Here is a 72,089-nt window from a genome sequence, read left to right on the forward strand (position 1 = left end):
TTCCCCTCCCCCGTTACCGCGGGACACTGCGACCCGGGACATTTGGGAGGTATGGGGGTGTGTGAGGGGGTATGTCGTACAGACAGACGGGCACCGGCTCACTGTGTGCTTGACCCCCCCCCTCTCTGGCGCGGAGGAACGTCACTTTCTGGCACACTCCACGCTTCTTAGCTGCAGTTTTGTGGGGCACCTGCCGCTGTGCAGGTTCCGTACTGCCTCTGTTATCTCCAGCCCCGGCAACCCCACCGCTAGCTGCAGCGCTACCACCCACAGTGAGGTGCGCCCAGCTCCTTCACACACTTTAGCCGACGGGTAACGCTGCAGAAGTCCGAGCTGCTTGCAGGCTCTGACCCCCTCCTCCCTCCAGCAGCAGCGTCTCCTGGGAGCTAACCAGTCACTCCCAGTCTCCCCTTACCACAGTGCCTGGCAGCTGCGCGAGGTCCGCGGTGTGTGACTGAGGAGGGGGGGAGGGATGCGGACGGGCAGAGGAAGCAGGACTCCAGCCTAAGAGAGTCAGCCATGCCAAGTCTCCACCAGCAGCAGATCCCAACAGGTTGGAGTGGAACAGCAGCAGTGACTCCGGTAAGACACATCTGTCTGTCACCACTGTTTTGTCCCTAATACCAATCTCTCCCATGCACTGTGTTCTGTCATGTCCCTGTCACCCCTGGCCTTGCCCTGCCACCCTTATCCTGGCCCTTTCACCCTTATCCTGGCCCTGTCACCCTTATCCTGGCCCTTTCACCCTTATGCTGGCCCTGTCACCCTTATGCTGGCCCTGTTACCCTTATGCTGGCCCTGTTACCCCTATCCTGGCCCTGTTACCCCTGTGCTTGCCCTTTCAACCCTATACTGGCCCTGTCACCCCTGTCCTGTTCTTGCCACCCCTACCCTGGCCTGTCACCCCTATCCTGTCCCTGTCATTTCTGTCCTGGCCCCGTCGCCCCTGTCCTGGCCCCGTCACCCCTTTTCTGACCCTGTCACCCCTGTCCTGGCCCCGTCAACACTGTTCTGACCCTGTCACCCCTGTCACCTTTTTGGTAGGTACAGTACCCGCAGCGCCTCCAGACCTCTCCCCAATGCACCACACCTCCGCACCTTCACCTCCACCACATGCGGCACTCCACCCCTCCCCCACACGCTGTGCCTCCAGACCCCCTACACCACCCGCGGCTCCCACTCCTCCGTCCCTTCACCACCCACAGCACCTCCAGGCCCTCTCCACCATCCACCCCCTTTATATGTCTCCCCCCACACCTGCCCCCCTCCACCCACAGCATCTGCAGACACCCTCCTCCATCCGCAGTCCCCCCTCACCCACCCCTCCCCCACCAATGGCACCACCGCACCTGCCCCTCCTCCACCAGCAGCACCTCCGGTCCTCCTTCCCTATGCGCCGCACCACCCGTACCTGCCCCTCCCCTACCCATGGCGCCTGCGGACCCCTACCCCACCCCCGGCACTCCCGCCCCTTCCCATCCCACAGCACCTCTGGAACCCTTCACCCATCCACAACATCCCCACACCTGCCCCTCTCCCACCCATGGCAGCCCTGCCCCTCCGCCACCTGCAGTGCCTCCGGACCCCTCCCCAATCTGCATCCCCCACTCCTCTGCCCCTCCCCCACCCGCAGCACCTCACGACTCTTCCCCATCCAGGCCCCACCCCCACTTCTGCCCCCCCTCCACCTGCAGCATCTACAGACACCATCCGCAGTCCCCCCCGCACCCGCTACATTCTGTACATCGTGCCCTGCAGGTGCTGTTCACGCCGTCGCAAGGGGCTGCGCCTCCTTCACCATCGCACGCCCTTTCATTGTACAATATTTAACCACTAACAAAGGAATGCAGGTAATACTCCATATAATACAAATATTGAACCCCAGAAAGGCATGCAAGGGTTAAGGGGGCGAAGCCCCTTGCGACGGTGTGAAGAGCGCCTGTAGGGCGCGATGAAGCACCTAGTATATCTATAATAGGATGGGCCCACATTCTGTCTCTGCAGTTGCTCCGAGCTCCTAGTGGCTGTGGACAGATATAGGTCCTGTTCTAACTACCTCATCTCCCCGCACCCGCAGCTCACCCACAAGCCACTCTTTCCCACATCAGTCCTCACCTCCTTTTCATACGGCCTCAGCGGTCCAGCACCGAGCCCCCCCTCCAGCCCTATGGAATGCAGGGGAGCCATTATCACCTGTGCCCGTTGCATTCTAAGAAAAAAGAGTTGCAGATACACAGAGAAAAAAAGAAGACTCTTTTTGCTGGGGCACTCTTCCTTAAATAGTTAATGAAATAAAAAATGTTATGATATTCATTAACATTGTCATCTATCATTTATTGAGGGCTGCCATCAGAAAAGATGGGGCACAGGACTGACAAATTTGGCAGGGCCCCTTACCACACACACTGCCCCATAGATCCCCCCTGCATCCCCCAAAGCTTACCAATTTGAGGGGGCCTGGGTGGCAGCAGTGAGGATCGATGGGGGAAAGCTGCCTATGCACCGGCAGGCAGCCACAGATGGACAGAGCCGCAGCTGTATTCTAACTATAGAGTGGGCCGAGAGCCAATCGGAGCTCATGGAGCAGGAACCAATAAGGAGCTGGCCTGGCCCCTGTCGATCCTCACTGCTGCCACCCAGGCCTCATCTCACCCCGGGACTGAAGTACCCACCGTCCCCCCTTGATGGTGGGCCTGCCTGCTTCTACTGCTCCCCTTTGTGTTGCTGAGAACAGTGAACAGGTCGGTGAGAGTTCAGGAAGTGAATCAGAGATAGATAGAAGATAGTGCAGTCAGTTGGATCTGCTTTTGCGTGGATGCTTACCCTGTCACCCCATTGGTAACCCAGTGCAGGGAGGGCAGAAGGCTTTCCCACAATGAGTGTCCCACGAGATGTGAAATCAGATATAATTAGGAATAGAGCATAGTGCACATAGTGTTATTGTCAGTTTTAAAGTCACACAATAACTATTTAATGTATATATACAGTATGGGTTATCAAAATTAGTCTATTGGATAGACAATCCCTAAATCTAAGGGCGTCATCACACCTCTAAATGTACAGCAATGGTAAGTTACTGTGACAATGGAACATAAAACAGGTGAATAGAGGGATCAGCGATCGGTCTATAGAAAGAATGAAATCATAGAAACAAGTGGATCAGACAGCCCGAGTAAACTTCTAACATAGATATTTTATTTTTACAAAAGCAGGATATATAAAAATGGGAGGACAAAGATTTTACAACATAAAAGGCAAAATGTAATAGCGTCCGAGATTGCCGGAGGTGCGGGCTGCCGGACGATCTTGGATGTTTTGTTACAGCGGCATATACCAGGCATAGTTTTGCCTTGTATATGCCGCTTCAAAATAAACATCTGAGATCGGCCGGCAACCCGCACCTCATCCACATGGGAAATGTAGGGATTAATAGTAATGCACACAGACCAGCTTTGTATATGACAGTAATAGGTGTCAGAACGGGGGAGGTTGGGTGGGTCAAGGATGTGCTTCACCCCCACATTTGAGAGGCGCCTCCGAATTTGGAGTATGTGGCATCAATCGAGCTACTCTAAGGGGCTAATTCAGACCTGAATGCTGCGGTGTGTTTTCGCACAGCGGGCGATAAGGTCTGCAGGCGCCGGAGTGCGCCGGCGCATGCCAGAGATGCTATCGGCATCTGCGCCCAGCAATCGCCTCTGCCTGATTGACAGGCAGAGGCGGGAGGGGGCGGGACGGCGGCATTGGGCTGTCATTTTGGGGACGTGGTCTGGGCAATGCAGGAGTACCCAGACCGTGCGGGGGGCGGGCTGCGGTGGCTGCGTGACATCACACCCAGCTGCTGCGACTAGAAGAGTGACGAGTAGCTCCCTGCCAGCACGCAAGAGCTGCGCTGTTAGGGAGCTACTCTACAAGTACAAAAGCATCGCCGCCGTGCGATGCTATTGTACTTGTGTGGGGGGGGGGGGGGCAGACATGCGGGGTGGATTTGCCCTGTGCTGGGCGTCATGTCAGGGTGGCTGATCGTAGCCAGGCAGAATTTTTCACGGCTACGATCTGGTCTGAATTGGGCCCTAAATCTCCTGCCCCGGCCCAGTCCTGGTTTCTGCCCCTGTCCACATGATGCTTCTCTGGTTGGGATGTTGGTTTGCGTTTTTGCGTGTGTATTGATGTTTTGGCGTTATTGTCCTGGTGCGCTTCTGGAACTCAACCCCCTCCTGTTAGGCTTCATGTCTTCCACCATATTTGCTTTGACACTACTTACTGGTCTGACTTACCGTTATGTAGTTGTATAGCTAATATTGGGGGTAATTCGGACCTGATCGCTGGGCTGCGTTTTTTGCTGCCCTGCAATCAGATAGTCGCCGCCTACAGGTGGAGGGGAATTTGCTGTGCTGGTGTGCATTCGGATGTGTAGTAGAGCTGCACAAACTAATTTTGTGCAGTCTCTGCGCAGCCCAGGACTTACTCAGCCGCTGCGATGATCGGGGCCGGAGCTGACGTCAGAAACCCTCCCTCCAAACGCCGGGTCCCTCCTGCGTTTTTTACGGACACTCCCAGAAAACTGTCAGTTGCCACCCACAAACGCCCTCTTCCTGTCAATCTCCTTCATTCGCCGGTGCGTTCGTAATTTTTGCACCATCCCGCCGCTGCTCACCGATCCCCGTTGCTGCGGTCCGTCGCACCTGCGCATTGCGGTCTGTACGCAGTTCAGACCTGGTCGCCCGCTGCGCGAAAACGCACAGCAGCGATCTGGTCTGAATGGGGCCCATTGTTTTATGTTTACAACGTATTAGCAGCTCATTTGACCTTTGACATTCTATTCCATTGTCTCTGTATTTCGCATCACATGATGTATGTAAGATCGGCTATTGTACTATGACTAGGTTTTCTTTTTGATTTAAATATAGTGATACTGTATCGGTTTCTTACACTGGCCATGTAGATTGTATTTACATTTATATATTTTATCAACGTGCATTTTATTTTAATAAATATTTAGTGTCGTCATCTTTTTTACTTTTTTCTGTGTGTACTTCGCTATCAGAAATGTCTGAGGAAAGTTCTGGGCGTTCCTGGGCGATGACTGGGAGGAGGCTAAACAGACGCTCGGAGATGGTCCCTGGAGGAGCGTCGCGGGTCTGTCGCTACGGTGTTTGCAGACCAAGGCCCTCAGTGGTCACATTGGAGGCCGTACTCTGATGGAGGCTGGGGCTGGCCAAAGTATTGACGGTGCAACTGATGATGTCTAGAGACGCACCAGGAGGTATTACAGCCTCTGCAGATGCTCTTCGTCGGTGAGTCAGTCTGGCATATTCATAGGGTGGTACACCGAGGATGGCTTTGTAGTGGCATTTGTATCAAGTCGCAGATGAGGAACTGGCAAAAGAGTAATCCAAGCTGCGTCTACGTCATCACTGAACCAGGCCCTACAGTGTGTGTGGGAATTCTGCCCCAGTCCCTACTCATTTACACGCATGTTCAGGACGCCCCGCAGAGTGGACACGTGTCAGGTGTAGACGCTCCTGCAGCCCATACAGGTCCTTCAGTTCATGGTATCAGATGGATAAAACAGTCAGATCCTTGGTTCAAATTTTACCAAAGTAGCAGGAAGAATAATTAAGAGTACAGCGCGTACAGTGGGGCAGATGTATTAACCTGGAGAAGGCATAAGGAAGTGATAAACCAGTGATATGTGCAAGGTGATAAAGGCACCAGCCAATCAGATCCTAACTGTTAATTTACATATTGGAGCTGATTGGCTGATGCCTTTATCACCTTGCACATATCACTGGTTTATCACTTCCTTATGCCTTCTCCAGGTTAATACATCTGCCGCACTGGGTGATAACTGGGTTTGGCACATAGTGAAAGAGCCCTCACCTTTCTCTGGTGATACATGCACTGTGGACAGTATTGTATCCAAAGCTGTTATGTGATGCTATAAACCCGCCATGGCACAGAATTGATAACACGATCTTGGTATGATACCATGCTATTTAATAAAATACAGCACAAATATATAGTTACAGTTTGAAGGGAAAAACAAGTTGCTTGATTGGTTACAAATTGCAAATATAAGATAAAAAACAAACAAATAGATAATACTGTATGAATATATGGAATATAATGCAACTCTTTATCCTCCACTACAAGGCGAGCCTCAGATAGCTGTGGAAGCAGGCAATGAAATAGTACATCGTCCAGCACACGTATCCTGAGTGCTAAAGGCAGGTGTGTAGCTCTGACGCTCTTTGCTAAGATACGTCTGCGTTGGTTTTATTACAGCCCAGAGAAGCGGCTTGCGCAAGGAGACGGGAACAACACAGTTCCTATGACAGTACCAGCGGAGGGGTGTTCTCTCCATAGGGTCACAGCCACTAGAGGACATGAGTCTTGCAGCAGTTTAGAACTAGTGGGGTTTGGCACCTATTCTTTGGGATTGGATAAAAATTGGAATGGTCCGGAACTCGGAACGCCTGACCGGCTCCATGCAGCAACCTCTGCCACCCTGGAGCTTGTAGTGCACATCCCGTCCATTCCCGTCTGTACTACAAGCTCCAGAGGGCCAACGTTTGCTGAATGGAGCCTGTCGTGTCTGGTCCGGAGTTACGGGGTACAGACCATTCCGGTTTTTACCTAATTCCCTTTTCTTATTAAGAAAAACGTTGGACCGCCATGGTGCACTTTGGTGTTGCATTTCCATACGCACGTCAAGGTAATGTAAAAAGAGAAATCATGCAAACGTGGCATGCGTAATACAGACAGTACATGTGTCCTCGCACGCTCTGGGTTATATAAGCATCAGGCAATGCTAGACTGAGCTGTACTATAGGAGAAGGTGTGTAGTGATGAGAGATGGACTCTGGTTTGCAGATCTTTTGCCCCCTGTGCACCACGAGACAGGGGTACTGTGGCCCAATATTGCTGTATGGATGAGGTCACTGGCTGTGGATGATCGGGTTTAGCTGGCCCATGGACCTGATCAGAGATGAATGCTAATACGTATATTCGCAGCAGCGATCCCCCCATGCAGCTTATGCGCAAAAAATTGCGAATGTCACAGACACCAGGATCTCTATTGAGAGGCCACCGGCGGCTTCACCGATCCAAGCAACTGGGTTCAAACGCGCAGCGGCGATTGCAGATCCATCGATAATCGACTCCCTGAGTAACCCTTTGGTTGCGCAAAATAGCCATGGGAACACTGGCGCCATGTTATGTATGTGTACGGGTTTGCAGTTATAGGCTGAGACACTCCCCGAAAATAGTTGTGACATGGCGGTGTTTTTGTCGCACTCCGTGTTACCTCCTTTATATGTTCCCTGTCTGTCAATCACTTTGCGAATAAATCCTCGCGGCGAGTGGCATTGCTAAGGTACCTTGGCGAGTGCGCAGTCGGCCGATAATCGCTCAAGTCCGTACATATCAGCATTGCATCCATCTCTGCACCAGCACCATCATCAGACCTGCAGATACTACACTTGTGTCCCTATAGTATATTATACAGCTGCTCCGCCAAAGTGCCGAACGCACAACGGGATAAATTTACTAAGATGGGAGTTCTATTTAAGATGGGATGTTGCCTATAGCAACCAATCAGATACTACTTCTCATTTATCTAGCACCTTCTAGAAGAAAATACCTGGAATCTGAGAGGTTGCTATAGGCAACATCCCATCTTAAATAGAACTCCCATCTTAGTAAATTTACCCCTATGTGCCCAAGTTGTGCACTGATGTGTGGGAGCCAGGATTGTCAGGGGGCAGCACTAATATACACATATCTATCTACCGCACCCAAATGAGGGCGACCCACAAAAAACCCCACAAAAAAACAACAACACGCTTTTGGATGAGACTGCCATACTCCAAAATGTGAAATGACAGACTCTTATAATGTACATCTTATCAAACAACACCCTGTACGTCTCTGTGTTACACAGATTCACACTGGTAACGTATACTGCGAGTATAACGTGTCAGTGCTCCATTATGTATACCTCGAGTATAATGTGTCAGTGCTCCATTATGTATACCTCGAGTATAATGTGTCAGTGTTCCATTATCTGGAGAAGTATTTTGCTATGCCTAAGATTATGGCGCCACCTATAGTGACCACTTTCGGTAGAACAAGGGGAAGGACGAGCTGAAATACAGAACCCAGTCTTTGGACCCATCCATTGTCACCCAGCTCGTCTCTCTTCCTCTGCAAGTCGTGTACCTGCTCCTGGTACATTCTGGCGTGTTTTTCACACCCCTGCGCCGCGTACAACTGCTGCTCCTGGGGGCACAAGAGTGACAGCAAGTACAGTAACCGGGGGAATCACAATGAGAAATCTTATATATTGTATCAATATACTGTGGGGGTCATTCCGAGTTGATTGCTCGCTGACGTTTTTCGCAGCAAACAGGTTACTACTGCGCATGCGTATGCACCGCAATGCGCAGGCGCATCGTACGGGTACAAAGCGAATCGTTGCTGGGCGATGGATTTAACGAAGAATCCATTTGCACAGCCGATCGCAAGGAGATTGACAGGAAGAGGGCGTTTGTGGGTGTCAACTGACCGTTTTCCGGGAGTGTTTGGAAACACGCAGGCGTGTCCAGGCGTTTGCAGGGCGGGTGTCTGACGTCAATTCCGGGACCAAAAAGCCTGAAGTGATCGCAAGGGCTGAGTAAGTCCACAGCTACTCAGAAACTGCAAAACACTTTTTCGTCCCACTCGGCTGCACACGCGTTCGCACACTTGCAAAGCAAAAATACACTCCCCCGTGGGCGGCGACTATGCGTTTGCACAGCTGCAAAAAAGCGATCAACTCGGAATGAGGGCCTGTATCTCTACATATTACTGTTAACTTGTATTCAAAAATATTGTTTTGTTTTTTTCCCTTAAGATCAAAATATAAAATAATGATAAGTTTACTAAAGATCGATTTCGATTGATTGAAAATTAATAAAAATGAATCACTTGTTAGCAAATATGTGTTTCAGCCCCTGAAACTCAACATCGAATAAGATTGATTTTCATCAACCAAAATCGACCCTTATTATTTATTTATTTATTATTTATTTATCAGCCTTTAGTAAATTTCCCCCTATTTTTTAAAATTAATAAACTTTTACTAATATCTATTTAAAACAATATATTTAGGGTTTCTCAAATAAAGAGAAAACAGATGTGTAAGAAATTAGAAAATGTGTTTAAATGAGTTTAATGTATAATAGACTTTCTGCGCTTTGTGTCCGTTATACAATGACACAGCCAGTGTACGGGCGGTTGGCGGGTCGCCCGTACACACATACAGACCTGCAGATATAGCTGCAAAATACAGCGGATGTACACACTGGCCGATATGCTGGCGATATATCATTGGTCGATATGACGGACAATACATCACTCAGTGTGTACCCAGCCTTACTTGAAGTCAGAAGGTTCAGTTCCACTACAACAGCTACTTCTAACACTACCAGATCCTGACAGACGCAAGACACTAGTAACACACTGGGGTGAATCCAATTAGGTGCGAATTGCGAGTTTGTTTCATAGAACTCGCAGACATTCGCACGAATGCGCGCTCCCGAGAATTCTCCAATCCAATTAAAGATGCCTATTTGCGGTGCTCGCAGCGGGGAATGTGTGAATTGCCAGTCATTTGTGTTGTGAGAGAGGTGCATAAAAAAGTGGGGTGACGTTCCTGGACCCCCCCAAAAGGACAATTTCATTTGCAGAATCATATAGAAGGCTGTTAGTGGGTACAAGGAAATTATTGGAGGTATTATTTAAATGGTGTTACATGGCTGGTTTGTGCATTATTTTAAAAAAGGAAAATAATTGTAAAAGTCTCTCTCACTCACAGCCCTCACACACTCAGTCACATACACACTCATCCAGTCACACACAGTCTCTCACTCACAGCTCTCACACACTCAGTCACATACACACTCATCCAGTCACACACAGTCTCTCACTCACAGCCCTCACACACTCAGTCACATACACACTCATCCAGTCACACACAGTCTCTCACTCACAGCCCTCACACACTCAGTCACATACACACTCATCCAGTCACACACAGTCTCTCACTCACAGCTCTCACACACTCAGTCACATACACACTCATCCGTTCACACACAGTCTCTCACTTACAGCCCTCAGACACTTACTGAGTCACTTACACACTCACCCAGTCACACACAGTCTCTCACTCACAGCCCTCACACACTCAGTCACATTCATACTCATACAGTCACACAGTCTCTCACTTACAGCCCTCAGACACTTACTGAGTCACTTACACACTCACCCAGTCACACACGGTCTCTCACTCACAGCCCTCACACACTCAGTCACATACACACTAATCCAGTCACATACAGTCTCTCACTCACAGCCCTCAGACACTCAGTCACATACACACTCACCCAGTCACACACAGTCTCTCACTCAAAGCCCTCACACACTCAGTCACATACACACTCACCCAGTCACACACAGTCTCTCACTCACAGCCCTCACACACTCAGTCACATTCACACTCATCCAGGCACACACAGTCTCTCACTCACAGCCCTCAGACACTTACTGGGTCACTTACACACTCACCCAGTCACACACAGTCTCTCACTCACAGCCCTCACACACTCAGTCACATACACACTCACCCAGTCACACACAGTCTCTCACTTACAGCCCTCAGACACTTACTGAGTCACTTGCACACTCACCCAGTCACACACACAGTCTCTCACTCACAGCCCTCACACACTCAGTCACATTCACACTCATACAGTCACACACAGTCTCTCACTTACAGCCCTCACACACTCAGTCACATACACACTCATCCAGTCACACACAGTCTCTCACTTACAGCCCTCAGACACTTACTGGGTCACTTACACACTCACCCAGTCACACACAGTCTCTCACTCACAGCCCTCAGACACTTACTGGGTCACTTACACACTCACCCAGTCACATACAGTCTCTCACTCACAGCCCTCACACACTCAGTCACATACACACTCACCCAGTCACACACAGTCTCTCACTTACAGCCATCATACACTTACTGGGTCACTTACACACTCACCCAGTCACACACAGTCTCTCATTCACAGCCCTCAGACACTTACTGGGTCACTTACACACTCACCCAGTCACACACAGTCTCTCACTCACAGCCCTCACACACTCAGTCACTTACACACTCATCCAGTCACACACAGTCTCTCACTCACAGCCCTCACACACTCAGTCACATACACACTCACCCAGTCACACACAGTCTCTCACTCACAGCCCTCACACACTCAGTCACATTCACACTCATCCAGGCACACACAGTCTCTCACTCACAGCCCTCAGACACTTACTGGGTCACTTACACACTCACCCAGTCACACACAGTCTCTCACTCACAGCCCTCACACACTCAGTCACATACACACTCACCCAGTCACACACAGTCTCTCACTCACAGCCCTCACACACTCAGTCACATACACACTCACCCAGTCACACACAGTCTCTCACTCACAGCCCTCACACACTCAGTCACTTACACACTCATCCAGTCACACACAGTCTCTCACTCACAGCCCTCACACACTCAGTCACATACACACTCACCCAGTCACACACAGTCTCTCACTCACAGCCCTCACACACTCAGTCACATTCACACTCATCCAGTCACACACAGTCTCTCACTCACAGCCCTCACACACTCAGTCACATACACACTCACCCAGTCACACACAGTCTCTCACTCACAGCCCTCACACACTCAGTCACATACACTCATCCAGTCACCCACAGTCTCTCACAGCCCTCACACACTCAGTCACATTCACACTCATCCAAGCACACACAGTCTCTCACTTACAGCCCTCAGAAACTTAGGGCCTAATTCAGATCTGATCGCTGGGCTGCGGTTTTCTTTGCAGCCCTGCGATCAGATTGTCGCCGCCTACAGTGGGAGTGTATTTTTGCTGTGGAAGTGTGCGTTCCTATGTGTAGCAGAGCTACTACAAATCAGTTTGTGCGGTCTCTGCGCAGCCCAGGACTTACTCTTCCAGTGCAATTGAATCCTGCTGATCAGGGCCGGAGCTGACGTCAGACACCCTCCCTGAAAACACTGGGACACGCCTGCGTTTTTCTGGACACTCCCTACAAACAGTCAGTTGCAAACCACAAACGGCCTCTACCTGTCAATCACCTTGCGTACGCCCATGCGAATGGATCCTTCGCACCATCCCGTCGCTGATCGGCGATGCCCGTTGTAGCTGTCCGATGCGCCTGCGCATTGCGGTGCATACGCCTGCGCAGTTTGGGTCTGATCGTCTGCACAGCAGTGATCAGATCTGAATTACCCCCTTAGTGACATACACACTCACCCAGTCACACACAGTCTCTAACTCACAGCCCTCAGACACTTAGGGGGTCATTCAGACCCGATTGCTGCTGTGTGTTTTCGCACAGCAGCGATTGGGACTGACCTGCGCATGCGTATCCACCGCAAAGCATAGGCACGAGGTCCCCCCAGCGACGGGGAACCGTACCGGCGATCGCAAGAAGATTGACAGGAAGAGGCTGTTTGTGGGTGTCAACTGACCGTTTCCATGGAGTGTCCGAAGAAACAAGGGCTTGTCCAGCCATTTGAAGGGAGGGTTCCTGACGTCAGCTCCGGGCCGGATCATCGCAGCGGCTGAGTAAGTCCTGAGCTGTGCAGAGACTGCACAAACTTTTGTTTGTGCAGCTCTCTGCACATGCATTCGTACTCCTGTACAGCGATTACCCCCTTCCCCTGAAGGCGGCGACTACCTGGTGGCAGCAGTGCAAAAAAATGCCTGCTTATGACCAGGTCTGAATTAGGCCCTTAGTCACTTACACACTCACCCAGTCACACACAGTCTCTGACTCACAGCCCTCAGACCCTTACTCAATCACTTATGCACTCACTCAGTCACACACACACAGTCTCTCGTTCACAGCCCAGACACTTACTTAGTGTCACTTACACACTCACCTAGTAACACACAGTATTCCACTCACAGTCCTCAGACCCTTACTCAGTCACTTATGTGCTTACTCAGTCACACACAGTCTCTCGTTCACAACCCTTTGACACTTACACAGTCACACACAGCCTCTCATGGCCCTCTGACACACTCACACACGGTCTCTCATTTATTGCCCTTGCTTAATCAGTTACTTACACACTCACCCCGTCACACACAGTCTCTCACTCACAGCCCTCAGACCCTTACTCAATCACTTATGCACTCACTCAGTCACACACACACAGTCTCTCGTTCACAGCCCAGACACTTACTTAGTCACTTATACACTCACCTAGTAACACACAGTATTTCACTCACAGTCCTCAGACCCTTACTCAGTCACTTATGTGCTTACTCAGTCACACACAGTCTCTCGTTCACAACCCTTTGACACTTACACAGTCACACACAGCCTCTCATGGCCCTCTGACACACTCACACACGGTCTCTCATTTATTGCCCTCAGGTGCTTAATCAGTTACTTACGCACTCACCCAGTCACACACAGTCTCTGACTCACAGCCCTCAGACCCTTACTCAATCACTTATGCACTCACTCAGTCACACACACACAGTCTCTCGTTCACAGCCCAGACACTTACTTAGTCACTTACACACTCACCTAGTAACACACAGTATTTCACTCACAGTCCTCAGACCCTTACTCAGTCACTTATGTGCTTACTCAGTCACACAGTCTCTCGTTCACAACCCTTTGACACTTACACAGTCACACACAGCCTCTCATGGCCCTCTGACACACTCACACACGGTCTCTCATTTATTGCCCTTGCTTAATCAGTTACTTACACACTCACCCCGTCACACACAGTCTCTCACTCACTGAAAAAAGTGAAAATTTCAGTAAAGTTAGACTCATTTCTCCTGTCAGTGTAGTAGACATTTTCATGACTATAAAAAGGCATAAAAGACAGCGTCCAGCATACAAGAACATGAGGCAATGCCGTAATGTGAGTAACATATATACATGGAATTAGCATCATGCAGGAACAGGACTTACTCTAGACTTCTGATGCATGGTAGACATTAGACTATCCCGGAGCATACGGTTCTCAGCACGCATCTTCTCCAGCAGCTGTTTAAAGTTCTCCTCTAGGGTCCTTTTCTGGTCCTCAGACTTTAGCTTCTCCTCTGATGATTTAATTTCATCCATTTTCTTCTTCATCTCTTCTTTTTCCTTCCTCATCCTTTCCTCTAACATAATAAAGGGAAAATATTGACCTGCAGTTGACTCAGATGTCTTATGTGTCTACACAGATTGCGGCCATTGTTAGGTATAAGGGCCAATATCACTGTCTGTGTGGCCAATGATGCGGCTATTGAAAGCAGTGCTGTCATTATGGGGTATGTTAGTACATAGTCAATGAAGACACAAGTGACCAGTGTGTATACATGTATGTATGTATATAAGGGTGAGCATACATGTAATCGTTGACTGACCATGATTGCGTGGCCCATTGTACAGTAAGCCCCAAGTAGTCTGATATAACACTTATGTGCGCAAAAATTGGACAGACGGGGCAGGATCAGATAACTTCAAGTCAAATCTTTAATCTTCTGTGGACATTGCGTCAACATGGATGTAAACTGTAATTATGCATATTCCTGTCACTTCTTCACAGGCTTCTGCATTTATTGTACAATAATATGGTCTCTTTTACTGTTTAGTTTTAACTCAAGATCAAGTAAAGTGTTGCGGGTGTGTAGATAGAACCGGGATCTATGCAGAGATGTTGGTGTGTGGATGGATCTCGTGCACTGGGGACAGGGCTGGTGACAGTGATCACTGATAATAGTAATGACCATGCATCCTTTGAATGCTTAACATAACCCTTGGAAGCAGTGTCGTAACTAGGCATTTTAGCGCTGTGTGCAAGAAACGACAGTGGCGCCCCCCCCCCACGTAAGATAGGGGCAGAGCGCGCCACAGGTGCGCAAAAAAATTCTAGGGGCGTGGCCTCATGGGGAAGGGGCGTGGCCACAAAATAATAGCTATTCATACTACGGTGCACAGTAGTCTACATTATTCAAATTACGCTGCACAGTAGCGCCACTACACCAGGTAGAGCCCCTTTTATACATTACAGCAGACAGCGTCCCCCTTTTTACACATTACAGCAGACAGTGTCCCCCTTTTTACACATTGCGGCAGCCAGGCCCATTTTACACATTGCGGCAGCCAGTCTCCCATTTTACACATTGCGGCAGCCAGTCCCCCTTTTTTACACATTGCGGCAGCCAGTCCCCCTTTTTTACACATTGCGGCAGCCAGTCCCATTTTTTACACATTGCAGCAGCCATCCCCCTTTTTTACACATTGCGGCAGCCAGGACCCCATTTTTACACATTGCGGCAGCCAGTCCCCCTTTTTTACACATTGCGGCAGCCAGTCCCATTTTTTACACAGTGCGGCAGCCAGTCCCATTTTTTACACATTGCGGCAGGCGGTGTCCGAGAGAGACAGAGAGAGAGAGAGAGAGAGAGACAGAGACAGAGAGACAGAGAGAGAGAGGGGGGGGGGAAATATACTTACCTTCTCCCCGCTGACAGGCTTCTCGTGCTGCTCCCTCGGTGGCGGCAGTGAGATGAGAAGAAGGAGGAGGGAGGGGGAGCAGGGAGCCGCAGCAGCGCTATGTTATTGGTAGTAAGCGCCGCTGCAGCATCCCCCTCTCCTTCTGTATTGGCTGCCGGGCAGCCAATACGGAAGGAGAGGGGGATGCTGCAGCGGCGCTTACTACCAATAACATAGCGCTGCTGCGGCTCCCTGCTCCCCCTCCCTCCTCCTTCTCCACTGCCTCCGGCGCTGAGCGCGGCGCACGGCGCAGAGACAGAGACTTATAGAGGCGGCATGTAATGAGTCAATTTGACTCATTACATGCCGCTGGCCGTGCGCCCCCAGGGCAACTGCGCTGTGTGCCAAGCCCCCTTGGCACACACGTAGTTACGGCTCTGCTTGGAAGTACAACAACCTGTATCTCCCCCTGCATCACACCCCACAGGCCATACAGCATCACACCCCACTGTCCATATAGCCCCCTCACCACCCCTCTAACTGACACTCATTAATGTTTTTCCTATTGTAATTTACTAACTCTATTATACTCAACTGGGCCACAAATTATACCTATTAAATCTTACAATCAGCTTATCTACCTATCTTTCCTTCTTCCTCTAGTAGCTGGTGATATATCACCAAATCTGGGTGTGTACTCCTCTTCCACATCTCCCATAAATGTCATTATAAATATACTCTCAAACAACCTCAACCCTCTGGCAGTAGCAGGAACATGGATCCCATAATCAGGAAATCCCTCACCAACAGCCCTATTACAGGGTGGTTTGCATTTCACCTGTACCCCTAGGTCTGGAAGCAGACAAGGAGGAAGGAGTGGACTCCTCTTTTCCCCTAACTGCACATTCATAGCTCCAACAAATGTCACATCTCTCATCTTCTCATATGTTCCCATATTTTAATGTACATTTTATCTGGATTTTTATCCCATCCTTTCCACATGTTGGTGTAATCCGTACATCCCTCTATATCATATGAACTACTAAGCATTTCTAGTCTTGGCTCCCACCTTTCTTAGGGGGTCATTCCGAGTTGATCGCTCGCTAGCTACTTTTTGCAGCCTTGCGATTGGATGTGCGAATGGATTCATTAAATCCATCGCACAGCAACGATCCGCTTTGTACCCGTACGACGCGCCTACGCACTGCGGTGCATACACATACGCAGTAGTGACCTGATCGCTGCGCTGCGGAAAATGTCAGCGTACGATCTGGTCGGAATGACCCCCTTAACCTCTAAGATTCTCACAATCATCCTTGGTTATGACAACACCCCAATTTATTATACACATGCTTAATGTACCTGCAACCTACCCCTATATACAGCAACCTACCCTATATTACCTCTCCCTGCCTCTCCCACTTCCTCTGATTCTATGGGGGGTCATTCCGACCTGATCGTAGCTGTGCTAAATTTAGCACAGCTACGATCACTTACACTGACATGCGGGGGGGGATACGCCCAGCACAGGGCTAGTTCACCCCGCATTTCAGTGGCGGCCCCTGCACAAGTACCAGCGCAGTTCCTGCGGCTGGCAGGGAGTTGCTCGTCACTACCCGGGTCACAGCAGCTGCATGTGACGTCACGCAGCCGCTGCGGCCCGCCCTCCGCACGGTCCGGCCATGCCTGCGTTGGCTGGACCGTGCCCACAAAATGGCTGCCAAATGCCGTCGCGCAGCCCCCTCCCGCCCAGCAACCGCCTCTGCCTGTCAATCAGGCAGAGGCGATCGCTAGGCAATGACAGCCATCGGCTGTCAGCCATGCGCCGGTGCACTGCGGCGCCGGCGAATGCGCAGTTCTGACCTGATCGCTGCGCTGCGATGAACTGCAGCGATCGATCCAGTCAGAATGACTCCCTATATACAGTAACCTCCTCTCTCCAGTTACTCTGATTTATCTCATCGGCGTCAAGCAAATGTCTCGCCATCACTTACCTTCCTGTTTCTTCTCCATTTCACTTAAAACGTTATCATTCATCATAATAGTATTTCCAAGTGATTCTTTGGACTTTTGAAACTCCTGAATAATTGTCTCAGCCTATAAAATGTGAGGATAAGACGTCAGGTATCCGTGGAGAGAATTGAAGAGGAGAACGGATGATGGTTATTATCACTGTATGTTACATTTAGAAGTAAATTAAATATTTAGAGTTAAAGATCACTAAAACCTGACTTAAGTATTGGACATAGCACTTTTATCCACAAAATCTATCAGTAAATAGACTACCAACATTTAAAATTGTAACAATGTAACATTGTTACTATGATCCCATGGTCATAACACCTTTATCCGTTATATAACGCTTTCATCCATTACGTAACTGTTATAACTACACTCCAGCAGCTAGATTCCTGCATGTATCCCTGTATTCAGCCTCAGCTGCTATATACTGTAATTAGTAGTTCGCCACTGTGTGTCTAGCTGTCCAGCTGCATTGTATCTCCTCATCAGGAGGCTTGATTTTTCTTTCTGTTCTTTATATTCCCTTCCTGTTTACTCTCCTGTGCTGGTTATAGTTCCTGCTATGTGTGAGAACCTGTCAGCTCAGTGTGTTCCTGAAATTGGTTACCAAGTCTTGACCGTGTTCCTGATGCAGTTCACCTAGAAATCAGGTTTTTGTGTGGACCTTCCACACAGATTATTACCTTTTGCTTTTTTTGTGTACAATCTTGTGCACTGTTGCATTTATATACAGTTATACTCAGTCGCTTAGTTCACCTTGTGCATTGTTGCATTTATATACAGTTATACTCAGTCGCTTAGTTCACCTTGTGCATTGTTGCATTAATATACAGTTATACTCAGTCATTGATTCCATCCTGTGCATTGTTGCATTCACATACAGTGTACTTTTAGTTGCTGATTCCATCCTGTGCATTGTTGCACTTACATACACTCTATTATAAATATCAGTTCGAGAATTGGGCAGTCAGTCTTGGTTGCATCCGGTGAGCGTCTCTCCGCACTATGGCCCTCATTCCGAGTTGTTCGCTCGTTGCCGATTTTCGCAACGCAGCGAATAGGTGGAAAATGCGCATGCGCATGGTACGCAGAGCGCATGCGCTTAGTAATTTTACTAAGAACTTAGTAGATTTACTCACGAGCGAACAACGTTTTTTCCACGTTGAAGTGTTCGTAGTGTGATTGACAGGAAGTGGGTGTTTCTGGGCGGAAGCTGAGCGTTTTCAGGGAGTGTGTGGAAAAACGCAGGCATGCCAAGGAAAAACGCGGGAGTGACTGGAGAAACAGGGGAGTGGCTGGCCGAAGATAGGGCGTGTTTGTGACGTCAAACCAGGAACGAAACTGACTGAACTGATCGCTATCTGCGAGTAGGTCCGGAGCTACTAAGAAACTGCTAAGAATTATGTAGTAGCAAATCTGCTAATCTTTCGTTCGCTATTCTGCTAAGCTAAGATACACTCCCAGAGGGCGGCTGCCTAGCGCGTGCAATGCTGCTAAAATCAGCTAGCGAGCGAACAACTCGGAATGAGGGCCTATACCTTACAGCCTCCAACAGCTGCCTTGTCCATACATAAGACCCTGGGGGCATCTGAGTACGGGGTGGACCTAATTCACCCTGGAAAGGCGGCTGCTAAAGGTGAAGCCTAACTTAGCAGGAGGCTAATGGACTCCTGGGCAAGCGAAATTGTATGAGCGCCACCGGGTGCCACCTGGTAGCTCTCGAAACAGAGTAATCCCTGTGACAATAATGCCTTCATCCATTATATAAAGCCTTCAACCTCCCACCTCTTCTAATATTGAAGACCATGTTCATATCAACCACAAAATATTTAACAGCCAGAACTTTTTGGGGAGAATTATTATTATTATTATTATTACTACTGTATTTGACCATTAACATCACTTCCATACACTTCTACAAACAGGTGAGAGTATTCTCATTATGGGTACTATCAGTCAGGCGAATCTGAGAATGCGGAACCCTCCTAACTCTGTATAAAGCAATCATTTATCATTCTCACTCATGTGATCAGATACTTCTTACACATTGGGCTGATTTCAAAAGTTTTTTCGGCGGCTGCCACTAGAGGGCGCCCAATGACAGCAATTCAATTGTTCTGCTGTTCGGGCACCGGGCAGCCGCGGAGGACACATTTTTCTCGCAGCCTCCTGAGGTGCGAGAAAAATGTGTCCAAACCCGGCACTTTGGGCATTTGGACGCCAAAAGCAGGAGTTTAGGCGGGTTTAGTCATTTTACGTCTGTTTGGGAACGACATGTGCGAAGTGCATGGGCGCCCAAACAAATGAATTGTGACAATTGTTTGGGCATCTTAGACAGGATTTTTAGATGCCCAGAACAATTGAATTCCCCCCGAAATATTTGAATTTGAATTTCTATTTTGTGTCCTATTACCCTCATACAACTATGGCCCTCATTCCGAGTTGTTCGCTCGCTAGCCGCTTTTCGCAGCAGTACACACGCTAAGCCGCCGCCTACTGGCAGTGAATCTTAGCTTAGCAAAATTGCGAACGAAAAATTCTCAAAATTGCGAATAGAAATTTCTAAGCAGTTTCTGAGTAGCTCGAGACTTACTCTGCCACTGCGATCAGTTCAGTCAGTTTCGTTCCTGGTTTGACGTCACAAACACACCCAGCGTTCGCCCAGACACTCCCCCGTTTCTCCAGCCACTCCCGCGTTTTTCCCAGAAATGGCAGCGTTTTTTCACACACACCCATAAAACGGCCAGTTTCCGCCCAGAAACACCCACTTCCTGTCAATCACACAACAACCACCAGAACGAAGAAAAAACCTTGTAATGCCGTGAGTAAAATACCAAACTTCTCAGCAAATTTACTTGGCGCAGCCGCATTGCGAACATTGCGCATGCGCAATTAGCGGAAAATCGCTGCGATGCGAAGAAAAATTACCGAGCGAACAACTCGGAATGAGGGCCTATATTTTATTTACTAAATTCAGTCATGTATCATATAGTCCTGACTGGGGGACATAACGCCCGTCTCAGTGAGTCAGGCCAGTATCTGGGGCTAACTGTGTAAAACACTAATGTCTATGCTCCATCCAGAAATTGGGAATATGCCTTAACTTAAACTGATAATGTATAGTTTTTATATCTTAGTTCCCCTGCTGCCTATCTACAGCCGCTCTACTTGGTCGAACACGCAAAAAAATAATCAAGAGCACATTTTTCAAAAATGTTCTCAGTCTGGCCTTGTCACTCCCCCAAAACGCAAGCAGCGCACTTCCTTTTTGGGAAACTATCTATAGCGCGCAATAAATCCGTCACCTACCTGTGTGCCTTTATGTGGCTCACTGTTGTATTTCTCTTCAAGGAGCTTCATGTCCTCCTTAAACCTCTGGTACCCGCCTGACGTGGAGTACAAGCCGTCTGTCACAGCTTTCTCAAAGTCTCCAGTGTGTTTCCTAATCAGCTCCTGGCAATACTCCCGAGACCTCATGTCGTTCATCCCGGAGAATTCACTTTTTTTCATTTCTATGTTTTTCTGTAGGAAATGAATAGTCATGTATTGATGTTAGATCACACAACTGTCACACCAATAACGTACAGACTTTAAGTAGAACTCGATGCAAAGAAAAGTATAGAAGCACCCCCACCCCATGAGTTAGGAGCTACTGCCCCCTGTTGGTGTCAGTAATGATGGTGTACAGTCTGCATGGTATTCTGGCGCTAACTGCATGCACCCCAACTTTTTATAATTGGATATTGGGATTTTGGTGCCATCCCAGGAAAAAGGGTGCATGGCTTTGTGGTAAGGGGCGTGATCACACGGGATAGGCCATGCATACGAGTCACGACCCCCCATTTTCAGCACGCTGGGAGCATGCATAGTGATGGGCCACTGGCGGGTTAACCATTGATGGTCACCATTTATACCATGTGTTTTGTTACTTTCGATGGTATAGAACCATTGAAGGTTTGGCCCACTGTTATTCATCCCTGGTCTATTACTCACTGGGCCAGAGTTGGGGGCAGTGGTCCGCAGGTCACATCAGGGTGGGGAGCTACGCCAGGGAGGAAAGAAAATATTGAGTGGCTCTATGCCATCAATAGAGGAGGACTATTGGCCATCGGTAGTTAACCATCAATGGTTGATGGCCATCCATGCCCAGTACCCCTGTGAGCTGCTGGACATGCCCCCAGTCCCTCTCTCCGGTAAATAGCTGCCCCTCATGTGGGCACAGCACCTAATCCTCACTATGCTCTGCTATGTAGGGCAGCCGGTGACAGGGCTCCCAACTACTGTTATTTATGTAGGACTTTTCTCCCAATAGGACCCTACACGTAAAGTGCTTTACATCTGCTTTTAGTAACACAAGATACATAGCTGTAACTTTTTGTATTTGTAAGTGTACAACTGAAGTTTACATTATTATGTATTATCAGATTATTTTTCAGGACAGACAGTTCGGGTCTACGATGTCGGCTGCAGTACAGCGTCGGACTGTCAGTGATTGGCAGTCTGATACCATCTGGGGATGGAGAGGGGGCAGCTATCTATCAGAGGACGGAGACTTCTTCACCTCTTGGTAAATCTTGCAGCGGCTGGCTTGCACAACCCCGTGGGTCACGCAGCCGGTACATGGTGTTGCAGGTAATCCGAAACTGCGCCCTAGGAAATTGGGAAATTTAAATTGGGAAATTTAAGTTGAACCCCCATTCTGTGAGACGTTCATACGTTTGTGTAATTCTGCAAAAAGTGCATCCACAATGCATTCCTACAGGTCACCCCCACCACTGAAGACATTCCAAGTGACATCATGGTGACATCACCGGGTTTCCTAGCAATGTCAGACTCTGTATACAGACGCAGTCATCAGTGTCACATTCAGCACAGCGACACAGCATTCACTTGCAGTATATACTGGACCATGTATGCGCTATTAGTACCGGGGACATAGGGGTGCTGGCACAGAATGGGGCGCAATCAAACCCCAAATCGCAGGCGTAAAATGGATTCAAATAAAGAACCGCAATTACATGTATATGGAAAGATGTGTACAGCGTGGCAAGAGACACATAGGAGCCTGGATTAGTCCCCACTAAGATGGAGAAATACAATGCAATAGAAAGTAAAAATTGCACACGAAGAGCAACTGAGACATCACCAATCAGTGTCAGCGTAGCATTTGCAAACAGCCAATTACACACCTGCCCCATGGACACCCACAAATGTGGCTCTCCCAGATATAAAGGTATAAAGGCCGATCACACAGATTTGTATGCGGTATCCTCTGATCTGGTCACGTGCACAATGCCGCACATTGCAAACTCTCTCTGCCTCATCCCCAGGTACTCCAGCCCGAGATAAAGACTACGTGGACAGCCGGCTGTGGTGGCTTTGTCAGGTGTATGTGTGGAGCAGACTCACCATGAACTCTGTCTGGTACAATAGATCTTTGTCCTTGAAGGCCTTTTTCAGGAACATCTGAAGAGCTTCATTCTCACACTGTTTGCTCAGCTCCATAAACTGCTTCAGTGTCTCAGTAGGGAACACAACGCGCTCCTTCATCGTGGCTTCATAGTATTGCGTGGCATCCCGCACAGCTGCCTTGTTTTGTGAATCAGATATATTTCCCGCCACATTCTCCAAGCAGGCGACATTGGAGGAGCCTATAGCTTCTACGTACAGGTTGGCCAGGTCTCCTAACACTGGGAAACAAAATGACGTGACATTATCCTGGTGTCAGCTATCAGGATGAAAGGCGCAGCCGAGCTCTGTTACAGGGATGTTTTGGAAATATTGCCAACCTCTCTCCTTCCCTCCTCTCCCCCTCTCCTGTCTGTGCCAGTCTCTCTCCTATCCCTGTCTGTCTTTGTCAGTTTCTCTCTTTCCCCTGACTGCAAAACTCTCCCCTTCCTGCCTGTGCCAGTCTCTTTCCTTCCCCTCCTTGTGCCAGTCTCACATCTACCCCTGTATATGCCAGTCTCTCTGCTTTCCCTTCCTACGTCAGTCTCTCGCCTTCCCCTGCCTGCACCACTCTCTCCCCTTCCGTCTGTCTGTGTCAGTATCTCTCCTTTCCCTGACTGAGCCAGTCTCCTATCCCTGTCTGTCTGTGTCAGTTGCTCTCCTTCCTCTGACTGCACCACTCTCCCCATCCCACCTGTGCCAGTCTCTCTGCTTCCCCTGTCTGCACCACTCTGTCCTCTTCCCCTGTCTGTGCCAGTCTCTTCCCTTCCCGTCTTCACCACTCTCTCCCCTTACCCTGTCTATGCCAGTCTCTCCCCTTACCCTTTCTGCGCCAGTCTCTCCCCTACCCCTGTCTGCACCACTCTCTCCCCTTCCCCTGTCTGCACAACTCTCTCCCCTTCCACTGTCTGCACCACTCTTTCCCCTACTCCTGTCTGCACCACTCTCTCCCCTTCCCATGTCTGTGCCAGACTCTCTCCTTCCCCTGTCTGCACCACTCTCTCTACTACCAGTGGCGTAAGTTCGTCCCAGTTGCCCGGAGGCAAGATAAATATTTGTGCCCCCCTATTTCCTATATTAAGATAAATATATGTATGTGTGCGTGTGTTCTGAAAAAAATTAATATACTGTATTTATACATGTAATTGTCTTTTATTTTAAATCACACATTTCTTAGCAGTCATACCCAGGATTAGAACCCATGACCTGTTACCGTAACAGCAGACACTTTACTGATGGAGTTATGAGAATTCTAACTATATGAAATAGAAGTTACGTGTTATAGTTAAAATTCTCATATTTCCTATACAGGAGCAAACAGCTTCATCAGTAAAATGACTGATTCCAGTGTAATAGATTGTGGCTTCTAATCCTTGGTGTGACACTTGTAAAATGTGTATATTCAGTATAATAAAGAGGGTGTGATTTGTAAGGTGCAGGGACCAGTGCAGAAGTCGGACACTGAAAAGACAGCGACAGCTATCAATTAACTTAATTCAATGGTGTCACAGAATGGGAGGAGAGGTGCCCCCTTCAGAGCAGGAGCCCGGCGGCAGATGACTCTGTTGCCTCCCAGAGTTCTGCCTCTGTCTCCTACCCCTGTCTGCGCCACTCCCTCCCCTACCCCTGTCTGCGCCACTCTCTCCCCTACCCCCCTCTGCACCAGTCTCTCCCCTTCCCCTGTCTGCACCAGTCTCTCCCCTTCCCCTGTCTGCACCTCTCTCTCCCCTTCCCCTGCCTGTGCCACTCTCTCCCCTTCCCCTGTCTGTGTCACTCTCTCCCCTACCCCTGTCTGCACCATTTTCCCCCATTCCCCTATCTGCACCACTCTCTCCCCTACTCCTGTCTGCACCACTCTCTCCCCTTCCCATGTCTGTGCCAGACTCTCTCCTTCCCCTGTCTGCACCACTCTCTCTCCTACCCCTGTCTGCGCCACTCCCTCCCCTACCCCTGTCTGCGCCACTCTCTCCCCTACCCCTCTCTGCACCAGTCTCTCCCCTTCCCCTGTCTGCACCAGTCTCTCCCCTTCCCCTGTCTGCACCTCTCCTTCTCCCCTTCCCCTGTCTGTGCCAGTCTCTCTCCTCCCCTGTCTGCACCACTCTCTCTCCTTCCCCTGTCTGCACCACTCTCTCCCCTACCCCTCTCTGTGCCAGTCTCTCTCCTTCCCATGTCTTCACCATTCTCTCTCCTTCCCCTGTCTGCACCACTCTCTCTCCTACCCCTGTCTGCACCACTCTCCCCTTCCCCTGTCTGCGCCACTCTCACCCCTTCTCCTGTCTGCACCAGTCTCTCTCCTTCCCCTGTCTGAACCTCTCTCTCCCCTTACCCTGTCTGTGCCACTCTCTCACCTTCCCCTGTCTGTGTCACTCTCTCTCCTTCCTCTGTCTGCACCAATCTCTCTCCTTCCCCTGTCTGCACCACTCTCTCCCCTTCCCCTGTCTTCACCAGTCTCCCTCCTTCGGCTGTCTGTACCACTCTCTCCCCTTTCCCTGTCTGCACCACTCTTTCCTTTCCCTGTCTGCACCTCTCTATCCACTTCCCCTGTCTACGCCACTATCTCCCCTTCCCCTGTCTGCGCTATTCTCTCTCCTTCCCCTGTCTGCGCCACTCTCTCCCATTCCATTGTCTGCGTCAGTCTCTCTCCTTCCCCTGTCTGCGCTAGTCTCTCCCCTTCCCCTGTCTGCACCACTCTCCCCACTTCCCCTGTCTGCGCCAGTCTCCCCTTCTGTCTGTGCCAGCCTCACCCCTTCCCGTCTGCAGCACTCTCTCTCCTTCCCTTGTCTGCACCACTCTATTCCCTTCTTTTGTCTGCACCTCTCTCTCCCCTTCCCCTGTCTGCACCTCTCTCCCCTTCCCCTGTCTGGCCCACTCTCTCTCCTTCCCCTGTCTGCACCACTCTCTCTCCTACCCCTGTCTGCGCCACTCCCTCCCCTACCCCTGTCTGCGCCACTCTCTCCCCTACCCCTCTCTGCACCAGTCTCTCCCCTCCCCCTGTCTGCACCAGTCTCTCCCCTTCCCCTGTCTGCACCTCTCTCTCCCCTTCCCCTGCCTGTGCCACTCTCTCCCCTTCCCCTGTCTGTGTCACTCTCTCCCCTACCCCTGTCTGCACCATTTTCCCCCATTCCCCTATCTGCACCACTCTCTCCCCTACTCCTGTCTGCACCACTCTCTCCCCTTCCCATGTCTGTGCCAGACTCTCTCCTTCCCCTGTCTGCACCACTCTCTCTCCTACCCCTGTCTGCGCCACTCCCTCCCCTACCCCTGTCTGCGCCACTCTCTCCCCTACCCCTCTCTGCACCAGTCTCTCCCCTTCCCCTGTCTGCACCAGTCTCTCCCCTTCCCCTGTCTGCACCTCTCCTTCTCCCCTTCCCCTGTCTGTGCCAGTCTCTCTCCTCCCCTGTCTGCACCACTCTCTCTCCTTCCCCTGTCTGCACCTCTCTCCCCTACCCCTCTCTGTGCCAGTCTCTCTCCTTCCCATGTCTTCACCATTCTCTCTCCTTCCCCTGTCTGCACCACTCTCTCTCCTACCCCTGTCTGCACCACTCTCCCCTTCCCCTGTCTGCGCCACTCTCACCCCTTCTCCTGTCTGCACCAGTCTCGCTCCTTCCCCTGTCTGAACCTCTCTCCCCTTACCCTGTCTGTGCCACTCTCTCACCTTCCCCTGTCTGTGTCACTCTCTCTCCTTCCTCTGTCTGCACCACTCTCTCTCCTTCCCCTGTCTGCACCACTCTCTCCCCTTCCCCTGTCTTCACCAGTCTCCCTCCTTCGGCTGTCTGTACCACTCTCTCCCCTTTCCCTGTCTGCACCACTCTTTCCTTTCCCTGTCTGCACCTCTCTCTCCACTTCCCCTGTCTACGCCACTCTCTCCCCTTCCCCTGTCTGCGCTATTCTCTCTCCTTCCCCTGTCTGCGCCACTCTCTCCCATTCCACTGTCTGCGTCAGTCTCTCTCCTTCCCCTGTCTGCGCTAGTCTCTCCCCTTCCCCTGTCTGCACCACTCTCTCCACTTCCCCTGTCTGCGCCAGTCTCCCCTTCTGTCTGTGCCAGCCTCACCCCTTCCCGTCTGCAGCACTCTCTCTCCTTCCCTTGTCTGCACCACTCTCTTCCCTTCTCCTGTCTGCACCTCTCTCTCCCCTTCCCCTGTCTGCACCTCTCTCCCCTTCCCCTGTCTGCCCCACTCTCTCTCCTTCCCCTATTTGCACTACTCTCACCTTGCCCATAACACACCTGCAACAGCCCCTTACTATAATTTAGCCACATCTACACAACCCTTCCAACTCCAGAGTCATAAGTGCAAATTGCACAGAAAAAAACACACATTGCAACAATCATGCAAGTGCATTAAGACCTAGAGAAAGTATAAGTCACTCACGTGTACGCAGAAAGGTCACTGCATTTGGGCCCTCATTCCGAGTTGTTCGCTCGTTATTTTTCTTCGCATCGCAGCGATTTTCCGCAAACTGCGCATGCGCAATGTTCGCACCGCGCCTGCGCCAAGTAAATTTGCTAAGAAGTTTGGTATTTTACTCACGGCTTAACGAAGAAATTTCTTCGTTCTGGTGATCGTAGTGTGATTGACAGGAAGTGGGTGTTTCTGGGCGGAAACTGGCTGTTTTATGGGTGTGTGCGGAAAAACGCTGCCGTTTCTGAGAACAACCCAGGAGTGGCTGGAGAAACGGGGGAGTGTCTGGGCGAACGCTGGGCGTGTTTGTGACGTCAAACCAGGAACGAAAAGGACTGAACTGATCGCAGTGGCAGAGTAAGTCTCGAGCTACTCGGAAACTGCAAAGAAATTTCTAATCGCTATTCTGCTAATCTTTCGTTCGCTATTCTGCAAAGCTAAGATTCACTCCCAGTAGGCGACAGTTTAGCGTGTGCACTGCTGCTAAAAGCAGCTAACGAGCGAACAACTCGGAATGAGGGCCTTGGTTCCTCACAATTATTACAGTAGCTATAATGTATACATGACACCTGCATGGAGGAAATGCTGTTTCCTTGGCATAATCTATGGAAGAGGTTTTATTTCATCAATATAGTTGCTTGGAATATAATGGAAAGTGTAAATAAAATATGCTGAGATATTTTTATATTTATGCAACATATACTATACTGCAGGGCTGGCCAAACCGGTCCTCGAGATCTAACAACAGTTCATGTTTTCCAGGCCTCCTGGAGATCTGTAGAATTGTCAGTTAGGAATGAATGCAGCACATCGTAATTAGTAATGACTACACCTGTGCACCAGCTAGGTGATCTGGAAAATGTGACCTGTTGGTAGATCTCGAGGACTGGTTTGGCCAGCTCTGCTATACTGTATAAGGCTACATCAAGATCAACTTATAAATAATGTTACCTACACTTACAGTTACAAAAGGACGATAGGGGTAATTCAGAGTTGATAGCAGAAGCAAATTTGTTAGCAGTTGGGCAAAACCATGGCCCTCATTCCGAGTTGTTCGCTCGTTATTTTTTTCCGCTACGGAGCGATTAATCGCAAACTGCGCATGCGCAATATTCGCAGTGTGCCTGCGCCAAGTAAATTAGCACAAAAGTTTGGTATTTTACTCACGGCCTAACAAGGTTTTTTTCTTCGTTCTGATGATCGTAGTGTGATTGACAGGAAGTGGGTGTTTCTGGGCGGAAACTGGACGTTTTATGAGAGTGTGCGGAAAAATGCAGGCGTGTCAGGGAAAAACGCGGGAGTGTCTGGAAAAACGGGGGAGTGTCTGGGCGAATGCTGGGTGTGTTTGTGACGTCAAACCAGGAACGAAACTGACTGAGCTGATCGCAGTGTAGGAGTAGGTCTGGAGCTACTCAGAAACTGCTAAGAAATTTCTATTTGCAATTCTGCTAATCTTTCGTTCGCAATTCTGCTATGCTAAGATTCACTCCCAGATGGCGGCGGCCTAGCGTGTGCAATGCTGCTAAAATCTGCTAGCGAGCGAACAACTCGGAATGAGGGCCCATGTGCAGTGCAGGTGGGGCAGATGTAACATGTGCAGAGAGAGATAGATTTGGGTGGGTTATATTGTTTCTGTGCAGGGTAAATACTGGCTGCTTTATTTTTACACCGCAATTTAGATTTCAGTTTGAACACACCCCACCCAAATCTAACTCTCTCTGCACATGTTATATCTGCCCCACCTGCAGTGCACATGGGTGGTCATTCCGAGTTGTTCGCTCGCTAGCAGTTTTTAGCAGCCGTGCAAACGCTATGCCGCCTCCCACTGGGAGTGTGTTTTAGCTTAGCAGAAGTGCGATGAAAGGATCGCAGAGCGACTACAAAATAATTTTGTGCAGTGTCAGAGTAGCTTCAGACCTACTCAGCGCTTGCGATCACTTCAGACTATTCAGTTCCTGTTTTGACGTCACGAACACGCCCTGCGTTCGCCCAGCCACGCCTGCGTTTTTCCTGGCACGCCTGCGTTTTTTCGAACACTCCCTGAAAACGGTCAGTTGACACCCAGAAACGCCCTCTTCCTGTCAATCTCTCTGCGGCCAGCAGTGCGACTGACAAGCTTCGCTAGACCTTGTGTGAAACTACATCGTTCGTTGTAATAGTACGACGCGCGTGCGCTTTGCGCCGCATACGCATGTGCAGAAGTGCCATTTTTTGCCTGATCGCTGCGCAGCGAATGAAAGCAGCTAGCGTTCAACTCGGAATGACCCCACAGTTTTGCCCAACTACTAACAAATTTGCTGCTGCGATTAACTCACGGATGTCCAGTAGCGCTATGTTCTGTCCTCACTCTGGGGCCTCTTTATCATGCCAGTGTTGTTTCATATAATTATCCCCTCTCTGTAACAAGCCGCCCATGCAGGAGATTTCACAGGAAAGTCCTGCAAAAGGCTACCTACCACCGCAGTCCACAGTCCCATTAGTGTCCAAAGGGAGTGTCGCCTATATAGCAAACTTCACTTTTTCTGAGTTTGCTCCCTTTGGTTTGTGCCATCCTCAGATGGCGTAACCCGCTTTATGTCTATGGAGGTTTTATCACAGGAGGAGGATCTTATGATCCCTCTCCCACAGACTCCATCCGGCTCCTGAATCTGACACTGTGTCAGTTTCTCAGGAAGAGTCAATCACACATATGGAAGACTTCTCTGATACCTATGGGAATTACTGGCTGGGGCAGAGGTTAGTGCTGCTGGTGTCCCTGCGAGTTACATTTAGTACATAGCAGGGATAATCATACACAAATGATTATCCTCGCTGCGATGTACAATGAAAAACCTTGTGGCACTTCTGCGATTTTTAGTACATAAGCCCCTTAGTTACTGTCCTTTTGTTATTTGACCTTTGGAAGTACATAACGCACTTTTGCTGTCCCACAATGTCGCAGTATTTTGTAAAACTACCAGTAAATATTCTCACCTCTCCCAGTGACCGCGTGTATCTCAGCCAAGCGTTTTACGCCAGCCGTCTCGTAAATGTGATCACAGAATTCCCGGGTCTGGGCTACAAATGCCGGACTGAGCTGCGTCTCTGACACCTCATCCATCCTCTGGAGTAAATATTTGTCCCCCGTAGGGAAGCCAAACACAAAACATTTGCGCGACTTGAAGTACATCCGGATACAGTCTCTGCAGGTGTTGCGCATCTTCTTGTTGTTCCCATCTGTGATCACAGGTGCGTGGGACAGAAATATAAAACATTAAGGGGGGGATTCAGAGATGGACGCAGCCCCGCGACTGTACGCTCAGGATTTGTACTTTTATTGCAATCGTGGCAGTGTGTATTCGCACATTGAACTGCAAAGCGCGACGTATGGTGTGGGCTTAGGGACCCCCCCCCCAGATTAACGCCTGTGTCGCACACTGCTGTGTAACACAAAGACGCTACTGAGCAATGGGACGCATGGCGTAGCTTTGTCACATTTTTTGATGAGTGCCAGAGGGGCTGCATGGTGCAATCTCAGGACAGGCTAGTGAGGACACACCGGTAAGTGTGTACCTGTTATTCCGCTGGTATGATATAACTGTAGCCACGCCCCATACTGTATCGCCCTGCGACATCGCTTACCTTTCTGCAGCTTCAGCGCGTTCTCCAGATAATCGTCCGCTGTGATGGCTTCTCCGTCCAGCTCCAGCCTCAGAGTGAAGTCTCTGACCGCCCAGACGAAAGCGGGAAAGTGTCTGGAGAACTCATCTTCCTCGTCATCATTGTTTTTAGTTTTTACCTTGATAAATTCAGACATTTCCCCCACAAATCTGTTGGGATATGAGTGGCAGAGATCTAGATTAGAAGAAGCTCTAATACCATGCCTAGTAAGTCAGGAGACACCGGTGGCATCTAATATGGACTCCATTCCTCGGGAACCCCTAACAGTGCATGTTTTACAGATCTCCTCAGTATCACAAGTGAAATAATAAGCTCCTGTGAAACTTTAAAACGGGTCAATCAGTAATGACTGCACCTGTGTGCCCAGGTCTGGAAAACATGGAGTGTTAAGAGTTCTTGAGGGCTGCATTTGGTAGAGAGATATAGGGCAGAATTCAATTGTAGTCGGAACTGCCGTCTTGTCGGAAAGACTGCAGTTTCCGACTTTTTTAGGTTGGAAACTGCAATTGGGCTGCCGTTTTTCCGACAGGTCAGCAATTCCAACTTGTCAGAAAACATGTGGATCGGCAGAATAGCTGTGGATGGATCCATGTGTTTTGTCGGAATCGCGGCCAAATTCGACAGGTTTTAGCCCCGTTTCCGACAATGTCAATCCAACTTTAAAAAAAATTGGATTGGCATTGTCGGGAACAGCCAAATCCTGTAGGATTGAATACTCAATTGTTGGATCTTGAATATACCCCTAAGGCTGCATACACATTAGAAGGATGTGTACCCCAGCTGACGGAACGACCAATATAAAAATATATCAGTCAGCCGCACACACAGCGATATATCGTCCGCGGCCGCAATTAGGATGCATGCCATTATTGCCCGGAACATCCCATTGGGCGTATATCACACGCCTGACTGGACGACCCAGGAAATGACCCATGGGAACACTAGATCACGGGTACACAGTAGATGATGTGGCCGATATATTGTTCTGATCCACATCAGAACGATATATTGGTCTATATACAGTAGGGGACCCAAAAATGTGGGATTTTGAATTTTGGATAAGAGATACTCAACCCTGTATTGTCTAATGTGTACCCAGCCTCACACTTCCAGACATATGCAGAGCTGGACGTATCAGGAGGTGAGCATATGTGCATGGCATGCAGCGGCGGATTTCCCACTAGGCACGTGAGGGGGCCCAATATCTGCCTCAGAGCATGTGACAGGCGTGTGTGCGTGATTCTGCAGGTAGTCACATGTGCGTGTACACGTCCTTACAGTGCTGTGTCTATGATAGATCGCTGCCGTCCCACCCGGCCTGGGTAATTGAGTTCTATAAATGACGTTTGCCCTTTCTGCCTGTGTGTGCTGAGGTGGGAGCATTGTGCGGGCTCATACAACAGCTGTTATTCCCCTTACACCAACAGCCTCGGTCCAGCGATGACGCGGGTTACTGGTGTGTCAGATACGGTATATTACAATTCATACAGTCATAAATACGTAATGCTTCAATATGGCAACTTTCCATATTACTAGAAACATCAATGTAGAGCATAATATGTGTCCTGATGTAGAGGCGTATGCCAAGGTCTGAATAAGCAACTTTGCAAAAAGTTGTACAAACCCCCTGTGGTGCACGCATCCCCTGTGGTGTACGCATCCCCTGTGGTGTACGCATTCCCTGTGGTGTACGCATCCCCTGTGGTGTACGCATCCCCTGTGGTGCACGCATCCCCTGTGGTGCACGCATCCCCTGTGGTGTACGCATCCCCTGTGGTGTACGCATCCCCTGTGGTGCACGCATCCCCTGTGGTGCACGCATCCCCTGTGGTGCACGCATCCCCTGTGGTGTACGCATCCCCTGTGGTGTACGCACCCCCTGTGGTGTACGCATCCCCTGTGGTGTACGCATCCCCTGTGGTATACGCATCCCCTGTGGTGTACGCATCCCCTGTGGTGCAGGCATCCCCTGTGGTGCAGGCATTCCATGTGGTGTACGCATCCCCTGTGGTGTACGCATCCCCTGTGGTGTACGCATCTCCTGTGGTGCAGGCATCCCCTGTGGTGTACGCATCCCCTGTGGTGTACGCATCCCCTGTGGTGCACGCATCCCCTGTGGTGTACGCATCCCCTGTGGTGTACGCATCCCCTGTGGTGCACGCATCCCCTGTGGTGTACGCATCCCCTGTGGTGTACGCATCCCCTGTGGTGTACGCACCCCCTGTGGTGTACGCATCCCCTGTGGTATACGCATCCCCTGTGGTGTACGCTTCCCCTGTGGTGCAGGCATCCCCTGTGGTGCAGGCATTCCATGTGGTGTACGCATCCCCTGTGGTGTACGCATCCCCTGTGGTGTACGCATCTCCTGTGGTGCAGGCATCCCCTGTGGTGTACGCATCCCCTGTGGTGTACGCATCCCCTGTGGTGCACGCATCCCCTGTGGTGTACGCATCCCCTGTGGTGTACGCATCCCCTGTGGTGCAGGCATCCCCTGTGGTGCAGGCATTCCATGTGGTGTACGCATCCCCTGTGGTGTACGCATCCCCTGTGGTGTACGCATCTCCTGTGGTGCAGGCATCCCCTGTGGTGTACGCATCCCCTGTGGTGTACGCATCTCCTGTGGTGCAGGCATCCCCTGTGGTGTACGCATCCCCTGTGGTGTACGCATCTCCTGTGGTGCACGCATCCCCTGTGGTGTACGCATCCCCTGTGGTGTACGCACCCCCTGTGGTGTACGCATCCCCTGTGGCGTACGCATCCCCTGTGGTATACGCATCCCCTGTGGTGTACGCATCCCCTGTGGTGCAGGCATCCCCTGTGGTGCAGGCATTCCATGTGGTGTACGCATCCCCTGTGGTGTACGCATCCCCTGTGGTGTACGCATCCCCTGTGGTGTACGCATCTCCTGTGGTGCAGGCATCCCCTGTGGTGTACGCATCCTCTGTGGTGTACGCATCCCCTGTGGTGTACGCATCTCCTGTGGTGTACGCATCCCCTGTGGTGTACGCATCCCCTGTGGTGTATGCATCTCCTGTGGTGTACGCATCTCCTGTGGTGTACGCATCCCCTGTGGTGTACGCATCTCCTGTGGTGCAGGCATCCCCTGTGGTGTACGCATCTCCTGTGGTGTACGCATCCCCTGTGGTGCACGCATCCCCTGTGGTGTACGCATCCCCTGTGGTGTACGCATCTCCTGTGGTGTACGCATCTCCTGTGGTGCAGGCATCCCCTGTGGTGTACGCATCTCCTGTGGTGTACGCATCTCCTGTGGTGCACGCATCCCCTGTGGTGTACGCATCCCCTGTGGTGTACGCATCCCCTGTGGTGTACGCATCTCCTGTGGTGCAGGCATCCCCTGTGGTGTACGCATCCCCTGTGGTGTACGCATCCCCTGTGGTGTACGCATCCCCTGTGGTGTACGCATCCCCTGTGGTATACGCATCCCCTGTCGTGTACGCATCCCCTGTGGTGCAGGCATTCCATGTGGTGTACGCATCCCCTGTGGTGTACGCATCCCCTGTGGTGTACGCATCCCCTGTGGTGTACGCATCTCCTGTGGTGCAGGCATCCCCTGTGGTGTACGCATCCCCTGTGGTGTACGCATCTCCTGTGGTGCACGCATCCCCTGTGGTGTACGCATCCCCTGTGGTGTACGCATCCCCTGTGGTGTACGCATCCCCTGTGGTGTACGCATCTCCTGTGGTGTACGCATCCCCTGTGGTGTACGCATCCCCTGTGGTGTACGCATCCCCTGTGGTGTACGCATCTCCTGTGGTGTACGCATCTCCTGTGGTGTACGCATCCCCTGTGGTGTACGCATCTCCTGTGGTGCAGGCATCCCCTGTGGTGTACGCATCTCCTGTGGTGTACGCATCTCCTGTGGTGTACGCATCCCCTGTGGTGCACGCATCCCCTGTGGTGTACGCATCCCCTGTGGTGTACGCATCTCCTGTGGTGTACGCATCTCCTGTGGTGTACGCATCTCCTGTGGTGTACGCATCCCCTGTGGTGCACGCATCCCCTGTGGTGTACGCATCCCCTGTGGTGTACGCATCTCCTGTGGTGTACGCATCTCCTGTGGTGCAGGCATCCCCTGTGGTGTACGCATCTCCTGTGGTGCAGGCATCCCCTGTGGTGCACGCATCCCCTGTGGTGCACGCATCCCCTGTGGTGTACGCACCCCCTGTGGTGCAGGCATCCCCTGTGGTGTACGCATCCCCTGTGGTGTACGCATCCCCTGTGGTGCAGGCATCCCCTGTGGTGCACGCATCCCCTGTGGTGCACGCATCCCCTGTGGTGTACGCATCCCCTGTGGTGTACGCACCCCCTGTGGTGCAGGCATCCCCTGTGGTGTACGCATCCCCTGTGGTGCACGCATCCCCTGTGGTGCACGCATCCCCTGTGGTGTACGCATCCCCTGTGGTGTACGCATCCCCTGTGGTGTACGCATCTCCTGTGGTGCAGGCATCCCCTGTGGTGTACGCATCCCCTGTGGTGTACGCATCCCCTGTGGTGTACGCATCCCCTGTGGTGCACGCATCCCCTGTGGTGTACGCATCCCCTGTGGTGTACGCACCCCCTGTGGTGCAGGCATCCCCTGTGGTGTAGGCATCCCCTGTGGTGCACGCATCCCCTGTGGTGTACGCATCCCCTGTGGTGTACGCATCCCCTGTGGTGCAGGCATCCCCTGTGGTGTACGCATCCCCTGTGGTGCACGCATCCCCTGTGGTGTACGCATCCCCTGTGGTGTACGCATCCCCTGTGGCTCAGCTAAGATTGATGCACTCACCATCAGGAAAGTTGTGGGAAAGTGAGGGCATGACTGGGCAGAGACTGGGTGGGGACTAGGCGTGCCTCCGCGGTGACTGAGCAGAAACTGGACAGGGACTGGGTGTGAACTGGGAGGGGACTGGGCTGTGGCTGGGCGGGGACTGAGCAGGGACTGGGTGGGGATTGGGCAGTGACTGGGCGTGCCTCCGTGGTGACTGAGCGGGGACTGGACAGGGGCTGGGTGTGAACTTGGCGGGACTGGGCTGTGGCTGGGTGGGGACTGAGCAGGGACTGGGTGGGGACTGAGCAGGGACTGGGTGGGGACTGGGCAGTGACTGGGCGTGCCTCCGCGGTGACTGAGCGGGGACTGGACAGGGACTGGGTGTGAACTGGGAGGGGATTGGGCGGGGACTGAGCAGGGACTGGGTGGGGACTGGTCAGTGACTGGGCTTGCCTCCGCGGTGACTGAGCGGGGACTGGGTGTGAACTGGGCAGGGACTGATCAGGGACTGGGTGGGACTGGGCTGTGGCTGGGTGGGGACTGAGCAGGGACTGGGCGTTTGCAGTCAGTGTGACTCAGTCAGGCCATAGATATATTGTACATGGGTCATGTAAGGATACCGGAGCTTTTCAATGGCGTCCTCATCAATGACCCCTCTGCTGTTGTAGACGAAGGTGCTGCTGAGTAGGACGGCCAGACAGAAGATCCACGTGTCATTCCTCGTGTCCCCCTGTAACATAATGTCAGAATGTTCCTCACCGGCACAGCACAAACATCAATGAAGTGAAGACATATTGGCCCTAATTCAGACCTGATCGGCTGCTGTGCGATAACGCAGAGCACTGATCAGGTCTGAATTAGGCCTCTTGTTCATTTTGTTTATACAAACATGTCCTATGCACTGCAGTGCAGGGTTACATATATGTCTCAGGGTAAGTTCTGCCTCTGCTGTGCGCACCAACCTAGGGCAGTGGGGGCCAAACTCAGTTCTCAGGGCCCCAAGCAGTTCATGCTTCCCAGACCACCTGTTATGTTTTAAAAAGTGTCAGTCAGTAATGAAAACTCCTGTGCATCAGCTAGGAGATCTGGAAATCATGACCTGTAGAAGGAATTACTGATAATTACATTTGGGACCAAGATCAGTGTAGCTCCCAATATGCAACCTGTATTGCTTCAATATAAGCACTGTTATCAAATAATGAGATAACACTGTTATCAAATAATGCTGCAAGGTAAGAATGCTTTCAAAAATAGAAGTGTTAATAGTTTATTTTTATCAATTAACAAAATGCAAAGTGAATGAACAGAGGAGAACTCTAAATCAAATCAATATTTGGTGTGACCACCCTTTGCCTTAAAAACAGCGTCAATTCTTCTAGGTACACTTGCACAAAGTCAGGGACTCAGCCGCGTTCTCCCTCCCCCTACTGCCCGTAAAGGAAACACATTCACCAGCAGCAGCTGCTCGCCAAGACTGTTGCAGCTAACGTGATGGTGAGACTTCTAAAGAGACGGGGGTCGGTCTGGCAATTATAATTTCCAGTGTTCACCTATATCACAAGATATCACTAAGGACAAATTCAGTAAGGGTCACTATTGTGATCCCCAGGTCATGTGCTGCAGAGCGGGTCATGTGATCGCAATGCGGTAATGCAATCACCTCAGACTCCACTCCCCCATGTCCCACGTCATTTGTATAGCACACACATATTCCGCAGCGCTTTACAGAGTATATATGATCATTCACATCAGCCCCTGCCCCAGTGGAGCTTACACTCTGTGGGCAGGATGTACTAAAGCGGAAATGTTGTAAAAACCCAGCTTTCAGGGTTTTTACCGCATTTCCATATGTACTCTCGCCCTGTATCCCTAACCACATAGGGCGGGATGTACTAACCTCTCCCGCTGCGGAAACACCCCCCCAATATGACACAGCCTTCCGTCAAGCGCACAATGGACTGTGGGACGCCAGAACTCAGTCCAGTGTGCGCATGACGGGAGGCTGTGTCATACGTGCATGCACAAAAGACAACGCAGAGTCCAGAGTGGCCGCAACGGTGAGGAGGCAGAACGGGAGATGAGAAAACTACGTGGAGAATGTAACGGGAGCGCAGAGAGGGGTGTTTCCGCAGTGGGAGAGGTTAGTACATCCCGCCCATTGACACATACACATTAGGGTTTATTTGTGGACAGACGCCATTTATTCTGTCACTCTGTTTTTGAACAGTGGGAGGAAACTGTAGCAAACACTGGGAGAACATATAAATCCTACACAGACAGGGCCTGGATGGGAATTGAACCCAAGGCCTTAGTGCTGTGAAGCAGCAATGGTATCCACTATGCCAACTGTGCTGTATCATATTTAAAGAGCATAGTAGCTCCATCCCTGCCTTGTCCATACAATGTATGCAGTATATACATATATACAAATCAGCTGCTATGTATAATTTGATAGAATGCACTTGATAAATGTTACTTCAAAGCTGACTGGTTGCCATGGGCAACTTCTCCACTGGCTCACCTCTCCACTCTTTTCACTACTTGATGACTAGAGCCCTACAGTGCATCTGGAAAGTATTCACAGCGCTTCACTTTTTCCACATTTTGTTATGTTACAGCCTTATTCCAAAATGGAATACATTCATTTTTCCCCTCAAAATTCTACACACAATACCCCATAATGACAGCATGAAAAAAGTTTTTGGGAGATTTTTTGCACATTTATTAAAATAAAAAAACTAATAAATCACATGTACATAAGTATTCACAGCCTTTGGTCAATACTTTGTTGATGCACCTTTGGCAGCAATTACAGCCTCAAATCTTTTTGAATATGATGCCACAAGCTTGGTACACCTATCTTTGGGCAGTTTTGCCAATTCCTCTTTGCAGCACCTCTCAAGCTACATCAGGTTGGATGGGAAGCGTCGGTGCACAGCCATTTTCAGATCTCTCCAGAGATGTTCAATCGGATTCAAGTCTGGGCTCTGGCTGGGCCACTCAAGGACATTCACAGAGTTGTCTTGAAGCCACTCCTTTGATATCTTGGCTGTGTGCTTAGGGTCGTTGTCCTGTTGAAAGATGAACCGTCGCCCCAGTCTGTGGTCAAGAGCGCTCTGGAGCAGGTTTTCATCCAGGATATCTCTGTACATTGCTGCATTAATCTTTCCCTCTATCCTGACTAGTCTCCCAGTTCCTGCCGCTGAAAAATATCCCCACAGCATGATGCTGCCATCACCATGCTTCACTGTAGGGATATTATTGGCCAGGTGATGAGCGGTGTCTGGTTTCCTCCAAACATGACGCCTGGCATTCACGCCAAAGAGTTCAATCTTTGTCTCATCAGACCAGAGAATTTTTGTTTCTCATGGTCTGAGAGTCCTTCAGGTGCATTTTGGCAAACTCCAGACGGGCTGCCATGTGCTTTTTACTAAGGAGTGGCTTCCATCTGGCCACTCTACCATACAGGCCAGATTAGTGGATTGCTGCAGAGATGGTTGTCCTTCTGGAAGGTTCTCCTCTCTCCACAGAGGAATACTGTAGCTCTGACAGAGTGACCATTGGGTTCTTGGTCACCTCCCTGACTAGGGCCCTTCTCCCCCGATCGCTCAGTTTAGACGGACGGCCAGCTCTAGGAAGAGTCCTGGTGGTTCCGAACTTCTTCCTTTTATGGATGATGGAGGCCACTGTGCTCATTGGGACCTTCAAAGCAGCAGATATTTTTCTGTACCCTTCCCCAGATTTGTGCCTTGAGACAAACCTGTCTCGGAGGTCTACAGACAATTCCTTTGACTTCATGCTTGGTTTGTACTCAGACATGCACTGTCAAGTGTGGGACCTTATACAGACAGGTTTGTGCCTTTCAAAATCATCTCCAATCAACTGAATTTACCACAGGTGGACTCCAATTAAGCTGTAGGAGCATCTCAGGGATGATCAGTGGAAACAGGATGCACCTGAGCTCAATTTTGAGCTTCATGACAAAGGCTGTGAATATTTATGTACATGTGATTTCTTAGTTTTTTATTTTTAATAAATTTGCAAAAATCTCAGAAAAACTTTTTCACGTTGTCATTATGGGGTATTGTGTGTAGAATTTTCAGGGTAAAAAAATAATTTATTCCATTTTGGAATAAGGCTGTAACATAACAAAATGTGAAAAAAGTGAAGCGCTGTGAATACTTTCCAGATACACTGTATACAGTGAATTGCCACTGCAAGTGTATGAAACATTTCAGGTGACAAGGTCATTCTCCTCCTGTTACCTCACCTTCTCCACGTCCCCCAGCCCTTCTGTGTCCAGCAGAACCAGGGTGTGATTGTCCTTGGTGGGGTGGGGAAGACACCACATCCAGATGCCCTTGGTCTTAGCTTGGACATTAGAGCCCAAATCAAACCCTGAAACACATGAACATAATGTAGAATATATAGGTCAAACCCGCGGCACGTAACCCCGGGCTGCTACCAGACCTCTCACCTCTCCGGGCTCCAGCCAGCTTGTTCATCAGATAGGACTTTCCTGTACGATACAGGCCTACGATTGCCACCACCACCACCGGCTGGCTGATCTGGGACAGGACGTCAATCGCCTCAGGATTTACCCGGAATTTGCCATTTTCAGGGTTTTCAATCAGACACAATGGGATCTCCATAGTCCTTCCTTAGACACTGCCTCAGCTGGAACACAGCACAATCAGCTCACTTAGATGTGATGGAATCAGCAGCGTATAATACTATCACCTCAGTGATTCATCTGTAGTACAACCTTGCAGAAGCCTGCACAGATAATGTATGGCTTGTACACATGGACAGTCAGTCAGAACGCAGCTGACTGACTCTGTGGTCATTGATCTCTATAACAGCTGGAGGATGCCGACACGAAGGATGCCGACAGCTGGAGGATTCCGACACAGAGGTGATATAACAGCTGGAGGATGCCTACATGCAGATGCTATAACAGCTATAAACTGCGCATTTGCCATAGAAAACAATCGCATGAGCCATTCCATACATACGCTCACAGACAGAGACTGAATGTGTGGACGGCATCGTCCGTCCATTGACAGATCTCTCTTTCTTAGGATGGGGCATGCTGATAATGGAGAGACTCCGTCTGACACCATTGTTTGAAAGTGGGGAGTCCACACTTCATCTGGGTTCATGGGGCAATTCCATGAGGTCATCTGCTGTCATGGGGTAGTCCCCTAAAGTCATTCGGTATCAGGTAGTAGTTCTATAAGGTCATCCAGTGTCATGGGGTAGTTCACTAAGGTCATCTGGTGTCATGGGGTAGTTCTCAAAGGTCATCCAGTATCATGTGATAGTTCACTAAAGTCAGCTGATATCATGGGGTAGTTCACTAAGGTCAGCTGATATCATGGGGTAGTTCACTAAGGTCATCTGGTGTCATGGGGTCATTCACTAAGGTCATCTGGTATCATGGGGTAGTTCACTTAGGTCATCTGGTGTCATGGGGTCATTCACTAAGGTCATCTGGTGTCATGGGGTCATTCACTAAGGTCACCTGGTCTCATGGGGTAGATCACTAAGGTCATCTTGTGTTATGGAGTAGTTCACTAAGGTCAAATGATGTACTGGGGTGTGGTGATTTTATTATGGCCTACAAGATATTACATGTACTGCTCTTTATGTGTATTTACTTAGTATTATATTTTAATTACCAGCATGGTGGCCTGTGATTGACCCTTGGTCATCCGATGGCATGGGGTAGTTCACAAAGGTCATCCGTGCTGTAGGGTAGTTTACTAAGGACATCTCGTTTCATGGGGCAGTTTACTAAGGTCATCTGGTGTCAAGGGGCAGTTTACTAAGGTCATTTGGTGTTATAGGGTAGTTTTTATTAGAGATGAGCGCCTGAAATTTTTCGGGTTTTGTGTTTTGGTTTTGGGTTCGGTTCCGCGGCCGTGTTTTGGGTTCGAACGCGTTTTGGCAAAACCTCACCGAATTATTTTTGTCGGATTCGGGTGTGTTTTGGATTCGGGTGTTTTTTTCCAAAAACACTAAAAAACAGCTTAAATCATAGAATTTGGGGGTCATTTTGATCCCAAAGTATTATTAACCTCAAAAACCATAATTTACACTCATTTTCAGTCTATTCTGAATACCTCACACCTCACAATATTATTTTTAGTCCTAAAATTTGCACCGAGGTCGCTGTGTGAGTAAGATAAGCGACCCTAGTGGCCGACACAAACACCGGGCCCATCTAGGAGTGGCACTGCAGTGTCACGCAGGATGTCCCTTCCAAAAAACCCTCCCCAAACAGCACATGACGCAAAGAAAAAAAGAGGCGCAATGAGGTAGCTGTGTGAGTAAGATTAGCGACCCTAGTGGCCGACACAAACACCGGGCCCATCTAGGAGTGGCACTGCAGTGTCACGCAGGATGTCCCTTCCAAAAAACCCTCCCCAAACAGCACATGACGCAAAGAAAAAAAGAGGCTTTTTACTGATATTTGGTGTTTTGGATTTGACATGCTCTGTACTATGACATTGGGCATCGGCCTTGGCAGACGACGTTGCTGGCATTTCATCGTCTCGGCCATGACTAGTGGCAGCAGCTTCAGCACGAGGTGGAAGTGGATCTTGATCTTTCCCTAATTTTGGAACCTCAACATTTTTGTTCTCCATATTTTAATAGGCACAACTAAAAGGCACCTCAGGTAAACAATGGAGATGGATGGATTGGATACTAGTATACAATTATGGACGGGCTGCCGAGTGCCGACACAGAGGTAGCCACAGCCGTGAACTACCGCACTGTACTGTGTCTGCTGCTAATATATAGACTGGTTGATAAAGAGATAGTATACTCGTAACTAGTATGTATGTATAAAGAAAGAAAGAAAAACCACGGTTAGGTCACTGGTATATACAATTATGGACGGGCTGCGGAGTGCCGACACAGAGGTAGCCACAGCCGTGAACTACCGCACTGTACTGTGTCTGCTGCTAATATATAGACTGGTTGATAAAGAGATAGTATACTCGTAACTAGTATGTATGTATAAAGAAAGAAAAAAAAAACCACGGTTAGGTCACTGGTATATACAATTATGGACGGGCTGCGGAGTGCCGACACAGAGGTAGCCACAGCCGTGAACTACCGCACTGTACTGTGTCTGCTGCTAATATATAGACTGGTTGATAAAGAGATAGTATACTCGTAACTAGTATGTATGTATAAAGAAAGAAAAAAAAACCACGGTTAGGTCACTGGTATATACAATTATGTACGGGCTGCCGAGTGCCGACACAGAGGTAGCCACAGCCGTGAACTACCGCACTGTACTGTGTCTGCTGCTAATATAGACTGGTTGATAAAGAGATAGTATACTACTAATATTATATACTGGTGGTCAGGTCACTGGTCACTAGTCACACTGGCAGTGGCACTCCTGCAGCAAAAGTGTGCACTGTTTAATTTTAATATAATATTATGTACTCCTGGCTCCTGCTATAACCTATAACTGGCACTGCAGTAGTGCTCCCCAGTCTCCCCCACAATTATAAGCTGTGTGAGCTGAGCAGTCAGACAGATATATAATAAGATGATGCAGCACACTGGCCTGAGCCTGAGCAGTGCACACAGATATGGTATGTGACTGAGTCACTGTGTGCTGTGTATCGCTTTTTTCAGGCAGAGAACGGATTATAAATAAAAGTGGTGGTCACTGGTCACTATCAGCAAAACTCTGCACTGTACACTACTGAGTACTCCTAATGCTCCCCAAAATTAGTAAATCAAGTGTCTAAACGGAGAGGACGCCAGCCACGTCCTCTCCCTATCAATCTCAATGCACGTGTGAAAATGGCGGCGACGCGCGGCTCCTTATATAGAATCCGAGTCTCGCGATAGAATCCGAGCCTCGCGAGAATCCGACAGCGTCATGATGACGTTCGGGCGCGCTCGGGTTAACCGAGCAAGGCGGGAAGATCCGAGTCGCTCGGACCCGTGAAAAAAAACATGAAGTTCGTGCGGGTTCGGATTCAGAGAAACCGAACCCGCTCATCTCTAGTTTTTATAGGTGGTTTTTTTCATATGTTTCTACTGGGGGCAAACTACAGGGGGGCAAACTAAAAGGGGACATTACTTCTGGGGGGCATTACTACTGGGGGCAAACTACAATGGCGCTAACTGCTGGGGGCAAACTACAGGGCGGCTAACTACTGTGGGCAAACTACTGGGGGGCAATACTACAGCAGGGCTAAACTACAGGGGCTAACTGGGGGCATTACTACTGGGGGGTTAAACTACAGGGGAGCTGGGGGGCGTGGCCTGGAGGCTGACCTGATAGGCAGCAAGTGCTGTGAGCTCCTCAGAACCTGGGGAAAAACACTGAAAAATCTACATTTTTCTCCATAAAAAACCCCTCTAAATCTGCTCCCTGATCTGGAGGTGCAGTGCTGAATGGTGGGGTAGCGCTGCGGAATCGGGGAGCCGGTCTGCTGGCTCCCGCGGGTTGCGGCCTACCCTCCACTACGAAGCCGGGGCCTAGATTTCAACTACCCGCCCGTGGTGGGCCGTCTGGAGCCCCGGACTCGGGCCTCCCCCTGCCGTTTTTACAACTGCTGGTCTTGCTGCCTGCCCAGTGACCTGCCCCATGGCCTACCTCCGCTGACTAGACGCCATCCACCGACTGACCGCCCGTCCACTGCGCGGGCAGGGAGATACGGCCGGGACGCGGACTCCGCCGCTCCGGCGCCTCAGGGACGGCGGCCATCTTTTGCTCCCAGGCCTACGAAGGGGCTGCGGCGACGGGACCCGACGGAGCTTCACACTCCTGCTCTCCCCCACCAACGCTTACCTGCTCCTGTCGCATCCAGCGGGGGTCCGTGGTCACCCCCCTCACGGCCGACCGCCGGGTGACGCACGGCCCGGCGACGGTTCTGACTGGGGTCTGCTCTGGGGGCTGTCTCCCGGCTCCCGGACCCGGCGGGTGCCGGCCTCACGCTGAAATTGAGGGTTGTCGGCCCTGCGCCCTGCTCTCGGCGAGGTGAAGAAGATCAGGCCCGGCCCCGGGGCTCTCTGCTGAAGTGCCTCATCTGACGGCTGAATCCTGCTAACCCTCCCTCCTGGACCCACTGCACTGAGCTAACAAGGTACACCTGGGGGCCCTGAGCGGATTAACACCACACAGGCTGGCACAGCTTCCCTCTTCCCAGCATTTGCACTAAGTATATACACGGGAGGTGTCTTCTGGCCCTTTATGAGAGGCCTCCATTCACTAGGCCACATTTCACTCACTCTCCCCCTAAGTACCACTTATACCCATATATAACTGGGGCTATTTGTCTCTGTCTTAAGACACTGGACTCTTTCTATACTACAGTCTACAGCCCGGGGGTGCCACCCTCCCCGGCCCATTGCCGGTGAATATCTCTATATGATACCCCAGCCCCCCATGATCTCTCCAAGCGGGGGAATGTTCTGCTGATTTCTTACGGGTGCGACCCGGGAGGTCGTCTCATGTGCTATTTCTATGCAGCCTACATGATGGATCGCTAATTACTTACGTTAAACCTCAGCTCTGATCTCCGACCTTCGCTATCCTAGGGACTGTCTTACACCATGCCCAAATCTAAATCCAAGGCTAAGAAAGCCTCAGCTTCGGCAGAAATATCGACCTTTATATCCAAGATGAAGTCAAGTGCGGCCAAAACCCTAGTGGCCCCCCCCCCGGACCTGGTCTCGGAATCCGAGGAAGATTCGTCAACCCATGAACCCTCTATGAAAGATTGCTTCTCCTCAATTCTAACGGAAATGAAGTCGCTGAAGCAGGCTTTCCACTCAGAGATCCACAAAGCCATCTCTGGCCTCAAAGCCGAGATATCTGACCTCGGGGCCCGCACTAATGAGGTGGAACAGAAAATCGATGAAGTCATTACTTTCCAACAGGAGATAGAGCGCTCGGTTCAAGTTATGCAGGAGGATATATACCTACTCCAGGACCAACAAGAGGACGCTGACAACCGCGCACGACGTAACAACCTGCGCATTAAATATATCCCAGAGTCAGTAGAACCAGCTCAACTGGAGGATTTTCTCATCAGGTTCTTCCAGCACCTCCTCCCGGACATTTCTAGGGAGCAGTTCCTCTTGGACAGAGCCCATCGCTCCCTACGTCAAAAGCCCTCAACTTCGTCCCCCCCACGAGACGTAGTTTTACGCTGTCACTATTTCAAGATTAAAGAGAGAATTCTGTCGGCTGCCCGGAACAAAGATGTGTGCCTATTTGAATCACATAAGCTATTGGTGTTTCAGGACTTATCCCCTACTACTCTCAAGAGACGCCTCGATTTGAGGGAGTACACCCAAATCCTCAGGAATAATCAAATCCGCTACAGATGGGGCTTCCCTTTTGCTTTAATTGTACAGCTGGATGGGAAGAGACTGTTGGCACGATCCAAAGAAGAGGCTCACAGGCTCCTGTTGAGACTGAACCTGTCCCCCCCGGAGGCCAACAAATCTTCCTCCCCACGGGATGCTCCAGATCTCCGACACTCTCCAACTTCACCCCTCCCTCAGCGAGCGCCTAGACGTCTTTGGTCGATGGTCCCGGAGAAAACCTCTACAAGCCATGACCCACCGTGAAAGTCTCTGCACAGAGGTGCTGCTGCTGGGTCACTATCTGTTAAATGTTAATGTTTTACAAACTAGTTTAGAGGTTTAGGAATTTCTTCTTGAGCTGAGATTGTTTATTTACTTAGATAATTTTAACGGTGGTCCATTGTGGCAGGTTGTTGCGGCGACCCCCTTGGTCGCCCCCCCATATGTTTAATTGGTGGGCGTCCCGGCGGCCGGAGCCGCGCCCTCCACCGAGCCTCCATAGTCAGTTTTGAGCGTGAGGGAGTTCTTTTCTCCCTTAATTCCCCATACGGGTGCTCAAACATACAGACCCGTACGTAGCGTACAATGGGTCATTGGCTCGGTCAATTCTATTTGTTTATTTTACAGTTCTTTAAATGTCTTTTTGTGACTCTCTTGATTTTTCTTTTTTTTCATCCTTTTCTTTTCCCTCTCCTTCTTTTTCTTCCCCAACCTCCCGCTCTCCCTCGTCCCCTTGTTCCCCTCGTTTCCCAGGGAAACGACCTCAGGTTCACTAAGTCCATTCATGCTATATTTACACTTGTAACAATATGTCTGTTAACGTAATATCTTACAATGTTAAGGGCCTTAACAGTCCTCAAAAGAGGACCAAGTTATTTCTTTTTCTGAAGCAGGCGAGGGGAGACCTGGTATTCCTTCAGGAGACGCATTTCAAAGGGACTTCCCACCCTGAACTTCGTTCTAGACGCCACCCTGTTGCCATACACGCTTGTGATCGCACCCAAAAGAAAAGAGGGGTCGCCATTCTAATCCCCGCTCATTTACATCTGGAATCAGACCGAATCATTAAGGATAAACGCGGTAGGTTTCTTATTATAGTAGGTAAACTTAATAATATCCCTATCACCATGGTTAATGTCTACGCTCCCAATAGTAACCAGGCCTCGTTCTTTGCTTCCCTAGACTCCAAAATCGCCCAGTGTAGGAAAGGTGACCTCTTAATGGCAGGAGACTTTAACACCATACTACACCATAATCTGGATCGCTCCCATCCCCTCCCACGGTCTCAGTCCCATATCAGCACCCGCAACTCTAGAGCCCTACAATCGCTACTTAAAAATCACCTCCTATTTGACTCCTGGAGGGTAGTCGATCCCCTAATTAAGGATTACACGTTCTATTCCCCAGTCCACAATCTATACACTAGAATTGATATGATTATGGTCGGAAGGGACCTAACATCTAGAATCCAGAACTGCTGTATTTATCCAATCACGTGGTCTGATCACGCCCCGATTTCTCTGACCCTGACTGGACTGTCCCGTACTCCTTCCCCCCCCTCCTGGTCACTCAACGACGCCCTCCTCCAACAACCTGAAGTGTTACAGCAAACTACTCAGGTATTGACTGATTACTTCAATGAGAACCAAACCCCCGGCATTTCCGATATGACCCTGTGGGAGGCACACAAGGCGGTCCTCCGGGGCCACTTCATCCAGACTGCGGCCAGGATCAACAAGCAGCGTTCCCAAAAAACTCTGGAGTTATCTAGGCAGCTCCACCAAATGGAGGAGGTGCATAAGTCATCTCTTGACCCTGCTGATTTAGAGTTGGTACTTAAAATCAGAGGCGAACTTAATTTATTGTTGTCTCATAAGACTGAAATGTGCCTTAGACGTCTCAACCAGATTTACTACGAAAAAGGGGATAAGGCGGATAAACTATTAGCCAGGAAATTGAGGGCTAAGATTTCCTCTAAAAATATCTTATCCATTCGTACCAAACAAGGGGCTCTGACCCATGATCCTGACCGCATTCTGGGTGAATTCGAGGAATTCTATAAATCGCTGTATAATTCGGAAACTACCCCCCCCCTCACCACCGAGACTTGAAAAGGGAATTGACTCCCTTCTAGACAAATGTAACCTACCATCACTGAGTGACGCGACAGTGTCCCAATTAGGCTCAGAGATTACCATCGAAGAAATAGAAAATGCACTTAAAACTCAGAAACCGGGCAAGGCCCCTGGACCCGATGGGATGTCAATTACTTATTATAAGAAATTTAAGGGGATGCTTCTGTCTCATCTCTGCCGGCTCTTCAATGGTTTCTTAAATGGTAATCCTCTATCACCCCGTACCTTAGAGGCACGAATAGTCTTAATCCATAAACCTGGGAAAGATCCCAACTCCTGTGCCAGCTACCGCCCCATTTCCCTATTAAACAACGATATTAAGTTATTCGCAAAAATTATAGCCTTAAGATTAAACCCTGTTCTCCCGCGCTTAATACACGCTGATCAGGTGGGCTTCATCCCAGGCCGACAAGCCAGAGACAATACACGAAGAACTATTAATCTGGTCCATCTTATTAACAAAGCTAAAATGCCTTCTGTCCTTCTCTCGCTAGACGCAGAGAAGGCTTTTGACAAAATACTATGGCCTTTCATGTTTGCCACTCTACGCAGATTTGGTCTGGGGGGAAGCCTACTTCAAGGTATTCAGGCACTTTACTCCAACCCCTCCGCTAGAGTTCGGGTCAACGGCAAGGACTCTCAACTCTTTCACATTAGCAATGGAACACGCCAGGGATGTCCCTTGTCTCCACTAATCTTTGCCATGACGATTGAACCTCTGGCGTGTATGGTTAGGACCAACCCCGATATCAAAGGCATCCATGTGGGTGAGGAGGAATTCAAATTGTCATTATTCGCAGATGATGTCCTCTTGACTATCTCCTCTCCCAATATATCCATCCCTAACCTATTTAAAACCCTCTCACTATACTCTCATTACTCTGGATATCGCATTAATTACTCCAAATCGGAAGCCCTCCCACTGCATCTTGATGAGAATGCCAGGTCTCTCCTAGCTGCTAACTATAACTTCTCTTGGCGCTCCAAGAAAATCAAGTACCTTGGCGTGTACATCACAAACTCCTACGACTCCTTATACTCCGAAAACTTCCCTGCCCTTTTTAAGTGTATAGAGTCTGACCTTAGAGCTTGGGACAAACAGATTATAGCCTGGTTTGGACGGATAGTTTCAATTAAAATGAACATCCTTCCGAGAATCCTATATCTGATCCAAACAATCCCCGTGAGCATCCCCGCTGAGGCCTTATGTCGAATGCAGAAATTATTTGTAAAATTTATATGGTCTGGTAAGCCCCCTAGAATTAGGACCTCCACTCTGATACGTGACCCGTTGGCGGGGGGTAGGGGACTGCCGGACATTCGTAAATATTATCATGCAACCCACCTGAGTCAGGCTCTGGCATGGTTCTCCCCTGCCCCCCATCTGCCCTGGATACGAATCGAGCTTCTGGCAGCTGGGATCTCCTCTTTGGTCCCCCTCCTCTCACCAACCAAGCCACTGCGGTCGTTACAAACCTGTGTCCCTTCGACGAAACTCACTTGCGACTTGTGGCTTTTCTGCATTCGACATTATGGCCTGTCCACTTTCCCATCCCCTATCACCCCCATCTGGGATAACAGGGACTTCCCCCCAGGTTCCACCTTGCAATCTCATTCGTGGCTTCATCTGAACCCACGCCCGGGTCTCGTATTTGATTTTACAGAAGGTTCCTCATGGCGTTCCCTACAATCTTTATGTGACAAATACGATATCTCCCAACCCGTATTCTACGAATATTTACAACTCCGCTCCTTTTTAAACTCCCTCCCCAAATCCCAGGTTATTCGCCAACTCACCCCCTTGGAGCGTCTATGTATTTACTCTCCTATGAGGCAGGGTATCATCTCTATACTCTACGGATTACTACGATCCCTGAAGGCAACAAGCACCCTCCCTCACGAACATAGGTGGGAGCGGGACCTAGGCCCTCCACCTGATGAAGACTCATGGGAAACCATTAGACAAAAAGTAGCCCAATCCTCAATTTCCTCTCTTGTGAAGGAAAACTCTTATAAAGTCTACACCAGATGGTATCGGGTCCCAGCAACAATGCATAAGATCTTCCCCGGGTCCTCCCCACTGTGCTGGCGTGGTTGCGGCCAGATTGGAGACTTTAAACACATCTGGTGGTCATGCCCCAAAATGCATACGTTCTGGTCTCAGGTGGAGGCGCTCTTAGGCTCTGTCTTTTGTTCAAGGATAACTCTGGGTCCCTGGTCAGCTCTGCTGGGCCTACCCTTACCCAACCTAGACAGCCAAGCTAATAGCTTAGTGCTCCAAATCCTACATGCAGCTCGCTGTGTAGTAGCAAAAAATTGGAAAAACACCAATGTTCCCCCTAGGAGCATGCTAATAGCAAAAATCTGGCATATCTCCACGATGGAGAAAATCACAGCCTCCTTACATGACAGATCGGACAAATTTAGGAGGATATGGGAACCATGGTTCACCTATACTACGCCCCCCGCCACTGGAACCTGACGAGATGTGTCACACGGTGAGGCAGTTCTCTATACCATATAGGACCCAATAAACATAAGAGATGTAATGCAGACCCTGGGGGTACAGATGGTATGATTTGTAGCTGGGAAGTATTACCCTCCCATCTTATATATTCGCTTAGACCGCTTCTCTGACGAACCACCATTCTCCCATCCCCCTCCCCCCCTCCCTTTCCTCTCTTTCCCCCCATTCTTTCTCTCTCTTCTCTTCTCAGAACCTTTCTTATTATTTTCTTATTATTTTCTTTTTTTTTTTTTCTGCTTATTTGATGTTTAAACATAAAAAATTAGGATGGTCGTGACATGCATATACTGGATATTGTTACAATTTACCCTTGTTTCTGTAATACTTGGTTACCCCCCGTAGGGGTTAATTTGTATATGATTAAGCATCTGCTTGGAGCTGTCATCTCTTGTATGTTCTGTTCCTGCATGCTCGACTTTTCTTTAATAAAAATATTAATTAAAAAAAAAAAAAAAACTACAGGGGAGCTAAACTACATGGAGAAAACTACTTGAGGGCTAAACTACTGGGGGGCATAACCACAGGGGCTAAACTACGCGGCGCACTACCACTGGGGGCTAAACTAAAGGGGGGGGGTAAACTACTGGGGTCATAACCGCAGGGGCATTACCACTGGGGGCTAAACTACTGGGGTCATAACTACAGGAGCATAACTACTTGGGGCATAACTACAGGGGGCTAAACGACTTGGGGCATTATCATTAAGGCCATTACTACTGGGGGCACAACTAATGAGGGCATTGTAAAGGGGGCACTTCATAAGGGGCACCACTCCTGGGGACATAAGGGGCATTACAACTGTGGGTATTGTATAAGGGTTGCTACTGCTGTCGGCATTATGTGCATTATGGGGTGCTACTACTGTGGGCATTATGGCCCTCATTCCGAATTGATCGCACTAAGCAACTTTTTGCTGCTGGTGCGATCAACTAGACGCCGCCTATGGGGGAGTGTATTTTAGCTTAGCAGGGGTGCGATCGCTTGTGCAGCCCTGCTAAGCTAAAAATGTTTCACACAAAACAAGACCAGGGCTGGACATACTTACCCTGTGCGACGTGTCCAGTGATGAGGGTCACGGCTTTGACGTCAGACATCCGCCCTCCGTTCGCCTGGACACGCCTGCATTTTTCTTACCACTCCCTGAAAACGTCTTCAAACGGTCATTTGACGCGCTGGAACGCCTTCCTGCTGTCAATCTTCTTGCGGTCGCACTGAGACCGCTTCCTTCGCTGTCAGCGTCGTTGCCCGGCGAAGGATGTCGCCAGGCAATGCATTGCGCATTCCAGACCCGATCGCACCGCTGCGAAGAAGTGCAGCGTGCGATCGGGTCGGAATGAGGGCCAATGTGTATTAGGGGTGCTACTAGTGTGGGCGTTATGTGTATTAGGGGTGCTACTAGTGTGGGTGTTATGTGTATTAGGGGTGCTACTACTGTGGGCATTATGTGTATTAGGGGTGATACTACTGTGGGCATTATGTGTATTAGGGGTGCTACTACTGTGGGCTTTGTGTATTAGGGGTGCTACTACTGTGGGCATTATGTGTATTAGGGGTGCTACTACTGTGGGCTTTGTGTATTAGGGGTGCTACTACTGTGGGCATTATGTGTATTAGGGGTGCTACTGCTGTGGGCATTATGTGTATTACGGGGTGCTACTACTGTGGGCATTATGTGTATTAGGGGTGCTACTACTGTGGGCTTTGTGTATTAGGGGTGCTACTACTGTGGGCATTATGTGTATTAGGGGTGCTACTACTGTGGGCTTTGTGTATTAGGGGTGCTACTACTGTGGGCATTATGTGTATTAGGGGTGCTACTGCTGTGGGCATTATGTGTATTAGGGGTGCTACTACTGTGGGCATTATGTGTATTACGGGGTGCTACTACTGTTGGCATTATGTGTATTAGGGGTGCTACTACTGTGGGCATTATGTGTATTACGGGGTGCTACTACTGTGGGCATTATGTGTATTTGGGGTGCTACTACTGTGGGCATTATGTGTATTAGGGGTGCTACTACTGTGGGCATTATGTGTATTAGGGGTGCTACTACTGTTGGCATTATGTGTATTATGGGGTGCTACTACTGTGGGCATTATGTGTATTAGGGGTGCTACTACTGTGGGCATTATGTGTATTGGGGTGCTACTACTGTTGGCATTATGTGTATTAGGGGTGCTACTACTGTGGGCATTATGTGTATTACGGAGTGCTACTACTGTGGGCATTATGTGTATTAGGGGTGCTACTACTGTGAGTTTTGTGTATAAGGGACACCACTGTGTGTCATAACATGAATAAGGGACACTACTATGTGGTGTACTGTGTGGCTTAATTTCAATTGGGGATACTTTTGTGTGACCATGCCTCTTTCTTTGGAGACCATGCCCCTTTTTTGGGGGGCGCACCTACGGTGCGCACAATACCTTTGTTACATGGGTGCTGGGGGGAGGGGGAGTTCCACCACCACTCTAGGACCACATTAAGCACTGGATATTACTATAAAGGTTGGATGAGAGCGCCGGTATCTCTTATTATGGGAACAGAATATCGGGGACATCTCATACAACAGTCGCATCTCTCTATTACAGGATATCTGTCAGCACAGTGCTGGGATAATAACCGAGGACGCAGCCCTTATTACTTTCACTTTCTCTTTACACACTGAACACGCAGAGAAACCATTTATCCAGCACGAGCTGTACCACAGAGCTCACATACGCATTGTGGGGTAACAGGGACTGAATGAGAAGATCTGGGCAGATAGTGGGGCTTATTCTCATTCAGATGTATCACATTATACAGCCACAAACAGCGAGTTTAGCATACAGCGACTTACGCAGAAGCAAATTGCTGCATTCTTGCGTTTCTCCGGCTGAGTCAGAGGGATCTTTCTCCCCTTTTTCCTTTGTGTGCAATGGCGTTATTACACATGTCGCCTAATAAACATCACGTAACGCTCACAGAACACAAATAAGTGATGGAAGACCTGTACATAAATAAACCAACATCAATTTCATGTTGCCTGAGACGTTTAGGAGCATCATTGCACAGTAACAGTCTGTGGCGTTGTACGTGGGAGCGCCGGATCAGTATAGTCTCCGGAAATACTTCTAACGCTATAAACCGCAGCGGAGAACGACATTTCTCAGCGCATCCAACAGGCTATTTATTAATACTCGTGGTGTGTACAAGCCGTCCGCTGACCGCAGGGATAATAACTACATCCCGTCACACTCATCTCTTATACGGTGTGTCCCAGACAGTGTAACAGACAATGTGATAGACAGTAGCTGGGAAGATACCTGGAGGAGATATGTATCACAGGGTGAGATAATGTTACCTGCTGTGGGTCTGAATGGTCTCAGGCGTCTGGTTCTCGGTAAAGTTGCAGCCAGAGAGTGAGGCAACTGCTGACACAGCCCAGTACTTGTATTCCCTAACAGACACTCCTCTGGCTGGTAATGATTAGCTTCCTGCTGCAAGTGACTGCAGAGTATACACCCCATTCTCCTCTAGTATACAGCACAGTCAGACACTAGTTTATCTAATACAACTCGTTTCATGTAAAATATTACGGGAGGGATAATAGAGAGATTGGGGGGGGGGGGGCTAAATCTAAACCTTATCCAATTGGTCGGTCAAGACTGAAAATCTCCTCCCAGTGGATTTTCGGGCTACATACAAAAGCAGCCAGTATCAACCCTGCATGCAAACCTAATAAATACATTGCAGCATTGTAAGCCTGTACACACACAAAGCCGATGTTCACACAAGTGGTTGATGTTTTTCTACTGCGCCTGGTCTTAATCCCTAAAAAGTCACCCTGCACAGGTATGACTGATACCCGCAAATCCTGAAATGTTTTGGAAATGTACTGGGTGATACTGGGCGATGGCTGGGATTTGCTATGTAGGCACACGGATGGACATGTTACGTCTTATGGGTGTTTTATGGGAGTGGTTGCTATCTCAGATGCTTTACTGCTCACACTGGCAGGCACATGGATGTACATCAGGGAAGGGCTGCTACTAGTATCAGTATAAAGTCACTGACGCAAAAGACGGCAACATGGACGCAGCTGTATGTGACTCAGGCCCGGTTTGTCCAGGTGCAAGGACCCGTGATTTGTGGGACTCACCATCAAGGGACTAATGGCGCGGTGGACGCCCCCCCACCCCTCCCCTATAGTTCTCAGTTGCTTGTCCTCTTCTGGCTTCTCCCGGAGACTAGTACACAAATGTTTGCAAGTATAGTTTGATATCACAGCAGATTAAGGGGGGCCACTTTGTCAGGGGGCCCCCTTAGCCAGAGCATGCTGACATCACTAGCTCTCCCTCTTGTGCAGCAGCAGAACCAGGCAGCCGGAATGCAAACAGGACAGTATACAATGCAGGTAGAGACACAGGAATATCAGGTGTCATGAGCTACAGTATCAACAGAGCTTCCCAACCTCAGGAGAGATAGAAGGGGAAGAGAGCTGTAAGTGACTCAGTGATCCCAGCTTCTCCTCCTTCCTGCCTGGATCCTATGTAACCTGTTATCTAATGAGAGCATTTGGGACTGGAGAGAGAGACACATAGAGTCCTCCCAAGTCCTGTCCCAATGTGTAAGCAGTACAGAGGCTGCTGCTATTCCTGCATGAGACAAGATAAATTGTAGACTTTATTTTTCTATGTGTATTTTAAGGTTGTTTAAGCTGTCTTTGTTGCATTACAAGAAAACTTTATAAAATAGCGACTAGGAGAGATACTGATGAGAGTAATTACTTTGGGGGACAGTCCAAGTGGTTTTGCTCTGTGTCAGACCAAAATCACGCAGGCTCAAGTGAGTGCTGGTCTTGGCAAGTTGTGGACAGCGGTTAGAGATTGGAGCATCTTGAAACCAGGTCTGTGATATGGGGTGTCCACTAGAGGCATCCAGCGTCGTGAGGTTGTTGACTAGGATCATGTCACGGGGTAGTTTACTAAGGACATTTGTGTTATGTGGTAGCTTACTTAGGTCAAATGGTGTCATGGGGGAGTTTCCGCTCTCACACTTTGGGGTCTATGTACTTAGCCTTGGAGAGAGATAAAGTAGATGGAGATAAAGTACCAGTCAATCAGCTCCTAACTGCCATGTTACAGGGTGTAAAAAGAAAATAATTCCTCTCTTGGCGCCGCAATAGAGCTGCAAAGGAAAGTACTAAATAGACCACCAATCTATACAAACTTGCAAAACAGAAAAAAGTACGATCTCACTTTTGCGCTCAATGTCCCAGAAATCCAGTCTTGTCGCAATGGACAGATGTAGTTCAATCAATATGTAAGAGAAAATGAAAAATGCAACATAGTGTAATACTGCAATGAGGATGGGTCTTTCACCACTGTGTAATATGGAGAATGGAAATGTTGGTATAGTCCCTCAGTAGAAAGTTCAAGCTTCCACCTCCTTTTCAAAGAACACCCAGCGTGATAGGCAGGATTTATGGTGCTGAACGCTTACATGTGTGCTTACTTCTGTAAGACGTGATGAAAACTCATAAAGGTTTCTTTTGTAGTCCTTGGACTCTCCTCACATGGGTGGATGGACAACAATGCCCCTCGTAACAAATCAGAGCCAGTGATACAATCCAATTAGGACAAGATCACTCTTTTTATTAGAGTACAAACTGAGGTAACCACAAAAACCATACCATATAGGGAAAGGCAAAATGATGTTAAAGCCAATAGCAATGGACCCGGATATCAATAGCTATTTGTTTCCCACTATGGATGGGCTGATGTGTAACCCACAACAAACACTGTGTCGACGCGTTTTGACACTATGCAGCGTCTTTTTCAAGATTCACAGTGTATGATCACTATAAACACAAATAAAAAACATTGGCTGTGATAAACCAATTTTTTTGCCATACAATTGATTAAAATTTACAAGCATTTAAAAAACACTGTTGTAATTTATAAACAATAAAATTTTTCCAATACAAATCTGATCAGACAAGTTCAAACATCAAAAATGGTTACATACCCCTAGAATGAAGCGTGTCTTGCCTGGTCAGGTATAAAACAAACATTCCCTAAAGTTGTGTGTTTAAATAGGCAATGATCTGATTGGTGCAGATATAACCCACCAATCGGGATTGTATTAGAGAAATGACTGACACATTTGTCAGCCAATATGAGTTCTTATGTACAGACACACCTGATGGATAACCCTCTAGATAGATTGTGAGTCATGTGATTCACGGGTCACGTAATTGCCCTAGAGCTTATACTTAGTATTTGGCTGGTATCAAATGGCGTGCATTACGTCAGCACGTCGATATTCCAGTGTGTCGCTAATAGAGCATAATGCTGGCAAAAACGCCGGTCTTCCCCTGAATACGTGTGACTCACAGGTCACATGATTGCCCCGGAACACGTGACTGATATGCGATGACGCGCACTACGTCAGCGCGTCATTGTATCGTCATGTCCGCAAGTTGGCGCTTCAATAATAGCGCCTGCGGGCAGCCCTGCACACAATATGCGGACCCAATTGCGCGCCTCACATTGTAATTGGCAATATAGTAATTCCATCAGCGTGTCATGATTCCACGATCCCTATTGGTAACAAGATCACGTGACCACAAACCTCATTATCATAGGATGTTACCGGTCTGTTTACATCACATGATCACTGGTTAAAAATATCTAGGTACAGGTAATGTTAATTTGGGCAATGCTACTGCCTGGTTTCATAGTTTAAACACACTTAGAACATATATACATAGAACCCACGATAAAAGACATATTGTGTGAAAAAATAAACCTGTTATAAAAACCACCTTATCTCAAAATCGTGGTTTAAACCACGCGGTGCAAGATTGTTAAAATCATATATATTTTTCATTTCCGACCTAGCTAACCTAATGTCTCTATCTCTGGTCCTCCAATTGTTCTTAGTCCATTTTATAGCACAGAAACTCTTCAGACCTTTGAGAGAGTTCTCATGCTTATCTTTAAAATGTAAGGAAAAAGGATGGCTTTCGTTCCCCTTTAGGATGTTTCTGACATGTTCTGCCCATCTGATTTTGGCTTGTCGTTTAGTTTTGCCAATGTACAATAGATTGCACTTGCAAATAATGGCATAAACAACATAATCCGTGTGGCATGTAATAAAATCGTCTATCCTGACTTTTTTCTGTTCCCATATAAACTGCGTCATTTTGGATTCAGTACTGGCACAAGCTTTGCACATCCTACATTCCCCACAACGGTACCCTTGTTTCTGGGTAAAAATCTTTTTCCATCCATGGGCAAAGCACTACTCACCAGAGTATTCTTAATATTGTGAGCTCTCTTTTATGTGAATCGTGGCTTTTGTGGTAGAAGTGAAGAAGTCGAGAGATCAACATTATTAGAGAGGAAAGAAAAATCATACACTCAAAACTTTCCCATGTCGTTTCACACTCAATTTAATAAGCAGTATAAAAGGATTGAGGGGATAGTCAGGAAAAATTAGAATATTCTCTTGAAAGATGAGGTTTTGGTCAAAGTTCTACCACAAAAGCCACGATTCACATACAAGAGAGCTCCCAATATTAAGAATACTCTGGTGAGTAGTGCTTTGCCCATGGATGGAAAAAGATTTTTACCCAGAAACAAGGGTACCGTTGTGGGGAATGTAGGATGTGCAAAGCTTGTGCCAGTACTGAATCCAAAATGACGCAGTTTATATGGGAACAGAAAAAAGTCAGGATAGACGATTTTATTACATGCCACACGGATTATGTTGTTTATGCCATTATTTGCAAGTGCAATCTATTGTACATTGGCAAAACTAAACGACAAGCCAAAATCAGATGGGCAGAACATGTCAGAAACATCCTAAAGGGGAACGAAAGCCATCCTTTTTCCTTACATTTTAAAGATAAGCATGAGAACTCTCTCAAAGGTCTGAAGAGTTTCTGTGCTATAAAATGGACTAAGAACAATTGGAGGACCAGAGATAGAGACATTAGGTTAGCTAGGTCGGAAATGAAAAATATATATGATTTTAACAATCTTGCACCGCGTGGTTTAAACCACGATTTTGAGATAAGGTGGTTTTTATAACAGGTTTATTTTTTCACACAATATGTCTTTTATCGTGGGTTCTATGTATATATGTTCTAAGTGTGTTTAAACTATGAAACCAGGCAGTAGCATTGCCCAAATTAACATTACCTGTACCTAGATATTTTTAACCAGTGATCATGTGATGTAAACAGACCGGTAACATCCTATGATAATGAGGTTTGTGGTCACGTGATCTTGTTACCAATAGGGATCGTGGAATCATGACACGCTGATGGAATTACTATATTGCCAATTACAATGTGAGGCGCGCATTTGGGTCCGCATATTGTGTGCAGGGCTGCCCGCAGGCGCTATTATTGAAGCGCCAACTTGCGGACATGACGATACAATGACGCGCTGACGTAGTGCGCGTCATCGCATATCAGTCACGTGTTCCGGGGCAATCATGTGACCTGTGAGTCACGCGTATTCAGGGGAAGACCGGCGTTTTTGCCAGCGTTATGCTCTATTAGCGACGCACTGGAATATCGACGTGCTGACGTAATGCACGCCATTTGATACCAGCCAAATACTAAGTATAAGCTCTAGGGCAATTACGTGACCCGTGAATCACATGACTCACAATCTATCTAGAGGGTTATCCATCAGGTGTGTCTGTACATAAGAACTCATATTGGCTGACAAATGTGTCAGTCATTTCTCTAATACAATCCCGATTGGTGGGTTATATCTGCACCAATCAGATCATTGCCTATTTAAACACACAACTTTAGGGCATGTTTGTTTTATACCTGACCAGGCAAGACACGCTTCATTCTAGGGGTATGTAATAGAGATGAGCGGGTTCGGTTCCTCGGAATCCGAACCCGCCCGAACTTCATGTTTTTTTACACGGGTCCGAGCGACTCGGATCTTCCCGCCTTGCTCGGTTAACCCGAGCGCGCCCGAACGTCATCATCCCGCAGTCGGATTCTCGCGAGGCTCGGATTCTATCGCGAGACTCGGATTCTATATAAGGAGCCGCGCGTCGCCGCCATTTTCACACGTGCATTGAGATTCATAGGGAGAGGACGTGGCTGGCGTCCTCTCCGTTTATAGAGAAGAGAGTGAGACAGTAGAGAGAGACACAGTAGTAATTTTGGGGAGCATTAGGAGGAGTACTAGTTACTTGCTGAAGTGATAGATAGTGTGACTGTATATTATCTGACTTGTGGGGGAGACACTGACAGTGGGGAGCAGTTAGAGTCTGAGAGCAGGACTCAGGAGTACATATAATGTACAGTGCACACTTTTGCTGCCAGAGTGCCACACTGCCATTGTGACCACACTGTGACCACCAGTATAATATATATTGTGATTGTCTGCTTAGGAGTACTACTTGCAAGTTGCTGATAGTGTGACCAGTGACCTGACCACCAGTCACCACCAGTTTAATATATATATATATATATATATATATATAATTGTATATAATATATATATAATATTGTATACCACCTACCCGTGGTTTTTTTTTTTCTTTCTTCTTTATACATACTACTATAGTAGCTTACTGTAGCAGTCTGCGGTGCTGCTGAGCTGACTGTGTCCAGCAGGTCCGTCATCAGTCATTACATAATAAATATATATACCTGTCCGGCTGCAGTACTAGTGATATTATATATATATATATATTGATTTCATCTCATTATCATCCAGTCTATATTAGCAGCAGACACAGTACGGTAGTCCACGGCTGTAGCTACCTCTGTGTCGGCAGTCGCTCGTCCATCCATAATTGTATACCACCTACCCGTGGTTTTTTTTTTTTTCTTTCTTCTTTATACATACTACTATAGTAGCTTACTGTAGCAGTCTGCGGTGCTGCTGAGCTGACAGCGTCCAGCAGGTCCGTCATCAGTCATTACATAATAAATATATATACCTGTCCGGCTGCAGTACTAGTGATATTATATACATATATATATTGATTTCATCTCATTATCATCCAGTCTATATTAGCAGCAGACACAGTACGGTAGTCCACGGCTGTAGCTACCTCTGTGTCGGCAGTCGCTCGTCCATCCATAATTGTATACCACCTACCCGTGGTTTTTTTTTTTCTTTCTTCTTTATACATACTACTATAGTAGCTTACTGTAGCAGTCTGCGGTGCTGCTGAGCTGACAGTGTCCAGCAGGTCCGTCATCAGTCATTACATAATAAATATATCTACCTGTCCGGCTGCAGTACTAGTGATATTATATATATATATATATATATATTGATTTCATCTCATTATCATCCAGTCTATATTAGCAGCAGACACAGTACGGTAGTCCACGGCTGTAGCTACCTCTGTGTCGGCAGTCGCTCGTCCATCCATAATTGTATACCACCTACCCGTGGTTTTTTTTTTTTCTTTCTTCTTTATACATACTACTATAGTAGCTTACTGTAGCAGTCTGCGGTGCTGCTGAGCTGACAGTGTCCAGCAGGTCCGTCATCAGTCATTACATAATAAATATATCTACCTGTCCGGCTGCAGTACTAGTGATATTATATATATATATATATATTGATTTCATCTCATTATCATCCAGTCTATATTAGCAGCAGACACAGTACGGTAGTCCACGGCTTTAGCTACCTCTGTGTCGGCAGTCGCTCGTCCATCCATAATTGTATACCACCTACCCGTGGTTTTTTTTTTCTTTCTTCTTTATACATACTACTATAGTAGCTTACTGTAGCAGTCTGCGGTGCTGCTGAGCTGACAGTGTCCAGCAGGTCCGTCATCAGTCATTACATAATAAATATATATACCTGTCCGGCTGCAGTACTAGTGATATTATATATATATATATATTGATTTCATCTCATTATCATCCAGTCTATATTAGCAGCAGACACAGTACGGTAGTCCACGGCTGTAGCTACCTCTGTGTCGGCAGTCGCTCGTCCATCCATGATTGTATACCACCTACCCGTGTTTTTTTTTTTTCTTTCTTCTTTATACATACTACTATAGTAGCTTACTGTAGCAGTCTGCGGTGCTGCTGAGCTGACAGTGTCCAGCAGGTCCGTCATCAGTCATTACATAATAAATATATATACCTGTCCGGCTGCAGTACTAGTGATATTATATATATATATATTGATTTCATCTCATTATCATCCAGTCTATATTAGCAGCAGACACAGTACGGTAGTCCACGGCTGTAGCTACCTCTGTGTCGGCAGTCGCTCGTCCATCCATAATTGTATACCACCTACCCGTGTTTTTTTTTTTCTTTTCTTACTTCTTTATACATACTACTATAGTAGCTTACTGTAGCAGTCTGCGGTGCTGCTGAGCTGACAGTGTCCAGCAGGTCCGTCATCAGTCATTACATAATAAATATATCTACCTGTCCGGCTGCAGTACTAGTGATATTATATATATATATATTGATTTCATCTCATTATCATCCAGTCTATATTAGCAGCAGACACAGTACGGTAGTCCACGGCTGTAGCTACCTCTGTGTCGGCAGTCGCTCGTCCATCCATAATTGTATACCACCTACCCGTGTTTTTTTTTTTCTTTCTTCTTTATACATACTACTATAGTAGCTTACTGTAGCAGTCTGCGGTGCTGCTGAGCTGACAGTGTCCAGCAGGTCCGTCATCAGTCATTACATAATAAATATATCTACCTGTCCGGCTGCAGTACTAGTGATATTATATATATATATATATATATATATATTGATTTCATCTCATTATCATCCAGTCTGTATTAGCAGCAGACACAGTACGGTAGTCCACGGCTGTAGCTACCTCTGTGTCGGCAGTCGCTCGTCCATCCATAATTGTATACCACCTACCCGTGGTTTTTTTTTTCTTTCTTCTTTATACATACTACTATAGTAGCTTACTGTAGCAGTCTGCGGTGCTGCTGAGCTGACAGTGTCCAGCAGGTCCGTCATCAGTCATTACATAATAAATATATCTACCTGTCCGGCTGCAGTACTAGTGTGATATAATATATATTGATTTCATCTCATTATCATCCAGTCTATATTAGCAGCAGACACAGTACGGTAGTCCACGGCTGTAGCTACCTCTGTGTCGGCAGTCGTTCGTCCATCCATAAGTATACTAGTATCCATCCATCTCCATTGTTTACCTGAGGTGCCTTTTAGTTGTGCCTATTAAAATATGGAGAACAAAAATGTTGAGGTTCCAAAATTAGGGAAAGATCAAGATCCACTTCCACCTCGTGCTGAAGCTGCTGCCACTAGTCATGGCCGAGACGATGAAATGCCAGCAACGTCGTCTGCCAAGGCCGATGCCCAATGTCATAGTACAGAGCATGTAAAATCCAAAACACCAAATATCAGTAAAAAAAGGACTCCAAAATCTAAAATAAAATTGTCGGAGGAGAAGCGTAAACTTGCCAATATGCCATTTACCACACGGAGTGGCAAGGAACGGCTGAGGCCCTGGCCTATGTTCATGGCTAGTGGTTCAGCTTCACATGAGGATGGAAGCACTCAGCCTCTCGCTAGAAAAATGAAAAGACTCAAGCTGGCAAAAGCACCGCAAAGAACTGTGCGTTCTTCGAAATCCCAAATCCACAAGGAGAGTCCAATTGTGTCGGTTGCGATGCCTGACCTTCCCAACACTGGACGTGAAGAGCATGCGCCTTCCACCATTTGCACGCCCCCTGCAAGTGCTGGAAGGAGCACCCGCAGTCCAGTTCCTGATAGTCAGATTGAAGATGTCAGTGTTGAAGTACACCAGGATGAGGAGGATATGGGTGTTGCTGGCGCTGGGGAGGAAATTGACAAGGAGGATTCTGATGGTGAGGTGGTTTGTTTAAGTCAGGCACCCGGGGAGACACCTGTTGTCCGTGGGAGGAATATGGCCGTTGACATGCCTTGTGAAAATACCAAAAAAATCAGCTCTTCGGTGTGGAAGTATTTCAACATGAAATGCGGACAACATTTGTCAAGCCGTGTGTTGCCTTTGTCAAGCTGTAATAAGTAGGGGTAAGGACGTTAACCACCTCGGAACATCCTCCCTTATACGTCACCTGCAGCGCATTCATAATAAGTCAGTGACAAGTTCAAAAACTTTGGGCGACAGCGGAAGCAGTCCACTGACCAGTAAATCCCTTCCTCTTGTAACCAAGCTCACGCAAACCACCCCACCAACTCCCTCAGTGTCAATGTCCTCCTTCCCCAGGAATGCCAATAGTCCTGCAGGCCATGTCACTGGCAATTCTGACGATTCCTCTCCTGCCTGGGATTCCTCCGATGCATCCTTGCGTGTAACGCCTACTGCTGCTGGCGCTGCTGTTGTTGCTGCTGGGAGTCGATGGTCATCCCAGAGGGGAAATCGTAAGACCACTTTTACTACTTCCACCAAGCAATTGACTGTCCAACAGTCCTTTGCGAGGAAGATGAAATATCACAGCAGTCATCCTGCTGCAAAGCGGATAACTGAGGCCTTGGCATCCTGGGTGGTGAGAAACGTGGTTCCGGTATCCATCATTACTGCAGAGCCAACTAGAGACTTGTTGGAGGTACTGTGTCCCCGGTACCAAATACCATCTAGGTTCCATTTCTCTAGGCAGGCGATACCGAAAATGTACACAGACCTCAGAAAAAGAGTCACCAGTGTCCTAAAAAATGCAGCTGTACCCAATGTCCACTTAACCACGGACATGTGGACAAGTGGAGCAGGGCAGGGTCAGGACTATATGACTGTGACAGCCCACTGGGTAGATGTATGGACTCCCGCCGCAAGAACAGCAGCGGCGGCACCAGTAGCAGCATCTCGCAAACGCCAACTCTTTCCTAGGCAGGCTACGCTTTGTATCACCGGTTTCCAGAATACGCACACAGCTGAAAACCTCGTACGGCAACTGAGGAAGATCATCGCGGAATGGCTTAACCCAATTGGACTCTCCTGTGGATTTGTGGCATCGGACAACGCCAGCAATATTGTGTGTGCATTAAATCTGGGCAAATTCCAGCACGTCCCATGTTTTGCACATACCTTGAATTTGGTGGTGCAGAATTTTTTAAAAAACGACAGGGGCGTGCAAGAGATGCTGTCGGTGGCCAGAAGAATTGCGGGACACTTTCGGCGTACAGGCACCACGTACAGAAGACTGGAGCAACACCAAAAACGCCTGAACCTGCCCTGCCATCATCTGAAGCAAGAAGTGGTAACGAGGTGGAATTCAACCCTATATATGCTTCAGAGGTTGGAGGAGCAGCAAAAGGCCATTCAAGCCTATACAATTCAGCACGATATAGGAGGTGGAATGCACCTGTCTCAAGCGCAGTGGAGAATGATTTCAACGTTGTGCAAGGTTCTGCTGCCCTTTGAACTTGCCACACGTGAAGTCAGTTCAGACACTGCCAGCCTGAGTCAGGTCATTCCCCTCATCAGGCTTTTGCAGAAGAAGCTGGAGACATTGAAGGAGGAGCTAACACAGAGCGATTCCGCTAGGCATGTGGGACTTGTGGATGGAGCCCTTAATTCGCTTAACAAGGATTCATGGGTGGTCAATCTGTTGAAATCAGAGCACTACATTTTGGCCACCGTGCTCGATCCTAGATTTAAAACCTACCTTGGATCTCTCTTTCCGGCAGACACAAGTCTGCTGGGGTTCAAAGACCTGCTGGTGAGAAAATTGTCAAGTCAAGCGGAACGCGACCTGTCAACATCTCCTCCTTCACATTCTCCCGCAACTGGGGGTGCGAGGAAAAGGCTCAGAATTCCGAGCCCACCCGCTGGCGGTGATGCAGGGCAGTCTGGAGCGACTGCTGATGCTGACATCTGGTCCGGACTGAAGGACCTGTCAATGATTACGGACATGTCGTCTACTGTCACTGCATATGATTCTCTCCCCATTGAAAGAATGGTGGAGGATTATATGAGTGATCGCATCCAAGTAGGCACGTCACACAGTCCGTACTTATACTGGCAGGAAAAAGAGGCAATTTGGAGGCCCTTGCACAAACTGGCTTTATTCTACCTAAGTTGCCCTCCCACAAGTGTGTACTCCGAAAGAGTGTTTAGTGCCGCCGCTCACCTTGTCAGCAATCGGCGTACGAGGTTACTTCCAGAAAATGTGGAGAAGATGATGTTCATTAAAATGAATTATAATCAATTCCTCCGTGGAGACATTGACCAGCAGCAATTGCCTCCACAAAGTACACAGGGAGCTGAGATGGTGGATTCCAGTGGGGACGAATTGATAATCTGTGAGGAGGGGGATGTACACGGTGATATATCGGAGGATGATGATGAGGTGGACATCTTGCCTCTGTAGAGCCAGTTTGTGCAAGGATAGATTAATTGCTTCTTTTTTGGTGGGGGTCCAAACCAACCCGTCATTTCAGTCACAGTCGTGTGGCAGACCCTGTCACTGAAATGATGGGTTGGTTAAAGTGTGCATGTCCTGTTTATACAACATAAGGGTGGGTGGGAGGGCCCAAGGACAATTCCATCTTGCACCTCTTTTTTCTTTAATTTTTCTTTGCGTCATGTGCTGTTTGGGGAGGGTTTTTTGGAAGGGCCATCCTGCGTGACACTGCAGTGCCACTCCTAGATGGGCCCGGTGTTTGTGTCGGCCACTAGGGTCGCTTATCTTACTCACACAGCTACCTCATTGCGCCTCTTTTTTTCTTTGCGTCATGTGCTGTTTGGGGAGTGTTTTTTGGAAGGGCCATCCTGCGTGACACTGCAGTGCCACTCCTAGATGGGCCCGGTGTTTGTGTCGGCCACTAGGGTCGCTTAGCTTACTCACACAGCTACCTCATTGCGCCTCTTTTTTTCTTTGCGTCATGTGCTGTTTGGGGAGTGTTTTTTGGAAGGGCCATCCTGCGTGACACTGCAGTGCCACTCCTAGATGGGCCCGGTGTTTGTGTCGGCCACTAGGGTCGCTTATCTTACTCACACAGCTACCTCATTGCGCCTCTTTTTTTCTTTGCGTCATGTGCTGTTTGGGGAGTGTTTTTTGGAAGGGCCATCCTGCGTGACACTGCAGTGCCACTCCTAGATGGGCCCGGTGTTTGTGTCGGCCACTAGGGTCGCTTATCTTACTCACACAGCTACCTCATTGCGCCTCTTTTTTTCTTTGCGTCATGTGCTGTTTGGGGAGTGTTTTTTGGAAGGGCCATCCTGCGTGACACTGCAGTGCCACTCCTAGATGGGCCCGGTGTTTGTGTCGGCCACTAGGGTCGCTTAGCTTACTCACACAGCTACCTCATTGCGCCTCTTTTTTTCTTTGCGTCATGTGCTGTTTGGGGAGTGTTTTTTGGAAGGGCCATCCTGCGTGACACTGCAGTGCCACTCCTAGATGGGCCCGGTGTTTGTGTCGGCCACTAGGGTCGCTTAGCTTACTCACACAGCTACCTCATTGCGCCTCTTTTTTTCTTTGCGTCATGTGCTGTTTGGGGAGTGTTTTTTGGAAGGGCCATCCTGCGTGACACTGCAGTGACACTCCTAGATGGGCCCGGTGTTTGTGTCGGCCACTAGGGTCGCTTAGCTTACTCACACAGCTACCTCATTGCGCCTCTTTTTTTCTTTGCATCATGTGCTGTTTGGGGAGTGTTTTTTGGAAGGGCCATCCTGCGTGACACTGCAGTGCCACTCCTAGATGGGCCCGGTGTTTGTGTCGGCCACTAGGGTCGCTTATCTTACTCACACAGCTACCTCATTGCGCCTCTTTTTTTCTTTGCGTCATGTGCTGTTTGGGGAGTGTTTTTTGGAAGGGCCATCCTGCGTGACACTGCAGTGCCACTCCTAGATGGGCCTGGTGTTTGTGTCGGCCACTAGGGTCGCTTATCTTACTCACACAGCTACCTCATTGCGCCTCTTTTTTTCTTTGCGTCATGTGCTGTTTGGGGAGTGTTTTTTGGAAGGGCCATCCTGCGTGACACTGCAGTGCCACTCCTAGATGGGCCCGGTGTTTGTGTCGGCCACTAGGGTCGCTTATCTTACTCACACAGCTACCTCGGTGCAAATTTTAGGACTAAAAATAATATTGTGAGGTGTGAGGTATTCAGAATAGACTGAAAATGAGTGGAAATTATGGTTTTTGAGGTTAATAATACTTTGGGATCAAAATGAACCCCAAATTCTATGATTTAAGCTGTTTTTTAGGGTTTTTTGAAAAAAACACCCGAATCCAAAACACACCCGAATCCGACAAAAAAAATTCGGTGAGGTTTTGCCAAAACGCGGTCGAACCCAAAACACGGCCGCGGAACCGAACCCAAAACCAAAACACAAAACCCGAAAAATTTCAAGTGCACATCTCTAGTATGTAACCATTTTTGATGTTTGAACTTGTCTGATCAGATTTGTATTGGAAAAATGTCATTGTTTCTAAATTACAACAGTGTTTTTTAAATGCTTGTAAATTTTAATCAATTGTATGGCAAAAAAATTGGTTTATCACAGCCAATGTTTTTTATTTGTGTTTATAGTAATCATACACTGTGAATCTTGAAAAAGACGCTGCATAGCGTCGAAGCGTGTCGACACAGTGATTGTTGTGGGTTACACATCAGCCCATCCATAGTGGGAAACAAATAGCTATTGATATCCGGGTCCATTGCTATTGGCTTTAACATCATTTTGCCTTTCCCTATATGGTATGGTTTTTGTGGTTACCTCAGTTTGTACTCTAATAAAAAGAGTGATCTTGTCCTAATTGGATTGTATCTCTGGCTCTGATTTGTTACGAGGGGCATTGTTGTCCATCCACCCATGTGAGGAGAGTCCAAGGACTACAAAAGAAACCTTTATGAGTTTTCATCACGTCTTACAGAAGTAAGCACACATGTAAGCGTTCAGCACCATAAATCCTGCCTATCACGCTGGGTGTTCTTTGAAAAGGAGGTGGAAGCTTGAACTTTCTACTGAGGGACTATACCAACATTTCCATTCTCCATATTACACAGTGGTGAAAGACCCATCCTCATTGCAGTATTACACTATGTTGCATTTTTCATTTTCTCTTACATATTGATTGAACTACATCTGTCCATTGCGACAAGACTGGATTTCTGGGACATTGAGCGCAAAAGTGAGATCGTACTTTTTTCTGTTTTGCATGTTACAGGGTGTGTTTGAAAAATGACAGTTATGAGCTGATTGGCTGCTACATTTATCTCTCTCCACTTTATGTCACTCCTAGACTTGGTGCATCTGCCCCTTGGACTAATATAACAAAGTCTATTTCTCACTTAGTAATAGTGCGCTTACACATCTCGTGACTCATCTACTAAACATGATAAAGGCCCAAAGTAGTATTACATGGAGTAATAAAGTAACGCAGCGGTTAGATTACTGAGGTTTCTAATGAAAGTAGAGGTAAAGCAGCAGGTTCCACACTAATATATACTGTATATATATATACACTGTATGTGTAGTATATATATATATATATATATATATATATATATGTGTGTGCACTATGGGGGTAATTCTGAGTTTATTGTAGCAGGAACTTTGTTAGCAGTTGAGCAAAACCAAGGCCCTCATTCCGAGTTGTTCGCTCGCTAGCTGCTTTTAGCAGCATTGCACACGCTAGGCCGCCGCCCTCTGGGAGTGAACCTAAGCTTAGCAGAATAGCGAACGAAAGATTAGCAGAATTGCTACTAAATATTTTCTTGCAGTTTCTGAGTAGCTCCAGACCTACTCACAGATTGCGATCAGCTCAGTCTGTTTAGTTCCTGGTTTGACGTCACAAACACGCCCAGCGTTCGGCCAGCCACTCCCCCGTTTCTCCAGACACTCCTGTGTTTTTCTCTGACATATCTGCGGTTTTTAGCACACTCCCGGAAAACGGTCAGTTACCACCCAAAAAAGCCCCTTTCCTGTTAATCACTCACCGATCAGCAATGCGACTGAAAAGCGCCGCACGAACAACAGCAAAACTGCTAAGTTTTAAGTTAAATAACTAAGCGCATGCACGCTGCGTACCATGCGCAAGCGCATTTAGCAACAAATCGCAGCATAGCGAAAATCAGCAACGAGCGAACAACTCGGAATGACCACCCATGTGCACTGCAGGGTGGGCAGATATAACATGTGCAGAGAGAGATAGATTTGGGTGGGGTGTGTTCAATCTGCAATCTAAATTGCAGTGTAAAAATAAAGCAGCCAGTATTTACCCTGCACAGAAACAATATAACCAGGGCCGGTTCAAGGGCGCTCTGTGCCCCGGGCAGGAAATGGGCGTGGCCTAATACAGGGGGCGTGGTCAGGTACGCCCCCTGTACATTGCTAGCGCTGCTTGAATGCTGAGCGGTGCGCGATGACGTCATCGCGCACCGCTCAGCAATGTTACTCTCCACAAAGGGAAACTTCCCTTCACAGGAGGCGGACGGGGACGGCAGCGGACGGGGGACACAGCGGGCAGCAGTGGCAGATCTTGCCACGGTGCGGCGCCCTCCGGATGGCGCCAGCGCCCTCCGGAAGGCGGCGCCCCGGGCAAAAGTCCTGCTTGCTCGTGGCAAGATCCGCTACTGAATATAACCCACCCAAATCTAACTCTCTCTGCACATGTTACATCTGCCTCCCCTGCAGTGCACATGGGCCCTCATTCCGAGTTGTTCGCTCTGTAAATTTCATCGCATCGCAGCGATTTTCCGCTTGGTGCGCATGCGCAATGTCCGCACTGCGACTGCGCCAAGTAAATTTGCTATGAAGATAGGATTTTTACTCACGTCTTTTTCTTCGCTCAGGCGATCGTAGTGTGATTGACAGGAAATGGGTGTTTCTGGGCGGAAACAGGCCGTTTTATGGGCGTGTGGGAAAAAACGCTACCGTTTCCGGAAAAAACGCAGGAGTGGCCGGAGAAACGGGGGAGTGTCTGGGCGAACGCTGGGTGTGTTTGTGACGTCAAACCAGGAACGACAAGCACTGAACTGATCGCAGATGCCGAGTAAGTATGAAGCTACTCTGAAACTGCTAAGAAGTTTGTAATCGCAATATTGCGAATACATCGTTCGCAATTTTAAGATGCTAAGATACACTCCCAGTAGGCGGCGGCTTAGCGTGAGCAACTCTGCTAAAATCGCCTTGCGAGTGAACAACTCGGAATGACCTCCATGGTTTTGCCCAACTGCTAACAAAGGGGGTCATTCCGAGTTGTTCGCTCGTAATTTTTTTCCGCTACGGAGCGATTAGTCGCAAACTGTGCATGCGCAGTGTTCGCTGTGCGCCTGCGCTAAGTAAATTAGCACAAAAGTTTGGTATTTTACTCACGGCGTAACAACGTTTTTTCTTCGTTCTGGTGATTGTACTGTGATTGACAGGAAGTGGGTGTTTCTGGGCAGAAACTGCCCGTTTTATGGGAGTGTGCGGAAAAACGCTGGCATTTCTAGGGGAGTGTCTGGCCGAACGCTGGGTGTGTTTGTGATGTCAAACCAGGAACGAAACTGACTGAACTGATCGCAGTGTAGGAGTAAGTCTCGAGCTACTCAGAAACTGCTAAGAAATTTCTATTCGCAATTCTGCTAATCTTTCGTTCGCTATTCTGCTGAGCTAAGATACACTCCCAGAGGGCGGCGGCTTAGCGTGTGCAATGCTGCTAAAAGCAGCTAACGAGCGAACAACTCGGAATGAGGGCCAAAGTTCCTGCTGCGATCAACTCAGAATTACCCCCAATATGTGTTACTCTGTATCACTGTTATGTTAGCTTTTATATGTTAAGAAAAAAGGTGCAGTAAATGCTCTTCAAAATGTAACGTGAGAGTGCATGGAAGACAGTTTATTTTCAATTGGTTTTGATTATAATCTCGCCCAGACGGTGACCCCCATTCGTGACACACATTTGTAGTGAATTCTCACATCATCGGAGGGTAATTTCCTGTGCGATCGCTGCAAACTCCTGATGAAGCTCACTCTCATGTATCTGGCTGCATTAACATGCAGAACTTTCATTACCGGGCGGAAAACCATACTCATCAGCTTCATGAGCGGCCTCTACACAGCCAGCGGAGCCACCTGAGACCTGAGGTCTACACACATCCACTAAGGACCATTAATGAACTGAAGGCTGCTGTACCATAGTTGCCTACTCTCCCGCATCCTGCGGGAGCCTCCCGTTTCAGCCATAAATCTCCTGATCCCCT

General features: G+C 48.6%; 1 protein-coding gene across 1 annotated transcript; it reads right to left on the reverse strand.

Annotated features, from left to right (window-relative positions):
* Positions 1–5,979: 5,979 nt before the first annotated feature.
* LOC134945703 (guanylate-binding protein 1-like) lies at positions 5,980–54,358 on the reverse strand. Its single transcript, XM_063935148.1, has 11 exons — positions 54,261–54,358; positions 40,382–40,581; positions 40,175–40,302; positions 36,525–36,634; positions 31,095–31,282; positions 30,447–30,689; positions 23,035–23,315; positions 20,935–21,147; positions 17,598–17,700; positions 14,092–14,285; positions 5,980–8,283 (listed from the first exon to the last, which is right to left on the reverse strand). Exons 2-11 carry the CDS (start codon positions 40,554–40,556, stop codon positions 8,065–8,067), a joined length of 1,854 nt encoding a protein of 617 aa, XP_063791218.1. The 5' UTR covers positions 40,557–40,581; positions 54,261–54,358; the 3' UTR covers positions 5,980–8,064.
* Between the last annotated feature and the right edge of the window lie 17,731 nt (positions 54,359–72,089).

This window comes from Pseudophryne corroboree, chromosome 7, assembly GCF_028390025.1.
Source record: "Pseudophryne corroboree isolate aPseCor3 chromosome 7, aPseCor3.hap2, whole genome shotgun sequence".
NCBI classification, from domain to species: domain Eukaryota; kingdom Metazoa; phylum Chordata; class Amphibia; order Anura; family Myobatrachidae; genus Pseudophryne; species Pseudophryne corroboree.

Coding starts and splice junctions, on each gene's coding strand:
- LOC134945703 (XM_063935148.1), bottom strand. CDS start 40,556: ATGGAGATCCCATTGTGTCTGATTGAAAACCCTGAAAATGGCAAATTC. Junction 40,303..40,381: donor GCTGGCTGGAGCCCGGAGAG/GTGAGAGGTCTG, acceptor CATGTGTTTCAG/GGTTTGATTTGGGCTCTAAT. Junction 30,690..31,094: donor CGCGCTGAAGCTGCAGAAAG/GTAAGCGATGTC, acceptor CTGTGATCACAG/ATGGGAACAACAAGAAGATG.